Source organism: Cibotium barometz, chromosome 45 (genome assembly GCF_041138505.1).
Source record: "Cibotium barometz isolate CiBa-2024 chromosome 45, ASM4113850v1, whole genome shotgun sequence".
In the NCBI taxonomy this organism is placed as follows: Eukaryota; Viridiplantae; Streptophyta; class Polypodiopsida; order Cyatheales; family Cibotiaceae; genus Cibotium; species Cibotium barometz.
This window is the reverse complement of record NC_141090.1, coordinates 11,138,343-11,210,431: the sequence shown is the minus strand read 5'-3', so window position 1 is coordinate 11,210,431 and position 72,089 is coordinate 11,138,343. Positions and strand designations below refer to the sequence as shown.

At 39.9% G+C, this 72,089-nt stretch overlaps 3 protein-coding genes across 6 annotated transcripts; 1 reads left to right on the top strand and 2 right to left on the bottom strand.

Annotated features, from left to right (window-relative positions):
• Window positions 1-27,807: 27,807 nt before the first annotated feature.
• On the bottom strand, window positions 27,808-31,640 carry LOC147612429 (uncharacterized). Its single transcript, XM_086782790.1, has 9 exons — window positions 31,543-31,640; window positions 31,395-31,459; window positions 31,150-31,297; window positions 29,071-29,121; window positions 28,931-28,987; window positions 28,657-28,716; window positions 28,489-28,547; window positions 28,254-28,328; window positions 27,808-27,985 (listed from the first exon to the last, which is right to left on the bottom strand). The coding sequence occupies exons 1-9, from the start codon at window positions 31,624-31,626 to the stop codon at window positions 27,961-27,963; spliced, it is 624 nt and encodes a 207-aa protein (XP_086638916.1). The 5' UTR covers window positions 31,627-31,640; the 3' UTR covers window positions 27,808-27,960.
• A 16,912-nt stretch (window positions 31,641-48,552) lies between these two features.
• LOC147612428 (uncharacterized) lies at window positions 48,553-52,966 on the top strand. Of its 4 annotated transcripts, none has more exons than XM_086783031.1 (6): window positions 48,553-48,717; window positions 49,001-49,154; window positions 50,020-50,143; window positions 50,229-50,704; window positions 51,441-51,627; window positions 51,816-52,966. In XM_086783031.1, the coding sequence occupies exons 2-6, from the start codon at window positions 49,033-49,035 to the stop codon at window positions 52,596-52,598; spliced, it is 1,692 nt and encodes a 563-aa protein (XP_086639157.1). In that variant the 5' UTR covers window positions 48,553-48,717; window positions 49,001-49,032; the 3' UTR covers window positions 52,599-52,966. The 4 variants fall into 4 exon arrangements, with proteins under 4 accessions (XP_086639157.1, XP_086639154.1, XP_086639155.1 ...); XM_086783028.1 differs by having other exon boundaries at window positions 48,554-48,717; window positions 51,435-51,627; XM_086783029.1 differs by having other exon boundaries at window positions 48,699-48,753; window positions 51,435-51,627.
• Window positions 52,967-53,567: 601 nt separating this feature from the next.
• LOC147612427 (histone H3.2-like) lies at window positions 53,568-54,266 on the bottom strand. The gene has a single exon (XM_086783032.1). The coding sequence runs from the start codon at window positions 54,218-54,220 to the stop codon at window positions 53,810-53,812; it is 411 nt and encodes a 136-aa protein (XP_086639158.1). The 5' UTR covers window positions 54,221-54,266; the 3' UTR covers window positions 53,568-53,809.
• Window positions 54,267-72,089: the final 17,823 nt, after the last annotated feature.

Genomic DNA, 72,089 nt, shown 5'->3' with positions numbered 1-72,089 from the left:
CAGGCATCAGCGCGGGTACTTGAGGTGTGTTTGACCAGGCTAGTGGTGCCTGATTTGCCAAAATTCGCTTAAGTACCAGGCAATCTTTAGATTGATGTCCATACTTACCACATGCATTGTAATTCCCATTGAATTTGACTCTGAATGTGGGACATTCACTCGTGCTATGTGGTCCTAAGCACACCAAACACCATTGTTGCTCTCTCCTTGGGTACATATGGCTATTCTGAGGAGCTCGATTACCCCTAAAGTATTCTTGGAGAGCCTTAGTAAGGTCGGTCTCACAGACATTTCGGATATCTTGGGCTCCTTGGCAATAGGTTTTACCGTCATTGGCTCGTGCCTAGATACTTGCGAACTAATGGATTTTGTCTCCGAAGACACCTTTTTACCTGCAATCATCAAGTTGTCTTCTAACTGGATTGCATTGGCAGTGACTGCTTCCCACGTTGTAAGACCTCTAATGACTAGGCCATTGTAAATGTCCTCGTGGCGCAATCCTCGGATGAATCTATCGAGCAGTTGGTTATTATTGAAGCGCTCGTCGGGAGTGCAGCGAGAATTTAGATGCTTCAATCGACTTATAAAGTCTCTCACTGACTCCCCTTCAATCGACTTATAAAGTCTCTCACTGACTCCCCTTCAATTGACTTATAAAGTCTCTCACTGACTCCCCTTCCTCGCGTTCAGCTTTTTGGAGTTGAGATGCTACTCCCCACCAAAGCACACCCTCACGTATGTATTCTGTCAAGAACAATCTCTTGAGAGTGGGGTAGTGAGTGCGCTCTTCAACCCTTAAGGTTCGATACCAATCTCCGGCCTTCCCACTTAAGGTTAAGCCTAAGGCTTTACACTTATGCAGCTCATTGTGCTCTTCTAAGAAATCACACACGTGTTCAAAGACTTCAATGTGCTTCCTAACATCCTCGTTACCACTGAAGTTTTGAGTGAGCTTAGCCACTTGTACTGCCTTGCTTCTAGGTTCTCTCTCAGGCATGCCCCGCATGTTTTCCGCAATGGATCGTCCGATCGTCTGAGCAAACGCTGCGAGATCACCTAGGTGAGCAGGCATAGCTGATGGAGGCACTTCTGGGATAGCTTGGCTGATAGGAGTTGGCCTGAGTATGTTGGCAAATGACGTAGGATATGATATGTGACTAGGCCTAGCTCCTCTTGGATAATGGTTATAATAAGGTGGTCGTGGAGCATATGCCATTGGCATACTAAGAGGCGTAGGAGCTACATGAGCATGAGTAGCATACATATGGTTGATAGGCACTGGCACGCACTGTTGTAGGTACTGTTCCACTAGGTAGCGGTGTCGTACTAACTACAGCGGTAACAGGTGCATTTTTCGCTATGCTCATCATTGGGGTAGGCATTGTGGATTCCTGAATGGAAAGTTGAGCCAAGGTTGGAAAGCTAAAGTTACTACTCGTGGGCTCAACCTGCATTGAGACTCCAGGCGAAACAACATACGAAGGGTCTATGGGACTCACCGAGGGAGTCTCCAATTATGATAGGGTTGGTTGTTTGGCCTTGCCCGTATCCAAAAATCTCATAGGGCCAGTGGAAACTAGGTTCACTCCCCTATTTTGCCTCTCAAATTGGATAATTCTATGAATGACCTCACATATCATTTGTTGTTGCTCTTCTAGATCAGTGGCGCTAGATGTAGATCGTAGGACTTCTAACCAACCCACATGGTATGTGTAACCCGTGTATAGGTCCGTTAGAGTCTCTGTGTGTAGATCATATTCCCAATTTTCATTTGAGAAATATCCCATCTAGACTTGATGTACCAAACGGTTCTCTTGAAGTGGACGCAATGTCACTTCTTATGGATTGGCTTCTAGGGACCTCTACTTTAGGAAGAGCATCGGAATGTGGTAGCTCAGTAGGGCCCTCATTAAACAAAGTGGGTAGAATATCCACATGGACACTCTTTGGGAGGGTAGGGTCTACATGAGATGTGAATGGCGAATCCACTACCCCACCTTCTTCATTTACTTCGCTTGTCGCATGTTCAGAGCGTGTAGCTCTACTAAAGGTCTCTATTAGACGACTAAACATGCTAGATCCGGGTTGTGGGGCCCAACCTGGCATGTTTTGGCTTGTCTCCTCAGGGTTCTTGGTAGGGTGTCCTTCCATGGCTTCTGAGTCAGAGGACGAGTCACTATCCACTATTCGTGGATCTTGGGTTGCACTCCCTTGGGTTCCAGCCGAAGGCCAAGATGCTAACGTGGAGGGATGGTGTGAGCCTGCGTAAACTGAAATGCTTTCTAGTGGCTCAGGCTCTAGCACCCGACCAGAACGTAGATGCATGTGATGTGGTTACCCCACGTGCGTTGGTAACTACCCTTGAAGCCCACACAAGTGGTTTCTTGGGTATTTCGCACCCCCTTTTTACTTGTTTTTAGATTGTTTTTAACTCGTTTTTAACCCCCTTACTCACGAACTTGGACTAGGGCGTGTGATAGCTCGAAACGAGCGTATCATTCAAAGGGTCCTAGTGTGCTTTACAGCACCGTGTTCGTCTATCTAGAGTTCCTGTAGTCCTCAAAACAGTCCGTTTCCCTTGGGGGGAAGGGGCAAAAGCCTATTTGCTTGTGGAGGAAAGGGTGAGGGCTTTATCCCACATGCTCACTTTACTCCTTGGGGAGTGGGCTACATATAGGGCACGACTTCCCATAAGCTCTCACTTGAAAGAAAGCTATGGAGGCTCACTCTCCTATATATATATATATCAAAAGACCGAGACCGAGGTCGGGGTCGTGGGTCGTGGGTCAATTGGGGTTCTTTCTTTTCAAAATTTTTTTCTCCAATTAGAAAATCTTTCCTCTCCACACGTTTGGTTCTTTCTTTAAAAATAAAATTTATTTTTTTATTTTTTATTTTTTATATTTTTTTAAATTATTATTTTCTGTTTTTTTTAAGATAAGTTTTCTAGGGTTTCTTTAGGGTTCAGCCTTGGCCGCGGCGCAGTTCGCACATAGCACAGATCTGGGGATTTAGAAATCCCCCCCGTACTCAGATAACCAGATAACAGAATGCACGCCCACACACGGAGCGGATAAATAACAAAAGAAACAGAAGTGCAGAAGACAAATTGCAGAAACAGATTGCAAAACACAGAAACACCTCAACAACAAACACACAGTCGCTTTCCTACAGTGTAAATTAAACTTCACGCAGCAGCCCGAGCTGCAAACTGGAGCTTGGTGCACGGCAACTCCCCGGCAGCGCTGCCAAAAATGTGCGCTTTTGCCGCACAGGTCGTAGCTCGGGACTTGCCGGACACCGTATGCGAGCCACGAATGGCTGCAAGCATACAACCAGGGAAGGAAGCTCAAACAAAATGCAAAGGGTGTGTCACTCACCGCTCAACCGTCGCCTTGAAGGATTCCCACGTCGCAGTGAAGAAGGAGCCGCCGTCGCCGCTCTACCGCCTCTCCGCCGCCGTGCCGCTACACAGTGCTCGATCGCTCTCTCACTCTCTCTCTCTCTCTCTCTCTCTCACACGCAGGAGAAGGAAACCAAAGAGATAAGGCAAGAGCACTCTTGTATTCACAACACACGAGAATGAAGATTTTAGGGTTACATTTGACTCTTATAGGTGACTTGGCCGTTCACACTTAGGCGCCCATACATGGCCGACCGATCCTAACCCTTATCCTACTAATATTCAAGGTGCGCCTCTCATCGACGATCACCCAATCCCTTCATCCTTAACATATGGTGCCGACAAGCCCGGCCCATGACTCAGAACATTTAAAATAATGACGTAAAACATAGTACGTCTCAATGTCTGTCATAGGTTAACACATAGTTTTGCATCTGAAACTGCCTTTTCATCAGGAAACTGCATTTGTTGAATCTTCCACACACTTGTCATAAGAATTGAGCCTTTAGAGCCCACGAAACAAGGTGCCAGATATAATAATCGTATCACCAGAAGTCAAATCATAAACAGTACATCTGTCATCCACAAATTTGACTACAACTCCAAGTCTAGCAAGCGCAGAGACAGACAATAGATTCTTCTTTATCCCTGGCACATACAAAGCATCTGAAAGTGTGAAAGCACTACCATTTGCAGCAGTAAGCATAATTTTACCAATGCCCTTCACTGGGTAAGAAGCATTATTGGCACATGTGACAGTATTCCCATTAGGGACAGCCTCAAGACAAGTCAACATATCACGATGCGAGGTAATGTGCTTTGTAGCACCACTATCAAAATACCATACATCAGAGTCAACAGAAACTGCCAAACATGCATCATGTAACAGATGGGTCATACTGGCAATACACCCTAAACGCCCACTCTATATCCTGCACAACATTTGCAGAATCTGCATTTGTAGAAGCATCCACTATTGTGGTTGCATTTGACTCTTTCTTCTTTGCCTCTTTAGCCTTTAGCTTAGGGCAATTCTTAATGACATGATCAGTTGCCTTACAATAGTTGCACCTGATTTTTTTCTTGCCTTTATCAAGAGCCTTCTCAGACCTATTGTTGCTACTTGTGGAAGGAGAAGAAGTTACAGACCTACTAATAGGAGAAGAAACAGTGGAAGGGGCTGCCTTACCACTTCTTCTCTACTGGGCAGCAACAAATGCCTGATCAACTGCATGCTGCCTAGCCCTATTTTGCCTGGACTGCGCTTCTTGCAAGAGCTTGTGACTAAAGTATCATACTTGATAACACTAGGTCTGTCCTCCGCAGTAACAACAAGTCTCCATGTGGAAGCAAAAGTCTGATATGACTCAGGTAAAGCATTAAGAACAGTCTACACAAGAAAATGATCAGGAATAATCTCACCTGCAAAAATCAACTATTCCTTGAGATCTTTAATCTCCAGCAAGAAAAACATTCATGTCATCATCTTCCTGCATAAGCTTCGATCCTAGCTCTTTACGCAGGTAAGAGATTTTTACCTCGTTAACGACTTGCATACAAACCAGCTAGAATATCCCAAGCCTGTTTTGCTGTTTTAGCTGAACGAATGTGTGGAGTGATGTTACGTTTGATAGAAAGTGCAATCAAGGCATGAGCCTGCGCATCTTTACCATCCCAACGAGCTTGTTCAGTAGTGGGTAAAACAGCAACAACAGTAGAGCTGCTAGAACCTGCATGCTAGAACCATCTTTACCATCCCAACGAGCTTGTTCAATAGAGTGGGTAAAATAGCAGCAACAGTAGAGCTGCTAGAACCTGCAACATTCTCAACAGATCCTACATCCACAAAACCTGGACGTACATCCATACCCTGCACAATGTTCCACACTCCTTTTGCAACCAAAACATGCTGCATCATGTATGCCCAAAGTGGGTAGTTGCTGTCTCTATCCAATTTGTCATCAGCAGACAACATGCGAAATACATCATTGTTGTTATCAGCCATGGCCACCATTGGACTAAAAATGATGCAAAAGCTTGCTGTAATGGAGCAAAGACTAAACAGAAAACAACTCGTGCTATGTAGCACGGTCCACAATAGAATACGTATGCCTGTTTTGTAAAAAACTGCACTGTCAAAATTTCTCAATCGTAGAACGTGAGTCGGAGGATGCTAGCGACGTAGCCCTGGGAGCCGATGCTACACAAAGCTTGGAGAAGAAGAAGCAAGAATGCACACAACACACAATGTATTAGATTGTGTCAATATACAAAAGATAAGTTAGCCCTAGAATAATGCGTGTATATAAAAGCCGGGGAAAAAAACCTCTTAAAGAGGGAAAAAGTGCCCCGGCGGTCCTAAGTGTGTTCACACACATCACTACCTATATATATGGCAACATAGTGTGCCATGCTAGTGAATTGGTATCGTGGGTGACTCCACATTAAATACTGATTACCTAGTGGTATTGGCATAGCTTGAGACCATGCTTGACGGGTGTATGTTGTTAAAGTGCAACAAGTTTGCCATGCTTAACAACTGTATTATGGTCAAGTGAAACAAGTGGACTATGCTTTACAATTGCACACGGTCAAAGTGAAACAAGTGGTTTATGCAACTGAAGTGCCATGCTCATTAGAGTGTAACAAGTGGCAACTCATACCATGCTAGATGATGTGTACATAGCGATACTCTCATCATAGTGAAACAAGTGGTGAATGTATGCTGAGTTTGTGCCTATCAATGTATCATATTGGGATATGTTTACAGAAATAGGTGATGAGCAATGTGTGTGTATCACACATAAGGGATCTTGTCTATATCATATTATTTTTTACTATTTGTGATTTGATGATGGTGCGAGCATCACCAATTTTAGTGTCGCACAAGATTTGTTTTTGTTGTTGTAGCATTTTCTTTACGCAATTGAGGACAATTGCTTCCCCAAACGGGAGGACTGTTACAAGTATATGTTTATTCATATTTTTGATGAATTAATAATCTTACAAAAATATGTTTAATTTAATTTGTATAGGATTCAGTTTAATGGAATATGCAAGTTGGCACGAGATTAATGTATAGGTGTAAATGTGCACATAGTCATTTTATGTGACAAGGCCCACTAGCAATTTTAATTGGGCAAGGTTTATTTTTTATGAGATGCTTTAAAAGCATTGAACTAAGGTTCAATTTTGTAAAAGCCAAATTTTAGAAAAAGCTATGCTATTTATGGCTCCAAGGGCTAAATTTATTAATATGATTTAAATACCACGTGTGGGAGGGGAGCCACACACGTCGGGGGGGAGATTGCATCGAATCTTGTGTTGATGGTGATGTTATTCTTTCTCTTGCCTTATGTTATGCTATGTGATTTGATTTTCAATTTAATTCAAAGTCTTTGTTTTAATTTGGATATATTTTTATGAGTTTTTAATTATTTCTTCAAGAAGATTAAAGGGTCACGTGACACCCAATGGGTTGGTCTTGCTTCTTCACTTGTCATAATCTTCCACATTTTCTAAATCATTAGTAGAGTCTGGATTTTAAACTTCCATACATTATAGTTATTTTTCTCAAGCTTGCTTACATCACCAAAAGGAGAGAGATATCACTTAGAGCCATTATGAGATGAGATGAGTAATGCAATGAGATGAAATACTTCCTAGACTTTCTAAATTCACACAAGGACAAAGGATTTACCATAGGTTATGCTCTCTGATGCCATGTTCAAGAAACTACATACTACTTTTAGAGTACTGTGGATGATACTAACATGTTGCAATAGCTAACTAGCATATAAGTACTAAAAAGCACTAACTAGAGATACTTTTATAAAGCACTATTAATTACTTAAAAGAACTGATGAAAACTAGTTGAAAGCATTCATGAAAATAGAGATTACTTGATTGAATACTAAGATCAAATATGCAAATAGAGAGACTTTGCATTGAATATAACAATTAGATTGGACTCAAGAAAATGCTTGTATTATGAAAGATTAAAAATTAGATTGAAATCAAGAAAATTCTTGTATTATGAAATATTAATGCTTGTGCACTACAGAGACTTTGCAATGAAATATAAAAATTACATTGGACTCAAGAAAATGCTTGTATTATGAAAAATTAATACTTGTGCACTACAACTTAGATGAACTCAACACATGGGAGAATTAACTCAATCCCTCGAAACCTAATTAGTTTTGTTGTGATCAGCCCTTAATATATCTTTCTATCCTAATATTACTCACTCTAATCACAACGAATTACATTGGGTATATATAGATCTTTGAGCTTGATTGGTGGTAGGTGAGATCCTAAAATTACTACATAACTATCTCCATGCCTATGATGATGGTGGCTATGATGAGTCTTCGTAGGATGATAGTCCATATGATTGGCTTCCTCCACAAAGCAACCCTTCTCACCCAGGTACATGCCAAAATCCATAAGTTAGAAACCATTCCCTCAATATTACACCCTATTGGAAGGGTGTGACCAAAATAAGTTAGACATGCTTCTCTCATAGGCCATCAACAACCTTGCCAACAACCATGAGTCAGTCCCCCCTGGAAACCCTTACCCTCATCAACCATACCCTAGCCCTGTACTTACTTTAATTCCACCTTCCACACCATCTTATTCTACATCAACAAAATATGGGCAACCAATTTGCCACCCTTTTCTTCTTCGACAAAGCCATCTCCTTCTTGTACTCCATTTGATATTATCAATCTATATCCCTATTGCTTCCTAGTTATAATTCATGTTTGTCTTTTGAAGCTACAAAGGCAAAGGATTGCTGTACATGGGTAAGAGCATCATCATCTCTTCCCCTTCTTATTTTGGGCACCCCCTAGGTAGCTCTAAGAGCTATACGTCTGCTTTAGGAGCTATCTTTGTAGGTGTTGAGGTAAGGGGGAGAGATAATTAGGAGATTATTATTAAATTAATTAATTATATTTATAATTAAAATAATATATACATTTAATACCAAATATTCTCATTAAAAATAAATTTTAGATTTTTATATTGATCACATTATTTATAATAATGATTGAAGAATTGTCATCTTGATTTATGTTTTTTTGAGACATATAGTACTTTACAAACACAAATCTCTTCTTTACAAACACAAATCTCTTCTTTCTTTTTTTTGGTTTGTGTTCTTAATTATTGAGATGGAGAACACAACATTTCACATTTTTGTAGGAGTTTTAGAGTATGATCCTATTATTAGGACTATGCAAAGGTGTTTTTATATTTCTAAACTTGATGATGATCTTGAAATGTTATCTACTCAATCTGGGTTAAAGGTTTTTACAATCAAACCAAAAGAGAATGGTATAGATGATCTTGAAATGTTATCTACTCAATCTGGGTTAAAGGTTTTTACAATCAAACCAAAAGAGAATGGTATAGATCATCTTATACCAATCCAATCAGTGAGACCCCTCTAGAGAAGAACCATATTATATCTTTATAATAAAGATATAACAATAGAGAAGAACCATATTATATCTTTATAATAAAGATATAACAATAGAATATCTTGTGGTTCCAATAATAAGGGAGTCAAGCAACACTACAACAAGAACACCAAAGCAACCCATTATTGATCTCACAATAGAAGATTCTCCTTTATTCTCTAAAGCATGTATAGACACACCCTATCAGAAGAGTGTGGTTAAATACTTACTGCCTAAGGAATCTCATGTAAGTGTTCTTCACAAAATGATATGCTTATTGAAAAAGTGGAAGAGATTCCACAAATTTGCAGTGGCAATATGGCTTTTAAGTTATTGAAGGTACATGGTCCTTCATCCTCACCAATGTAAGGAATGGAGCAAGTACATGATGGCCATTGTTGGGTGAAACTTGTGGAAAGTCACGTAAAGTTTCTTGGAGTAGTCTAAAAGAGTTGTTATGAAGGTTTGTTCGAGTGCACTTATGCCTTGTGTGGAAGCAGAACTATGAAGGGCACACCGAATAGAACGTCATGGATTGGTAAGCTTTATAACTTCATTCAATTTCAATAAACATTGATTGATAAGAGTATTTATTACGATTTTGTATTTTTTAAAATTATAGGAAAGCCCACATATAAGCTTCCCTCGCTTGGCTTAACATCGGATGGATATGGCTCTCTAGCTTGTTTTTGCAAGACCAGACCTGTATGCAAAAGCATGTGTGATGCTACAATGTACTATTGTATGCCTCTAATGACCCACATATAAGTAGATTGGTGATACATCAGAGGGAACATTTGCATGAGGTGCAAAGGGACACATCAAGGTAAGTATAAACTATGAAGGGCACACCGAATATAACATCATGGATTGGTAAGCTTAAATTACAACTTAGTTCAATTTTCATAAACATTGATTGATAAGAATATTTATTAAGATTTTGTATTTTTTAGGAAAGCCCACACATAAGCTTTTCTTGCTTGGCTTAACATCAGATGGATATGGCTCTTTAGCTTGTTTCTACTACAAGACTAGACCTATATGCAAATGTGTGACGCTACATTGTACTATTGTATGCCTAGTGACCCGCATATGATTATATATTGATCAAATTATTTATAATGATTGAAGAATGTTTTAGGACTATCAATAATAATATATTATTTTATACGTCAAAAATATGTTTTTTTATTTTTTTAAATTGATATGTTTGGACCTATTTTTTAAAACCTAAATCCATTTTCTATTTCTCACTGTGCATTTATTGCCATCTTGATTTATGTTTTTTGAGACATATAGTATTTTACAAACACAAATCTCTTTCTCTTCTTTCTTTTTTTGGTTTGTGTTCTTAATTATTGAGATGGAGAACATAGCATTTCACATTTTTGTAGGAGGTTTAGAGTATGATCCTATTGTTAGGATTATACAAAGGCGCTTTTACATTTCTAAACTTAATGATGATGATATTGAAATGTTATCTACTCAATTTGGGTTAAAGGTTTTTACACTCAAACCAGAAGAGAATGGAATAGATCATCTTATACCAATCCAATCAGCAAGACCCCACTCTAGAGAAGAACCATATTATATCTTTAATAAAGATATAACAATAGAATATCTTGTGGTTCCAATAATAGGGGAGTCAAGCAGCACTACAAGTAGCACACCAAAGCAACCCATTATTGATCTCACAATAGAAGATTCTCCTACATTCTCTAAAGCATGTATAGACACACCCTATCAAAAGAGTGTGGTTAAATACTTACTACCTAAGGAATCTCATGCAAGTGTTCTTCGCAAAATGATATTAACATGTATGCTAATTAAATACTTACTACCTAAGGAATCTCATGCAAGTGTTCTTCGTCTCGCCATTAACATGCATGCTTATTGAAGAAGTGGAAGAGATTCCACAAATTTACAATGGCAATATGGCTTTTGAATTACCGAAGGTACTTGATCCTTCATCCTCACCAATGCAAGGAATGGAGCAAGTACATGATGGCCATTGTTGGGTGAAACTTGTGTAGAGTCATGTAAAGTTTCCTGGAGTAGTCCAAAAGAGTTGTTATGGAGGTTTATTTGCGTGCACTTATGCCTTGTGTGGAAGCAGAACTATGAAGGGCACACCGAATAGAACATCATGGATTGGTAAGCTTTATAACTTCGTTCAATTTCAATAAACATTGATTGATAAGAGTATTTATTAAGATTTTGTATTTTTTAAAATAATAGAAAAGCCCAAACATAAGCTTCCCTCGCTTGGCTTAACATCAGCAGATGGATATGGCTCTCTATCTTGTTTTTGCAAGACCAGACCTGAATCCAAAAGCATGTGTGACGCTACAGTGTACTATTTTATGCCTAATGACCCGCATATGAGTAGATTGATGAGACATCAAAGGGAACATTTGCATGAGGTGCAAATGGACACATCAAGGCAAGTATGAACTATGAAGGGCACACCAATTGTATGATGGTTACATAGAACAATTTAAATTTTTTATTAATCTTGCTATCAGCCTGGCATCCTAATAAGTAGAAAGCCAAATGACACATCCAGAGCAAGTGGATCCAGAGTAGGTGGATTCAGAGGGCCAGGCCAAATTTTGACACTAGATGCATAAGGTTCTACAAGGTTACCCACAAAGACTTCAAGGGGGGTGGCCCAGTCATCTACTAAAGCTGAAAATTAGTAAGTCAAAAAATTACTTCTTGAGCATGTTGAATAGCTTAGCCGTGCTCAAAGAGAATACATTATTTATAAGGTTCTAGATTAAATTTGTGCATCTCTCAAGCTCTCTTTCCAAAACTCAAACATAACTTTTGAGCTCCTTAGCCTCTGTCTTCAAGAGCTTGTCTTTGCTTTCCATTAAACTTGCATACTCTTCATGGTTGGCCTTGAAGTTCCTGATTTCCTCTTCATACTCATTTAACTTATCTATGGTTCATCTTAATCGGATGTGCCCACCATGCTCCCCCCATCTTGAAAAGTACTTGGATGGCTATCGATATGTAGGTCCATGAAGGAACAATGCCTATATGTCTATTAGATGTAGAGCTCGTGGTGGTTATTTTGTAGGTGGCATGCATGGGCAATGGTGGGCCCATATAGAATCTTTTTCTTGTGTGAAAACGCTAACACACTGCTTTCTTTGACACTTATTTGTCTTCTTTCTTCAAATCGTACACATGATTTGAGATAGTGAATTGGTGGTTGGCAAGTTGGGGTGTCTATGAGGATGGAAGAATTAAGGACACCCTGTCTAGCATGGCTGCAACAAGCAATGGTGGGTGGCCTGTTGGACATGGCCGAATGGATCTATGCACTTTTTAAGCCTCATTTTTAAGGGGTGGTGGCTATTTGGACCGTTTTCTAGAAGTATGACAATGTCAGTTTGGCGGCAAGAAAAATGGAAACATTATAGAGCTATCATGGGCTAGGAACTCGTAATGTGTAAGGTATGTGCACTTAACGTTCCCTAGGAGTCAGTTCCTCTAAAGGGGGATGAGATAAAGTCATCATAGATCACCTAAAAAAGGATGTTATGTTGGCCTAGTGACCCATAGAAGGCCAACTTTCATCTCGATTGAGTACTCTCTCTTTGCATCTTGCAATGTGGGGCCTAGTTGGATTGGTTCCAGAGGAAGAGGCTCTCAAACTGGCTCTCTTTGCGGCCTCTTAAGAATGGTTATAGTTTTGGTCTCAAGACCTTTGGCTAGTACTGAGGTTTTCTCATTGTGGTTCTATGATGATTGGCTCTGGGATGGGGTTAGGGATCGACTCAAGTAGGGTCAGTGGTTTGTACTCGACCACTTGCTAAAGTATTGGCTCTAGTTCAGCCTTCACCTTCCTTACTAGCTCTTGGGCTTGTTTCATTCACTCTTTCTCATTTCTCTTTCTCCAACACATGAGGTTGGGATAATCCTTGAGTTTCTTTGGAATGTGTTCATAGTCTTTGGGTTTCTTTTCTTTAGGAAGAGTAGGTTTGAGTTGGAGATTGTTAGGATACTCTTAATTCTCTAGATCCAGTAGCTTTCTTCTTAAGTTTGTTGATTCTCTAAACATCCTGAGCTTGCCGATCTTTTGGCTCAACATTTCTTTTCTCCAGCTCTTGGTTGGATAGTTTTAAAGCTATCACTTCATTTTTTAGCTGTCCTACATTGTGATGGTAAGCTTTAGACTATAATGTAGTGGAGACTCTACGGGCCGATGACTTGCCCATTCCACCAAACTAGGGTGCTATGTAAAATGTGGTAGCATATTGCTACTTGTGACTCTACAAAGGCACACTTAGCTATGTTGAGACTCAATCTGGCTATCGTGCACTTTTCCAAACAAAACATCAAGTGCTTTATGTGGCTTTATTTTCTCCCAAACACACTGAAGTCTTCCACAAACCCTCATGAAGGTGGTCAAATATTCGTAGAATATTTCTTGCACCATTCTTTGGAATGTGACTAGAGCGTCAAGTGCTTTATGTGGTGTTCTTTTCTCCCAAACACACTGCAGTCATCCACAAAAACCCTCATGAAGGTGGTCAAATATTCATAGAATATTTCTTGCACCATTCTCTGGAATGTGGCTAGAGTGTTCTTCAGTCTCTGAAGGTCATCACATTAGAAGCAAAAGTCCCCCATTTGATTACAAAGGTTGTTTTTTCTTTATCTTTTGGAGCACACTAAATCCATTGAGAAATGAGTATATCTCATGTCCTGTTTATAGCATCCCCCAATAGTGAGTCTATGTTTATAGCATCCAATAGTGAGTCTATGAATGGTAGAGGAAACGGATCCGATATTGTGGAGGCATTCATCTTTCTGTAGTCTATGCAAACTCTGAGCTTCCCATTCTTCTTGGGACAATGACTATGATTGATAGCCATTATGCTCTGTCTATCAAGTAGATGAATCCCACTCTTAGTAGCTTATCTATCTCTTCCTTGACCTGCTTGGCATAGTTAGGATTCATCCTATACCTACTCTACTTTATTGGAATTGCATCCTCCCTCAGATTGATCTTGTGCTAATAGAAGCTGGGATTAATTCATTTCATATCATAGTAGTTCCATGCAAATAAACACTAATTTAGGAAATTTGGGAAATATTCACAATTTTGGCACAACTTTAAAACTCAAGTCTTTTGAGGTCTAAACTAAACTTTGACTGCTCATAGTGTATTGTCTATAAAGGAAATGGTCCTTGAGGATCAAAATTACACTTGAGCCATTCATAGTCTATATTATGTGAAGGAAATTTCCTTAGAGGCTCAAACTTGAGTTTGAGCCTCTCCTATTTTATCATATGTGAAGCCTATTTCCCATGGCTTAAACTAGATTTTGAGCATTGTGGGCAATTGCCTTCAAATAGATATTGTATCAGAGAGTCTCAAGTAGTAGTTTTAGCTTCTAAGGATGCCATTTTCACACAAAATAGACTCCAAGAGGCTCAAAGTTTACTTTGAGCATCAATGATAATTTCCTCAAGCACAATATAATCTAAGATGTCCATGAACATCATACAACTACAATTATCATGCAACTACAATGTATCCACATCATCTCTTTAACAATTATCATGCAACTACAATCATGCAACTACAATGTATCCACATCATCTCTTTAACAATTATCATGCAGCTACAATGTATCCACATCATCTCTTTAACAATATCTTTATAGTCATGTGCATTCTTCATCATCGCTCTTGAAAAATACAGCATTTAATAAGGATTTGAAAAAATGGCACTTGAATAGGTGCCAAAATTCTTAAATTTGTCTTAATACATCTTTGTAGGATCTCAATAGCTCCAAGAGTTTTTCACTAAATTCTTGACTCAATTTCGCACTGACCTTAACTGTTCTAAGCTCTTGAGCATTTCCTAAGTTTATCTCTTCAAGCTTATCTTCCTACACTCTGATGTTATGCCTCTTCCATTTGTCTTCTTCTTGATTGAGAACAAACATGGCCTTCTCCTGCTTTGCATGTATCTCTATCATCATGTCCTGATTGTCTTCATCTTCTTCCCCATTTTGTTCTTTTTTATTTTCTTCATTCACTACCTAGCACCTGAGGTTGAGTGACCAAGACTTCTAGATTGTACCTTTGGACAATTTGCTCTATGTCTACTTTGAAGACTGACAGGAGCAGGTCTAGATTCTCTCTCAGGATCTACTCTTCTTCATCATCTTCCACCCCTTCCAAGTAGTTTAGACCTTCAGCATCATGCAATGGCCAACTGGCTAGACTTATCTTGTCCTTCCCCGTAAAACTGAGATGCATACATTTTTCTTTCCTTTCCAGATTGTAATCTTGTCAGTTTCCTAGTTATGTTTGATTCTTCCACTCCTAAGCCATGGTCTTCCTAGCAACATGGGATGAATCAATGATCTCTATCATCTTCAGGACTATAAATATGATAGTGAACACACTTTCTGCCACCTCAATTTTCTCTTCTCTAATGATTCCAACAACTGGTTAAACCCTTCTTGATCTGGAATGGAGCAGCTTGCATTTTGTAATTCCTAGCTTCTTTGCTAGGTTGTCTGATATTATATTAACTCTCGATCCTCCATCCAAGATGACTTGTGACACCGTCTGCCCTCTTATTTTCATGGTCACTTCAGGAAAAAACAGCTGTGTTGTAGTCCTAAACCCACATTTTTGCATTTTGAATCGAATTCTCCATTTTCAGAATGGACACTGGCACCAGTTTTTCACTCGACACTATTGCCTGGAGTTACTTCAGGAAAAAACAGCTGTGTTGTAGTCCTAAACCCACATTTTTGCATTTTGAATCGAATTCTCCATTTTCAGAATGGACACTGGCACCAGTTTTTCACTCGACACTATTGCCTGGAGTTACTTTTGCATGTAGTTGGGTACTAGATTCAACATTTGATTTAGCGTTATATTTAGTTTCATTTTGTCGAGATCCTCCCACTGGTCATATTCCTCCTCAGGGTTATTGCTCCCCTCACTTCCTCACCTAGCATACTTTGGCCTCTATTCACCTTTCCTTTTTTTTGACCTTCCCCTTTCAGTCCTTTTATCCAGACTTTCTCCAGATTCCTTTCTAGTTACTTTTGCAAGATGCATTTACTGCTCTGGGCTATTGTAACCTTTAGTTGGCGCTTCTGCATCCCTTCTTTAGTCATCTTAACATTGCCTAGTGGCTTCTTGCCTGTTGTGATTGCTTCCCTCTTCCTAACTAGGCTTATCCTGTCTAGATTAGTGTCAGCATGCTCATTCAGGAGAGCGGGCTTTCCTACATCGTTTGCACCATTCCTTTTGCACTTTATTTAAGTTTTATGATTTGTTCTCGGGCCCTCTATTGCCCTATCCACTATTCTAGCTTCTACTTTACTTCTAGATCAACATTTCTACCTGTCATTATCTTGTTTGCGACCTTATCACTGCCATTGCTACTGGTGGCTTCTTTTGGTGTTTTTTTGCTCATTCATCTACTTTCACCATGTTTACTGTTGCATCAGCTCCTATTGGGTTTACCTCCCTTTGTACAACCTTGCCTCTTGCAGTTCTTGCTAATGGCATTGTAGTATGGGACAGTCATTTTGCCTATGCCTGGGGGGGTGCTGCATTATAGTAGCATATCAACCCAACTCCTCTTTGTCCAAATCTCCCACCTCCTCTTCCATAAGGTCTATTGTTTTGAGGCCCGGTGGCGGCTTGATTAACCACTAGAACCTATTTTATCTGATGCTATTGTCTTTCTACTACTCTCGAGCACTTGTTCTTCTGAGAGTTGTAAAAGCATGTGCCAGTGGTGTGGTTTCTCTTACAAATAGCACATCATTTGCTAGGTGGTTTTCATCTGACACTCTTCTTCTGAAAAAGCATGTGTCAGTGGTGTGGTTTCTCTTACAAATAGCACATCGTTTGCTGGGTGGTTTTCATATGACACTCTTCTTTTGTACGACTTTGGTTATTACACTTGGTGCACCAGATGTCTAGTCTCACTCCGGATCTTGCATGTCCTCTGACAAGCTTGGCTAGGGCGGCCTTCAATTCTTCTTAAATATCCACTGCCTACTTCCTTCCTTTCTTCTTCCGGTACTTCCACTCTTTGGCATCCAAATCTTGACTAGAGTTTGATTCCGAGGTGTCTTCACTGGAATCCGAGTCAGAAGTCTCTTCTTCTTCTTTTTTCCCTTTTGTCAACTCCTTTCTTTTTCTTCTTGGGGACTTTGCTTATCTGCTTCAAGATTCCATCAGTTGTGATTGTTGTTGCTACCACTTGTTCAAATGTGAGGGTCTCCAAATCGTTCTCCCTCAATCCTCTCACAAACCACTGACTCAATGTGGCTGCTCTGTAAGTTTGTTTAGCTGGTCTAGATGCATTAATAATGCTCTGAATTTTACTGCATAATCTTATGTTGGCCTCTTCTTCTGAGTCAACCTTTGTAGCTTTTCCAGTACCTCATCTGTGGTCTTGTCTCTCTGAAATCTTTTTAAGAAAGCTTTCATTAGTTCCTCAAACGTCTGGAAGTGCTCCAAACCATACTAAGCATACCAGCTTGGTGGCCTTTCTACCTAGAGTTGTTGCAAAATACTCTATCGTTTCTAGCAATGGGACTCTAGTGGCCTCAAAGTCAAAGACACGAGATTCTGGATCCTCTTCACTTTTGCCCTGGAACTTTGGGTATTTTAGAGGCATCCTTCCCAAGGCTACTGGTTCTTCTTCTTCTTGATCTCCTTGCCTCTAGTTTTGAAGCTCCTCGTATTCTTCCACTCCCTCTTGATTTCTTAGAGGTTGTTGATTCTGTCATTCTTGATATTGCTAGTGTGAAGCCCCTTCCAAAAATCTTCTTGCACAATGTGGTCACCCTTCACTTCATAAAGCCTCCAACTCCCTGCGCGGCGGTACCACATTGCTCTGCTTAAATTCCTTCATTCTCCATGCAATGTCCATTGCACTCCTATGAACCCAACACCATGACGCACACACTTCCTCTTGTGATCTACCCCAACTAGCTCCTCTACGTCATAAGTGTTACAAGGGAACATGCATATCATGCACAACACAACTCAAGCTTCCTATCTAGAACTAACCCCTTACTTCTTACTCCCCTTCCTGGCGTGCCGTCTCCCTAGAAGGACCGCCAAACGTGGCGCTGTCTGGTCAAGACTTAACACTTCACTGGTTCTGGACCACCTAATCGACTCCTACAAAAGTGACAAGACTAACTCAACTGTGCCCTGTGCGATAAGCCAACACCGAGCGTTGAGCTGCTAGTTTGCCCATGCTTAGGGGAGTTACCTATTATGACTATATGCGGGTTAGTTCCCAAATCCTTCCTGCTTCTTGATAGTAGTTAACACAAAGATAAACATGCAAGTGATATAGAGAAGACAGAATCATGTATTACAAAGTAGCAACAAGAGAGAGACCAACCCAAAAGACATTCATGAATATTAGCTCAGACTCTCAAACATACATAAATCTGGCATCTACTAGTCTCGCTGGTGGGGAATTCCCCTTTTGTCCCTTACATCCATTTGGGTACTACCCATTTACAAAGTTGTTACAAAACAAGAAGACTTGACACACATATGATCAGTTTGTTACTAAAATGAACTTTGGTGTGGCAGAGCCAAATGAGCTAATTGGTTGCCAACAAACCCTAACTTTAAAAGAAAGGGCTGTTCAAACTCAAAAGGAGAGCACAACACATATATGCACTAACTTGTGAAACCCTAATTCTAAGAGCCCAGAAGAGGCTAAAAAATTGAAGAAAGCCAAGATGCTTGTGGTGCATTTCAAGCTAAAGGATGGCCATTTTCTACTTGTGTTTCCATTTAAGCCAAAGGGCCTAGGCCTCTTTCGATTGACAATGAGTCCATATGTCATCTTCTTCTTCTATTATCCTATTGCCAAGTCTTTCAACATCCCATAAAATTAACTATGGAAATTACTTACAAAGAGTAGAATACACATGTCACAAATACGTGTTTTTGCTAAATAAGGCACCGAAATGATTTTTTTTACATAGGTAGTGGCAAAAAAATGAATCTTGATCTGTATATTTTTCCACATGGTAATTCCCAAAAGCATAAATAGCTAGAAAAATGAAAAACAATTGGGTTTAGGCCCTAGGGTAGCACAAAAATAGACGATCCCAAAAGTGTAAAAAGCTAGAGATTTTTAAAAAAATTGGGTTTAGGGTGGCATACAAATAGGTGAGGGTTTAAAAAACAAATGTATAGGCCCTAGGTTAGTACAAAAATATATGATTACAAAAGCGTAAAAAGCTAGAGATTTGAAACTTTTGGGTTTAGGGTAGCATACAAATAGGTGAGGGTTTAAAAATAAACTTACACCTCTCTAAATCACACCCTTTTTATCCTCGCCTCTCTAAAACACGTATTTCCTTTGCATTGATTTATGTTTTTTTCTCTCGTCTTTTCCAAGTAAGTGTAAAGCTACTCAAAAAGGTCTCTTTACACACTAGGAGAAAAACAATAACTCAGGCTTGATTCGCCTCATGAGGAAAGGATCAATAAACATGCCCAATTTAATATCGCTTGAATTTATGGAAACATAAGGATGTCACTTCAAAGCTCTTTTTGGGTTTGCTTACATCTAAAGTTTCAAGTTTGATTGAAAATAAATGTCCATTTTGTCCTCTCTGATAACGTAGAATAGGGGATAAGTTTGATAGAGCTAGACAAAAGGGATGATAAAAGCACACATACCAGGCCACAATTGTCATAATACCTTTGAGGAAGAATCGTTCACATGCCTACTTGCACTATGTTTGGTCTTTTTGGTTGCTTCTTTGGCTTATTCTAGAAATTAGATTAGATGTGCCAGAGAGGTATTGTTAGTAGGGGCTAATCCACTTCATGTCAGAGGAAAGGAGTGGCAAGAAGATTCAACACTAGTGCATTATTAGACCTTTGTTAGGAACTACTTATACTAGTGTCTTTAAAATCTTATTAGCTCTCTTTGATGGAATTTCTGTAATCATTTTGGAAGGCAAAATACTTAAACAGTATTAAATTACAAATGATACTTGCAAGTATAGAGTAAGAAAAATCAACACACACAATTGGGTCCATAGTGAGAGCCATGCTTTCTCTTAATGTATTTTAATGAATGTAGCTTAAAAATGATTGTGGGGCTCAAAGTGCTTTAATTTACATGCATGTCCATCTCAAGCAAAAATAGCTTGCTTTACTTTATGTGCACATCTATCTACTAAAAAATTGGAGTACCCCTTTAACCAAATAAATATAAATAACCTTTGCAATAAAATGAAATGTCTATAAGAGAACGTTCATATGTCTAAATAAATATTTGCCACCACCAATAAATATGGACGCTGCCCAAAATAGAACAAATAGCAACAAGAATCCCCAATAAAATTAAAAATTAATCTACAATGCTCAAAGTCAAGCGTCTCAAAATCTTCCTGGCCACCGTCACCTCGCCTCCATTATCTAACCCAAGGATCTGCACTAACATTAATGATACTAAATAATTAATAAATTAATTGATTAAGTTTCTAAAAAGATGCAGGGGAGAAGAGAGCTTGAGCTCAAGGATGGCTGTCACACAGCCTGTCATCCCACTGGCCGCATATCACCCATGATCTCACCAACCATGCTTGTCATCCCACTGGCCGCATATCACCCATGATCTCACCAACCATGCCAGTGGTGTAAGTGTGGGTGGGGCCTATCCCCCAGGCGGGTCATCCGCCTCAGTAGATGAGCTCGATATCTCAACACTCCCCCTCGAGCGCTAAACTCCATCTCATGTACACCAAGCGAAGCCCTGAATCTGCGGAGCTTCTGTACCCAATGCTTTGGTGAAGATGTCAACGACCTGATCCTGTGCGCTGACATAAACAAGGTCAACGTCTCTTGCCAAAACCTTCTCTCTGACAAAATGGTAGTGGACCTCTATATGCTTCGTGCGAGCATGAAAAACTGGGTTCCTCGCCAACTGTATACTGCTAATGTTGTCACAGAAAATGACAACTTGTCTATCCACTGTTGTCTCCCAAATCTGCAAGTAGCTTTCTCAACCAAGCTACCTCACATGCTGCCATAGCAGCACCTCTGTACTCGGCCTCTGTAGTATGGTGGATAGAGCAACCGTAGGCTGCTTCTTGCTGCTCCAAGTCACAGCAGCACTACCCAAAGAAAACATGAAGCCACTAGTAGATCTTCTATCTGAGATACTACCAGCTTAATCACCATCTGTGTACCCATGTACACATATCTCTGTCCCAGGCACAACCCCTCTATCAATGTGTCTCACATACAGCGAGAAATCTACATTGGCTACATGAAAGCCAATAGTGACAAGATATTCAGAAATCTTGTCAGACCATGCTCTTGGTGCTTGTTTTAAGCCATACAAGGCTTTCTTCAACCTGCAAACATGCTTGGGGTGACTCACATCCTCATAACAACCAAGTGGCTGCAACATATATACCTCTTCCTGCAAATCCCCATGCACGAATGCATTCGTTACATCCATCTGATGTAAAGACAATTGCTTTGACGCAGCCACCACTGCTATCACAACTCTCACTGTGGCCATCTTGGCAACTGGGCTGAAAGTTTCCTCATAATCAATGCCATATGTCTGCGCATATCCTTTGGCTACCAATCTAGCCTTGTACCTGCTTATATTTTCATCATTGTTACGTTTTACTTTGTACACCCACTTGCATCCAATGGCTTTCTTGCCTTCACGCAATTGCACTGAATCCCAAGTCTCATTTCCATATAGTGCATCCATCTCCTCATCCATAGCTTTCTCCCAACGCACATTTCCAATAGCCTCATCAATGCATGTGGGCTCTACAACCTGCATAATTTTTGCCATGTATGCATAGTGATGTGCCACATAACCATCATAGGTAAACCTCTGCACAGGATTCTTCACTCTCCCAGATCTTCGCAGCTTTGCATTCATGGATTCCATAGCCTTCTTTACACCAGGTGTTCTCATAGCTGGTATCCCAAGATCCTCATCAAGGCTCATCTCTGAGCCACTAGACTCTCCATCAACATGAGAATGCCCTGCAGAAATGTCAGGCATACTAAGGGGCTCAACCACTTTCTCTTTGCCTTTATGTGATGTACTAATCACATTTGCAGGACTAGTATTATGACGCAGCGTGCCACTCCATGGTCTATCAAACAACTGAACCACTAGATGAGGACTCTCCTGGTCCACTCAAAGACTGTGATTGCTGACTTGCATTCTGTGCAACCACATTTCCACTCACATCAGCCCCAACAGCTTCTTTTTCAGTAGCATGCCAGCTGCTCATCTCATCAAAAACAACATCCCTGCTCACCCTCAACTCACGTGTAGCAGGGTTATAACACCTGTATCCCATTTGCTCAAGGGAATACCCAATAAACACATATTGGGTATTCCCTTTTGCTCAAGGGAATACCCAATAAACACATATTTTTCAGCTTTTGGATCTAGCTTAGTTCTTAGCTCATCTGGCACATGCACATATGCAATGCATCCAAAGACTTTCAGATCAGACAAATCAGGTTTTCTGCCAATAAACCTCTCCTCTGGAGTTACATCATGTATGGCTGCAGTTGGAGTCCTGTTCATGATGTAAATTACTGTAGAAAAAACAACCTTGGCCCAATAGCTATGCGGCATATTCTTCTCTCCCATCAATGCTCACGCAATCTCAGCAATGTGTGCCTGTTTTTTCGCTTAGCAACTCCATTTTGCTGCTGCGGAGTGTATCTGCATGTAAACTGTCTCTGAATACCATTCTTCTGCAAAAATTCAGAGAACTCATTAGAGAAGTACTCTCCCCCTCCATCTGACCTTAGGCACTTTACATGTTTCCCTGTTTACTTTTCAACCATAACTTTGACATTATGAAAATGAGTGAACACCTCACTCTTCTCCTTCAGGAAGTATACCCACACTTTCCTTGTATGGTCATTAATAAATGTCACATAATACCTGCAGCCTCTCATATAGACATGGTCTTCGTAGGATCCCATACATCTGAATGCACAACATCTAGTGCATTTTAGTTCACATTTCTGTTACGTGGAAATACATGCTTTGTTTGCTTTCCAAATTGGCACTTCACATATTTTTTGCATACCTTCAACTTTAAACTTTGGCAGCCCTGTCACAATTCCTTTAGTATGCATAGACTTCATTCTTTGTACATTCACATGTCCAATTCTTTTATGCCAAATGTTTGTGTCTACAACAATTCCTTAACCATTTGCAAACATCGCAGCACTCACTTCAGGCATGTTTACATTCAATGTAAACATTCTGCCCACTCTGTTGCCTTTTGCAACCTGCACTTGTTTTTAAAGTCTTCAACATAACAACCATCAGGGTTAAACTGAACGTGCAAACCCTGCTCAATCATCTGGCCAACTGAAACCAAATTCTTTGTTATGTTCGGAACATGAAGTGCATCTGCAAGGTACTTCACTTTGCCATCCTGCATAGACAATGGCACATCTCCAACATGGGCAATTGGATGAGCAGTGTCATCCCTTGTTTCCACAAAACCTGGTCTTTCAAGGTTTTTCATCTCCTTGAACCACTCCCCATGACTTGTCATGTGGTTCGATGCACCTGAATCAACATACCATACATCAACTTTATGTGCTGCTTCAACATTTTCAGACATGGCATTAACAACATGCTGCATAACAAACAACCTTTCATTATCCTCATTGTTTCTGCTCGAGGATGCATAGTTGTTTTGCTGCAATTTCCCATTTTGCATGTCAGGCTGCTTCTTATAACAATCTGCCTGCACATGTCCAAGGCTTACCACAATAAAAGCATCCACGTGTATCATTATACTGCCTTTGCCAATTTCCACGACCTCTTTGACTCCCCCTGCCTCTGAATTGGCCTCTTCTACCTGCATGTTGTTGTTGTGAATTCTGGGACTGTTGTTGTTGCTGCTACTTCTGGGACTATTGTTGTTGCTGCTGCTCTGCTGGCCAAAATTCTGATTCCCTATTTAGCCAACTCCTTGGCCGCGTCCACGGCCTCCTCTACCTCGTCCACGGCCTCCTCTACCTCGTCCTCTTCCTGAACTTATGTAGAAGGCCTGTTGCTCTGAACTGTTTTTGTTTTGTGAAGACTGTTGGTCTTCACCCAAGCTCTTCTCTTCTATAATCAACACAGACACCAAATCTGTGAAATTGGGAATGTTTTCCCGAGTCTGAATCAAGTGCATCCATGTGTGATGCCTTCACATATGCATCAAGTGTTTTTTAAAGACGATGCCGCAAAGGAGCCAATTGGAGTGTTATATTAAATCATGTTTTTTGTAGCTGATGCAAAGAAACCAGTTAAAGTCTTATATTAATTCATGTTATAAGGGAAACAGGAGATCATAATTATATTATTTATTTATGTATTTTAAATTTCTTCTCTTGGCCACCATTATTTTCAGATGATATAATGGATTTCTATGATGACAATGAGCCAATAAGATAATACTTCAAAGACATCAGACAATGCAACATGGATGGTGTTGATGAATCAATAGTGGATAAAGATTAATTATTATTTTCTTTGACTTGATCCAAAAAAAAATATTGACCACTTCCTTGAATTTAGATTTGATCCAAAACAATGATCACTTCCTTGAATTTATATTTGATTCTTTATTTAATAATTGATTTATTGATTGATTGATTGTGTGTGTGTGTGTGTGTGAGAGAGAGAGAGAGAGAGAGAGAGAGAGAGAGAGAGATCTAATACATATTTATAGATGTCGAGTAATTATTTGTACCCAAAGAGAATGGAGTGTTGGCGGCCGGACAACCACAGCCAGATCAGCACCGCTGGATGTGAGAGCCAACGGAATGGCACACTTTATTATAAAGCCAGCATGCCAGAGTTAGGTGTGTTAGGTGTGTCCACCGATCTTGTGTAGCTGGGCATTCATGACTATGGATTTTTGTGTGAGCAAGGGCTGCAATGGAAGATGTAGCAACCCACCTTAGAGACTGTCCTCATCATGAGGAGGGGGGGTGTCACTTAGTCATGAGGGGTCCTCCGACACTGCTATTTCCGGCAGCAACCCGACGGACGCCACCCCAACTTCCCACTTCCGTTCTCTGTATCCACCACCACCCAGACTTCGCCACCCGACGTGCTAACCCCAACGCTCCCGGACTTGCTCCATCCGGAAAGCGGAAAAGTCTTGCGCTTTCTCACCGGAAACCAAGCACAGCATCATTCAGGTAGCCAGGCCACCCCAAAGTGGTGTTGAACACAATGGCACCCAACACACCAAGCAGCAAACAGCACCAACCGGACTAGGGTTTGCAAGTCCATACCGTCTGCCAGTCCATTGACCGAATTCTGTGATCTGCTGTCCGCATCACCCAGCTGAGTCCACCAACATGAGTCATTGGAATGTGGATTGCAGTCCCATAGCAGACTCGAGCAGTCCAGATTGGCTAACTAGAAGTCAACGTGGGCAACCCGAGTCCACCGAATCCGGATGCAAGAATGATGCCGAGTTTCTGCCCGAGTTGTCGGCGGATAATGGTGATTTGTTTAGAGTCTACTTTGGCATCCCGATGAACCAGATGTATGGCACATGTTCTCGCCAAGCGGGGCAGTAGAAGTCATGCACACTTGGGCTGAAAGGTTTCTAGATTCCGGCTTTGTACCTCATACATACCGACATCCGAATGATCAATCCGGATTGGGTTTTGGCCTAGCCTTGGAACCAGTGTTGCCAAATGGACAATGTCCCCATGTGACGAAGCAAGCTTTTGCAGAGTCTCCATCCTATGCACAGTTGATGGTGGCTGATTTACTAGATGATCCAAAGGAGGAAACTTTTGTTGCTGTGCAGATGCACATGATGTATGTGGGAAAGGCTTGCCCTGGGATATTTTCAGTTTGGTTAATGATAACCCGAAGGCACTGGTACCCCACACAGAGATGCCCTGATTGCAAGTAGCAATGGTTGATGCTCATGATGTGGTTCATGGTGATTCCGTTGACTTGGTGGTTCATCTGGAAGATGTGGCGACCAGACAAAACAAAGCGGAATCAGTGAAGGTTACCCACAAGAGCCAAACACAATCTGAATATGCAAGAGAAGTTGCTCAGAATCCCGATGGATATGGTAGGGATCTTGCCTATATCCTTGCGAAGCGGAAAGCTCTCTGTGATATGCATTCCATAGAGTAATGGTCATCAAATACATGGAAGGGGGAGAAGGACGGAGATGTCGAGGCCACTTCCTTGAATGTGCATTGCCTTGAACCCCCATATTCTCATGTTCAGGCTACTATGGATCATGATGATCTAGTTTCCAGTGATGAGAAGGTTCTCATCAAATGTGGGTTTCTTGTAGAAACACAAGACGTGTTTGATACACTGTTAGTCCGAGAGACAGTCTTCCCAAATGCCTTGATCTCTGCATATGTTGATAAAGGGCTCAGTAAGCAAACATTTGATTGATTGTTGCAACAAGTGCAATGTGCCATGATGGCAGAGGGAAGAGCAATGGACAAAGACAATCGACAGGCAGATTTCCTGGATGCTATGGCTCCCTTGGAGCAGCGTGATAGGGCAATTGTATGGAAGCTTGAACCTGTTGAGGAGTCGCAAGCTCTTTTTGAGATCGAAGATGATGCCGGTCTAGTTGAGCAGAAGTGGCTCGACAGTCCCATGACACCAAAGACGAAGCTCGAGGAGCAGCATGGTTACTGGATACATGCTCAAATGAAGGAGCAGGATACATACATGATCGATGCTCACATGAATGAGCAGTATGATTGCCTTGAGGATGCTCTGATGGATGAGCAGGATGGGTTGCAGAATGCACCCATGGTGTCACGTAGGCTGTAATGCTTCTATATATTTGTGTGTGGAAGAGTGAGGTAGATTGCCTTCCATTGTGGTGAGAGCAACTCTGCGGTGACAACGTGGAGGTGGAGATTGGAGGAGTGGAGCTTCTAAAAGCAAGATTGGGGAGCCTTAAGGGGCGTGAGCTCAAAGCATTGGTAAGTACCTAATGATGGTTGTTGTCTATTGCTTCTTCCGATTGTGAGTGGGTAGAGTTCTCTGTTGGGAGGTGCGGTAGTCCCCATAACACATGTATACATTTTTCAAAGGTGAGAATTTAACTCCCCTACTATAAGTCCAATAGATTGGTATGAAAAAAAGTAATAAGTGGCACACCTCTTATGAATGTAAAAGTATAAGGGGTGTTATTAAAAAGTGGTCTCCTATGCACCCATTCTTTTTGGTAATACCCCTAGGTACTCTAGTTCCTAAGCATGCCACAAATGTAGGTGATATACATGTAACTTGGTAAATTCTAAGAATGTGAAGACAATTGAAAGTTACGAGCATGTGGGTATCCCATGCACATGGTTGGTAAGCATACCATAATAGCCTACACCTTGTAAACAAAGTGTATATGGTTGTCCAGAATTTCTCTTTTATATCTTGGGGTAAGGAGAAGGAAGATATGCATGACAACTCCCCTTACTTTTATTTACACCGATGCCTTCATTGTAGCAATCTAAAGTCGCCATGTATTATTGGACCTTGAGGCATTTTAATTCCAACTTCATTAGATCTATGCTTTGCATTGTGCATTGATTAGTCGCTATCTATTTTTTAGCACTATATGTGCTTAGTTGAGGTGGATATTCTAGATTCGGTAGCTCATAATTCTCCCCCCATGTGCATGATTAATATAAATTCAATATGTTGTCCCATGGAGCACATAATTCGCTACTATTTTGGGACCTTGCACTTTTGAATGCATGTTTGAATCTTACAAACAGTAGCAAGCATTATTGCAAATAGGTATATACAATTTGAGATGCAATTTAAAACTTTAGATGGTTTTCTTAAACATTTATTCATATTCAAATTCAATTTTAAGTGCCATATTTCCACATAAAATTTATGTAGTTTTGAGAAAATGATGAGGTTAAACCTTATCACTTTGTAGAATTTCTCGCAAATCTAGAAATCTCACAATTTGCAAGTATCCTTCATTGTAATCAAGCTACAAATGTGATTAATTGAGTTGATGTTCAAATTCATTTGAATTGCTCATGACTCCACCTGCATATAATGCATTGAGTTTATTAAGTTCTCTCTCTCTCTCTCTCTCTCTCTCTCTCTCTCTCTCCACATCGCTATGCAACCTCCCTCCCCCCCCTCATCCCCTCCCTTCCATACACAAACACAGAAAAAAAAATGAAATCCTTGTATAGATTAGAGTTGAATGGACATGCGTGAGTACTTATGTAGTCATAACCTAGAAAAGTTGTTGTGAAGAGTCAAGAGAGAAATTGCAATATATAACATGGTATGATAAGTTGAGTCATACTTCCCATATTTTTTGTTCATTTTAGAGGCAAGAGATTTTGCTTGTCGTGTGTTTGCTATATCACTTGCAATACCCCTTCAAAAATTAAGAAATTGTTAATTTCTAGGAAGGAATAATGTTTTACACATTAAATTAGTATGATGTTGATTCAACTTAAAACCAAAAAGTTAATATTTAAATTCATACAAAAATTTATATAAAATAAAGTTATGGAATAAGTGAAGACTTTTCTCACATGTCTCGACGAAGGTTAAAAAAATTAAAAGCTCGATGTTGTCTTGTTTCATCCAATGTCTATCACAACATTATAAGTAACATAAGGCATCTGATAACATAGTTAGGTAAATTCCATTGAATATTTAGTTGCTCTAGCTCTTTCATGTGAACAAAGAGTTTTGAGTACCTCATAACTCTCCAAAGGTGAATAGCAATGAAGTAAGAAAGCCAAAAACATTCCAAGTGCCTGCACATGCCTAGTGTTTATCAAGATAATGCAATCAAATTAAAAGAGCAATTGCAAAAAATACAAGCTTAAAGTAACTTTCTTCATGTCTATACTATGATATTAGGTCAATTATAAAACATGTGGCATGCTAGTGTGGGTAATTATACATTTTACTTATTTAGTAACTCAAAGAAGAAATGATCGAAAGGGATTTAGTTAAAATAGAACCAACCTCAATAACAAATAGAAAGAGGAAGGCCCATCCAACACTCCAAAAAAGGTTACTTAGCTACAAAACATTAAGCCACAAGCATTTGTAATACGAGCTACAAGGAACTTGTTGTCAATGAGAAGAAGAGGAGTGTCTTTTACCATTTCAGCACCAAAGTGAGATGACTTGAATTCTTCAACAACCTTAGGTTCCTAGAACATGTCAAATTTTTGTCCATTAGTTTGATGCTTAATGATGTAGATGCAAATTTTTGTCCATTAGTTTGATGCTTAATGATGTAGATGCAAATTAACAAAACAAGGCTATAAAGATAGACCTACTCCCGAGCTTTTTAGGCTATCATGTCAGAATAGGATACATTTCAGCCGCCTACATTTGTCTTATTGAAACATGTAGGGGTAAGACCAAGCCACCCACTTGTAGGGCATTTTTTAAAGTGATCTCACCCCTACATGTGTGAATAAGACAAAGTGAGCCGGTTGAAATGTATCCTAATGATACAAATCAGATCACCTCCTCCAAATTTCTAAATAAATCTGTATCGACAGTAACCTTAATCTTCATTACAGAGTCTCCTTAATTATTCATATAGTGAGCTATAGGCCGATATCACCTAGAACACAGCTAAGATGATGTGAGCGGGAGTAGTGCTAATTGTAATAAGCCGCCACCCACCTATGGGGCCAGGCTGCCAGATTATCAAGAGAGTGAGCTGGTGTTCTAGATCCTGTATTCTTGAGTCTTTGGTGGTGAGTAGTGTGGAGATGGCGGCTTCCAGCTTCACCTCTAATTAGCCGCCACCCACCTATGGGGCCAAGCTTCCAGATTATCAAGAGAATGAGCTGGCATTCTAGATCCTGTATTCTTGAGTCTTTGGTGTGGTGAGTAGTGTGGAGATGGCAACTTCCATCTTCACCTCTACTAAGTGCGTGAGCTACTTACTACACATGAAATGAGCAAACAAGGTGATCGATGGCCAGCGTCCTGCACTTGGCCAGCCAAGCTTCTAGTTACTGAGGGGCTGATCCATGACTGCCAACCCTAGTCTTACTGATGATCGTCAAGCTGCACTTCCTATCCCTCATAAGGATCCGTACATGTTGCCATCTTTGAGTAGCTAGTGTGTGTGTGTGTGCGGGTGCGCACGCGTGCGCGCATGCGTGCGATGCAAGCACAACATCCTCGATGCTGATGGAGATGATCACAGGCTGTTGCCTCACTCTTCGATGTATTTATGTAGTTCTTTGGTGTGTTCATATGTTCTTGCCTCAGTTGCACTCAGTGTTCGAAAAAAAACATATTTTTCAGCCAATCAAAATAAAGACAACTCTTAAATCTATCAGGTTTTTGTTTTGAAAATCTCTACTATATGCCAGTTTTATAACTAAAATATATTAAAAAACATTCCTTAAAATAAAGGCTACTTTAAATCTCAGCAGACAGTTTTTCTTAATTCTTGTAAGTTGCGCTACGTACAGCAATAAGGCTGCTCTCTAACCAATATAACCAGCTCTATAACTCATATTATTATGCCTAGGTCATGGGTTCAATTCCCATTAGGTGTAGTAGGTGCATATGGATGGTTGTGCCTTTGGATCAACATAAATAATGCTCTCTATTGCAAGAATGTGCTCTATGACAACCTATCCTCAACCTTCATGCCCTACTTAAGGGCTTAATTTCTTACAAGTTACTAGTAACCTCACCCATCTTCAATGGGTAGGAGCCTCCCCTCTCAAACTGTGTGCTAAAGCCTACCCCTCCTCAAACTGCAATCTCTAGCCTACCCTTCCTCGAACCTCCAAACTTAATATGCTTGAGCATGCCCCAAACCTTACCATGCTACCCAGTGAAACTCTTCCTTTATATAATTCACCCGTCTTCAATGGGTAGGAGCCTCCGCTCCTCTAACTGTGTGTTAAAGCCTACCCCTCGTCAAATTGCATGCTCTAGCCTACCCTTCCTCGAACGTCCAAGTGTAATGCCTGAGCATGCCCCAAATCTTACCATGCTACCTAGTGAAACTCTTCCTTTATATAATGTAGAGAAGATGCACGTCGTGAAACTCTTCCTTTATAGAATGTGCGTGTCGTCGTGAAACTCTTCCTTTATATAATGTAGAGATTGCTACACATTATAAAATATTAGAATTTGACAAAGAAATTAAAATTGCTACACATTATAAAATATTAGAATTTGACAAAGAAAGTGTCTCTCACCTTGGAGAAAATGACGAGGCAGAGGACAGCAGATCCAAATGCAGAAACGGAGCATAAGACGCCATAGATAATGCAGCAAAGCCGAACTTGCTCCTTCATACCGGCGATTCCTGCAGCTATTGTCTCAACGCCAAGAAAAACAATAGCCCTGCACACAAATTTCCATTAATTTGCTTCGATTTTGGCTCCTAGAGATCTTACCCTAAACATTAGAATTCTTTCTGATAATTTTTTTTCCTGCATACAAGCCTGGTGACTTGGGGTGTTTCTGAAGAACAAAAACCATGCTGATCATGAGAAATCCTGCAACCTGTGATATATGAATTAGTCAGATCGCAGTAATTATCCACGCAAATCAAGTGAGTAATCAGGCGTTGATAAGGGAGGCTTTACGATAATCAGGACGTTTAGCAGTCTGTAGAACCATCTCGTGGAGGTGTGGAGGCAACCGCGCTGCGCTCTTCGCAGTAAAACCATGGCGACTGGCGACGTTCTTGAGAGATGGATTTGATTTGAGCTTGCACCACCCAGCATGCCTCTTCGGAATCTAACGGACGTGGCGTAATCAACACGCAAGCTTTTACTACTAAAACAATTTTAGCTTTTTATTTTGGTAGCTTAGAAGACAAGGGGAAATTTTTTTTTATTTTTTATTTTTAAAGCAAAGACCCACGTGGCATCAAATTTCTCGTATAGAACTTCACAATTTATTTGGGTAGCTTCGATGTCAGGGTTTGTTTGATTCCTCCTCGTCGTTTGTTTGATTCCTCCTCGTCTCTCGATTAACATTATTTGAGGGCAGTGGGGTTAGAATGGAGTTCAAGAGTCCCCAAGTTGTGGGTTCGAATCTCCCTTGGGTGAGCGATGGCAGTTGTGTGTGTGGGTGACATATACTTTCTACTTTCAAGCCAAGATTTAAAAAAAACATTATTTGAAGGCCCCATCCATCTACTTCCCTACTTCTAAAGATTTTCTTAAGTCGTTCTAAAGTAGAAGCCCTTTGTGAGAATCCATCTTCCAAGATAGAGTTCCCATATTATAAAGAACTCTCTTAAAAATGAGCCACAAACCTATTAGTATAGCCCATATCCAATTCACATTCCCTATGATAAAAAATGTACTTGTATAAGTGCAAGCTTTGTATGTAACGAATTTCTATAATACAAGTTTTATATGTGATGTTTTTTTCATATTCTCTAGGTTTTATATGTATGTGGTGATGGTACACAATGAACTTTTGTATGTCATGACACATAATTATTTTTTGTATGTGATGAGACACTGAAACTTTGCATGTGATGATACACAATGAGCTTTTATATGATGGATTTTATATAATGAATGTTCTATCTACGATGGTGTTTTCATAATCTAAGTTTTGTACACAATGAGCTTTGATGGATTTTATATAATGAAGCAATGGTGTTTTCATAATCTAAGTTTTGAACATAATAGAATTTTTTATGCATTTGTTGTATATTACGGTACAAAAATGTTTTTAGATAATCCAAGTGCATGATAATTTTTTAAAATTTGAGTTTTATACGTGATGATATTTTGTTTTTGTTTTTGTTTCTTTTCATGAGGTCTTATTCCATTCCTAGTGCACATGGGAATTTCACCCGGCTACACGCACACACTATAGTACTCACCACATAGACACCTGAGTACCATAAGTTTTTGTAAGCAATATTGGAATTTAAAAAAATAACTATCAAATCACAATTCATGTTAGCTATTAAGGGTGTGTGAATTTTACTCAAAAATACTAACTCTATACCTTTATAAAAGAATCATTCTCATTTTGTATAAGTTGAAGTTACATTTTCTCTTTATCCACTTGCTACCATGGCCACTATAGCCTCTAAAGTGTAAATTTTGCAGCTTGCCACAAGAGAGGATGAGTGGGGGATGCGGCAAGATAACAAATCCTCTTCTTGCACAAAGATTGTTCCCAAGAGACATGGACACCACAATTTATCCATACCACACAAGGCTGGATAACACCAACAACTAGTGGGTGTAGGGGGAGTACATATTTGCACAAAGATTGGTCCCAAGAGACACGGACACCACAATTTAGCCGTACCACACAAGGCTGAATAAGGGCCAACAACTAGTGGGTGTAGGGGGAGTACATCTTTACCTTCAAAGAATGATAAGGCCTTCCTAAAGCAAAGGAGACGAGTTAGTAACTGGAGATCTTTCATGAATTACCATACCCTAGATCTAGATCAGGTAATGTACCTTAGGTTTGATAATGTATGAGTGAACTTCCTCACTTGGGAGATGACATAATCTTCTTCCTCCAAGTCTCAGAAATAAGAGAGGTTTCTTTGTCATCCAAGAAAGGTAAGCCTCAACAAATAAAATTCAATTGGTGAGTGAGGCTAAGGATAAGGAAGTGGAGGAGCCAAATGATGTTATAGGAAAACTTCCCTTGGCACTTACCTTCTAAAACGTGACAGAAGAAGTGGTCAAAGAAGACCGTCAACTAGAAGAGGAGTGATCAAAGAAGACCGTCCACTAGAAGAGGAGGAGGTCAAGGATCTTCTCCCATATCTAGACACTTGACTTTTGAACCTAATCATTTTAGATGGTGAAAAGTTTGTATTTTTTTGGGACTTCAAAAAGCTTTGGGTTTTCAATTGGATGAGGCACTCTCCATCCTTACAAATATGGAGGGTTTGGCCAAATTTTATCATAGTGATAGTGACCTTAAAAAATCCTTATGATATCTAGAGAATAGGGCAAACAGTTGGTTTGTTGCCTTCTCATAGATACCTCCTCGCATCTCGACCCCCCATGTCATGCATCAGAGTCTTCTCTATCTCCCCTTGCACTATCAAGTCTCGACCCTTAAGCAATGAATTCACCAACTACACGAATGGAAACAACCAAAGAACGTTTTTAAAAAAACCCAGCAAGTGAACCTTCAAGTGCATTAAAACGTGGGTTTGCCTGCATCTTTTTCACGCCCGAAGCCTATGCTTTTCCATAAAACTCTACAAAATCCAAAACCTTTTAAAAGTTTTCTTTTCCTCACCTCGTTTTAACTCGTGTCCCCTTTTTCTTTTTAAGTCAACTGATTTTAACTCATGCCTCCTTTTTCTTTTTGAGTCAACTTAGACTAAGAACATAATTCCCACACAAGGAACACATGTAAATCGGAGATGTCATGAGAAAATCAACCAATAATGCTTCAATGAAGAGGCTCATGGTTCTCCTTCATCTAATTACTGAGATTGTGAGGCCAAATTTAACACTCTTAGACAAAAGTACTACAAAGTTTGTATACATCATAACCTTATACTTTTGTGTCTAAGAGTGGCCAAATTGGCCACTCTTAGACACAAAAGTACTACAAAGTTTGTATACATCATAACCTGACTATGGTAGTAGATGCAAGCCTCGTCCATGGTATGACCCATCACCTAGATTCCCTTGAAAGGTGTAAGCACAATTGATTAACAAGATTGGGATAGCGAACTTTGTGTAGATCGATTTAAGACAAGGTATCTTCTATCCAATCACACAAATGTTGAAAGTTGTGTCACAATTGAAGCATGCAAAAGTACATGTTACACTTGAATCTCTTACTCCTTTAATGGAGAAGGCTCAACTCTTAAGGAAGGAGGCTATAGCCCTTTTAAAACAGTTGATGAGTTTAATACAACCATGGTGGATGCCTAGGGAGGATACAATACTTTTAAAACCTTTGATGAGTTTAGAGTACAAGCATGGTGGATGCTTGAGAAGATATACATACTATATAATAAAACTTCAAATGTATCTTAAACTATCCTCATTTGTTTATGTCACTTTAAATGCTACATACTATATAATAAAACTTCAAATGTATCTTAAACTATCCTCATTTGTTTATGTCACTTCAACTATAGTGGATGGCTGGGGAGATATGCATATTACACTACAACTCTAGTGGATGCCTTAGGTAAAATATGTATTATACACGACATTATAAGACTTTTTTGTATCTTAAACTATCCTCATTTATTCATGTTACTTATGTTTGGGTGGTTGCAAGAGAAGAGGCACATGTTTTGAAAGTTGGGCACAGGTAGCCTAAAAACAAGCATCTCCACAACTTAAAGATCCAATCTCTCATGGTTATGTTTGGAATTTTGAGGCATGGTATTTAGGACACATCATACATATAGTGGGTAATCAAATGGCACCCCTTGATTGGAAATTTAAGTTCTTTTAGGGCATGTTTCATTACACGGAAGTTTTGGTATTTGCATTGTCCAACTTCCTTAATTGCAGTATATGTCATACATAAATTTCCTAGTACTTTTGCATCCAAAGTCCAATGATCATTCCAATTCATACATGAAAAAAAAAACATTGCATAGAGCTTAACTTGATTTATTGGGATTTTTCTAGGTGTTTATCTATTTTTAAAAATTAATTTTCCTCCACTTAATCTAAGTTGAACAAATATGTTTAGAATGTGGCCAGATGATCAATTTACAATTTTAACGATTGAATTTCTTTTGATCTTCTGTAGAAAATTCACTCGATTTTCTAGAGGGCCTGTAGAAGCTTAATAATTTAATTGTGTAAGTTTAATATAACCCTCATTGTGCTCTAATTTCTTGTGGATCAAAGTAGTTATCATGATGAATTTAATTTTTAAAAAATTGAGTGAGTTTAAGGGAAGCAAGCCTGTTTTCTAGCCATCTTAATCAAATTTTTCCTCTTTGTCCAGCCAATGTCTAAAACAAAGGCTGCCTATTAGGTGTGGTGTTTCACAAGACCTTGCAAGTATACCATTTTTCAAGCAATTGAACTAGATAACCTAGTCTTAGTCCTACATGTACATGCCCTATCATATGGGGGAGATTTCACATAAGCACCTTGCCATCTCATCATGCCCTATTATCATGCCACCTTAACAAGGTTAAGTTTCCTCCTTAAAGCCTACATGGCATGCCACATTACCATATGCATACGTTTCATTGTCACGTAATAAAGAATGTCCATGTCATCTTGCCACCTCCGCAGAGTCAACTTGGTTGACTACCTCTACCCCACATCATATACATGCATGGCATTGCCACCTCACCTTTGAGCATGAGAAAGAAAGAGGAGAGAGAGTAGAGAGAGAGATATTTAGCAAAAGAGAGAGAGAAAGGAGAGGGATAAAATGAAAAGAGGAGAGAGGAGGAGAGAGTTGTTGAAGAGGGGGGAGAGAGAAGAGAGAGGAGAGAGTGGTTGAAGAGAGAGTGAGAGAGAGAGAGAGAGAGAGAGAGAGAGGAGAGAGTGGTTGAAGAAGGGGGGAGAGAGGAGAGAGAGGAGAGAGTGGTTGAAGAGAGAGAGAGAGAGAGAGAGAGAGAGAGTGTGTGTGTGTGTGTGTGAAGAGAGAGGAGAGAGAGTGGCTGATAAGGGGGACAGAGAGAGATAGAGAGAATCACTAATTGCTAATGATGAATTTAGGGAGGCATAAAACACAAGAGAGAGAGAGAGAGAGGGGAGAGCATAATGGAAAAGGGGTAGACAAGGCAAGCCAATAGTCAAAACCAAGTGTTGATGTATTGTGTGTATTCCATATCCAAGGTACCCAATTTATACAAAAAGATAGGGCTAGGGCTAGGGCTTCCTCCACATTAGGCCCAAAAGTCTACCAACCATAGTCTAAAAGGCAAGCCAATAGTCAAAACCAAGTGTTGATGTATTGTGTGTATTCCATATCCAAGGTACCCAATTTATACAAAAAGATAGGGCTAGGGCTTCCTCCACATTAGGCCCAAAAGTCTACCAACCATAGTCTAAAAGGCAGTCTAAAAAGCATACAAATGTACTCCAAAATCCTAAAATAGGAAGGATTACCATGGTCATCTACATCAACAAAGTCCACCACACTAAGATAACCATACCAATGGAAACTGCTCCAAGCATGCATGAAATTGGTGGTACTACCACTTGGCACTATGGGTGTGCCATGTATAAGCATAGATGTGCTCTCTAAAAGGTATAGTGAACAATGCACGTGGAATATGTTTCTCCATGAGCTGCACGTCCTAGACTGCACCCCACCATCTAGCTAGTGCACTACATACTCATATTTCTACCAATGCACTACCTCGATGTAGCTGCCATCAACCTGAACAAGCATAAGTAGCCCTACCAACCCCCCACATGCACCACACACCCCCTCAACACACAAGAGGTCATGGTATAAGGCATCTGGTTTGCGTGGACACAAAAGAGAGTCTATGAAATCAAAAACAACATGTCACACTGACAAGAGTAGTGCTACACTGTTAGAAAATAGGTGATGAGATTGCAATGCTAATGATGTGAATCATTGAGATTGAGAAGCATAAACAATCCCACACATAAGCATACATAATGCTAGTGAAATACGGGAATAGCTGCACCAAGCATATGAGAGACTAGAAAATAAACATCATGAATGTAAATGATAAGCAATGAATAACACGATTAACTTAATGCAATAGAAAGAAGCCTTTTTCCCACAAAGGAACCACCAAATATATTGCCAAACAAATGGTATATAGCACAAAGCAAGAACAAAGTCTCCTGTCATGTACACAATGAGTGTAGAGACCTCAAATATATAGATCTCCTAGAGGTAAGCGCTAGGCTCCCCAAGATGCCTCCACCTTCCCCTGATTATCTCACTTGACCCGCCATAAAGTGACTCCTCAATCAAGGGTGGTACCTACCATGCCTACTCTAGTTAACCACGGTAATTAGAGACCTTATGACCTTAGAACTTCTATCCCTGAGGTGCACTAGGCATTATCCACTAAGGACTAATAGACGGATTCTAGATCACTAAAATCTCAACACCCTCTCTTGATGATCGACATCCATACCACAGAGGGTGTGTAGTCAAGAAAGTTACAATGAGTGTCACACAGACTTAGTAAAAACATAATTAGCACAAAGCTTAAAGAAGTGTATCAGTGGTCACATTGGCCTCATGATGGCTATCCTAGTATTCTTGTCTTCATTCTTCTATTCTTCTCATCCCCCTTCTTCTTGAAACAGACCTTGGCTTCATGTCCCTTTTTCTTGCAATAGTAGTAAGTCCTGAGAAACTTCTTCTTCTTCTCATCCATGATGAGAGCTGATTCCACTAGAACCTATGAGGTTGATTCCTTGGAAGCCTTCTTGGCTTCCATCCTAGTTTCTTCAAGAATCAAAGATGAGGCAACTGATGCAAGGGGCATGCTAGTTTGGTTTGCAAGAGCAAACACACATTGCTCCATCATAAGCATCAGGCATATTAGCAAGTACGATGAAAATACCTTCCTCTTCATCAATAGTGACCCCAGCTGAGCTAATCTATTAGACTCCTTACATTGTTAACACGGTTAGCTACTGTCTCTTTTTCATCCATTTCAAGCCTATATAACTTCTTTCTAAGAAACATCCTAGCTACTGCATTGACTTGGCCAAATATGGATCTCAGATGAGTCCAAGCTTCATTAGAACTCTTGGAAGAGCTCACTTGATGAATTTCGTTATCTGCTAACCCACAAATGATAAATGATAATTCCTTTGAGTCATTGCTTGTGCTTTTAGTGATACTATTAAGGTCCCTGGAAGGCTTTCTCTCTATGCCATTGACTATGGCCCAAAGTTCTTGATCTACTAATCCCATCTGCATCTTGATGCTCCATGTGTGATATTTAGAGCCATCAAACTTCTCACATTTCTCCAAGAAATTACCATAATGATGACTTGATGAGTTAGACATGATACAACACTATATCAACTCACACATAGTGATAAGGGAGATCCTTTATCAGTAATACAAGATCGTGTAAAACTGGTAAAATGGTGTGATAACCACACTCAATGATCCCTCACATAGAGAGGTGCCCTTTATAATTGGAGGGATACAATGAAAATCCCTATCCTAGATCCCATAGAGTGATGGGGCACACACTACCAAGTTAGAATTTTCCTTCACCAAATAAATGCATTTGAGTGCACATAAGCTCTAAGAAATTAAGTGATTATACGAGATAGTAGTAGTGGGAGAGTGTCTTTTCCTTTTTAATTTTATGAGATTCCTTAGATAACTTGAGTTGTGCCTTGGTTTTAGTGTGAATGAACCTAGGCATAACTTTCACTAAAGTGATGCAACTCCTCACTCAGAATGAGATGGTGTGCTTTGCTCTTTATAACACTAGAGCATGATACATAATGCTTTGTCCACAAAGGAATGCATAAACTTCTCCACTTAAGATGACAAGGGAGAATCTGCCAAGAATGTGATGACCACAAAGGTTAATTAAAATGTTTTAACTTTGGACCCTTAGAGTAAAAACACCAAGATTATTTTAAAAAGGTGAACTTTCCCTCCTAAAATGGAGGAGGAAAGTATGTTGGTGATGGAGGCTGATTTCTCCAAAAAACATGGACTAAATTGACGCTGCTTTGGTGGAGCTGAATTGCCTTGAGGTGCGCAGCAATGTCACCAATTATCCTTGAATTAAGAGCTAATTAGGAGATAATTAGCATATGGTACTAGTGGTCACTCTAGAAGAACCTGATGTGTGTTCACATAGGCTTTGATTTGATTTTATTTTACTGAGCCAAAACGCCACAAGCAGGTCTACAAAGCCCTCAAAGAATGCATTGGATTTGCTGCAGACTAAGGCTAATGAAAGCCTCCAAATTTTCCTTTCTTCTCTGCTTAATAGAGCAAGAAACTCAGCACCGATAGTAGAGGAAGGACTGTAGTTATGAGAGCTATCTCTACAACTTGTTTGCGCTGATCTTTAACCCTCTGAGATGAGCTTCACAAGCCTTCAACAACTTGTCAAGATGAGGTGTATAATGCTTCAATTTAAGCCTCCAATCAGGACCTCTTTCCCACTGTTGTGACACACAGAAAAATAGTAAATAATACCTTCCTTATGTTGTAGCTCTAGCATCAATGTTGCACTCCAATTGATGTTGTTCAAGAGCTTCTTCTTGTTGATGATGGCCTTGAAAGAAATCTCCAACCTTAGCTTCATAAAATGCTTCTCTCCTCTCGTTCTCTTGGACTACCCAAAGATGAGGATGAAACAATGCTCTTTCTTGTCTCAATCTTATGCATGCTACTTACACAAGTATAGGGGGAAACAATTCTCTTCCCTCTCAATCTTATGCCACTTACACAAGTATAGGGGGAAACACATGCACCACAAGATCATGATACTCACTAAGAGTAATGAAGATTTTCACACCAGTGAATGTAATCCTACTCACAAAGAGTTTGATTAGATGCTTCAAAGTGCCACTCAATGAGTCAACGAAATCAGCCCACTCTTGCAACAAATGCAATAGGAAAATCTCTCACAAATTGTAAGAGGGAATGGTGATGAATACTCATGAAAACCCACACACTTCTCACATAGAGAAAGCTAGGCTTTGATACCATGTTAGAAAATAGGTGATGAGATTGCAATGCGAATGATGTGAATCACTTAGATTGAGAAGCATAAACAATCCCACATATAAGCATACACAATGCTAGTGAAATAAGTGAATATATGCACCAAGCATATGAGAGACTAGACAATAAACATGTATCATGAATGTAAATGATAAGAAATGAATACCATGATTACATTAATGCAATTATAGAAAGAATCCTTTTTTCCCACAAAGGAACCACCAAGTATATTGCCAACAAATGGTTTGTAGCACAAAGCAAGAACAAAGTCTCATCTCATGTACACAATGAGTGTAGAGACCTCAAATATATAGATATCTTGGAGGTAAGCACTTAGGCTCCCTAAGATACCTTCACCTTTGCCTGATTGTTGTCTCACTAGACTCACCATAAAGTGACTCCTCAATAAAGGGTGGTACCTACCATGCCTACTCCAGTTAACCATGGTAATTGGAGACCTTATGACCTTAGAACGTCTATCCCTAATGTGCACTTACCATTATCCACTAAGGACTAATAGACATGGATGCTAGATCACTAAAATCTCAACACACACAAACCATGGCTTGCATAGCTAAAAAGATCTTTGGCAAATTCTAAGGTGAGGGTGTACATCGACAAACTCAATATATAGCTTAATTTGACTGACATGAAGAAAGAAAGCCCCATGTTTGATGAACACATCCTTTGAGACTCTTTTTTGCAATTCTTTCTTAAACATTTGTGAGGCAAATCTACAATTCTCCTCCCAAAATTGCTCTAGTGGTGCCTTGGTGCTATATCAAATGATTACAACAAGGAGCATGACCACTAGAAGCCTACAGTACCCCAACATCAACCACATCTAGACTTTGCCTCCTCAAAGAACCACCTCTAAGAGTGTGTGGTACTATATACAAAGAATGCAAGATTTAGCTCTCATCTCGCTATACACGATTGGGGCCATGTAAAAGCAAAGACCCAATTTGCCTCCTCAAAGAACCACCTCTAAGAGTGTGTGGTGCTATATACAAAGAATGCAAGATTTAGCTCTCATCTCGCTATAGACGATTGGGGCCATGTAAAAGCAAAGACCCAATTTTGGATGTTCAAGCTATTATAGGCTCAAAGGGTCAAATTAAAAATATAATATATAAATACCCACGTGAGAGAGATGGAGCCATTCAAGAGATTGCACCTAATGCATTTGCCTCTATTGTAATTTTATTGTACTCTTAAGCTTTAATCAATGGTGTTTCAATCTTTGAAGTAATTTATGAGCCATGGTTTGATCTTTCTTTCTCAAGACGTTGAAATAAGCAGTAGTTACAACACTTTACATTTTGAGGAAATCAAATGCCAAGTGTCAAATGTTTTTTATATTGAGTAGCCAATATAAAAAATAACTCCTCACATCAAGTTGGCATTGTAGGAGGTAAATAGTGTAAAGGCAAACCCCAACTAATCAAACAGTGTAAAGGCAAGCCTAACTAATTAAACACTTAGACCATGCGGTGACTAGGTAGGTCCAAGTGAGTTGCATTAATTGCTTAGGTAGGTTAGGAACTAGTATGTATATGCCTACCTAGCACTAACTTCCATTAATTACCACTACTTATTGTAATAAAGAGGTAAGGCAAGCTAAATGAAGAGTTTGAAACCTTTAATAAAGACATCAATTTAATCGTGCATGAGGCAGTTCATATCCAATTACTCGTAGCACAAACTCACAAGCCAAAATGGTACAAGTATGCTACAAGAAAACTCAAAGTGTAAATACTACTTATTGTAATAAAGAGGTAAGGCAAGCTAAATGAAGAGTTTGAAACCTTTAATAAAGACATCAATTTAATCGTGCATGAGGCAGTTCATATCCAATTACTCGTAGCACAAACTCACAAGCCAAAATGGTACAAGTATGCTACAAGAACACCAAAGTGTAAATACATAAATAAGTTAATTATTAAAAGGAGAAAATGCCATTATAATTTCGTTCCTTAGGTGAAAAAGGAGCTAGCTTTATACATGGCTTCTTGTACCAGTCCCGAATTTTAAATTTATCTTTTATGCAATGCCAAGACATAGATTAGAAATCGGATTTATGTGCATAATGGCACGGAAACTGAAGTATTATAAGCTAATTTATAAGCTCTAATGCTAAGCTTGCATAGATTAATAATAATCTCAAAAATAAATCATAAATATGGTGAAATATAAAAAAGGTAAACGCAAAGCTTGGCCCATAAATTAGACTCAGCATAACCCTAGTATTAAAATGGTAGGAGGTGTATTGCTTCAAAAAAAACCTTTTTTTTTAATTAGTGCCAACGTGGATGAAAGCATAAAAAGAAGTATGTGTAACAACAAATAAAAGCTAAACAAGGCATGTAGCAATCACCAAAGGTTATAACATAAACACCAAACCTTATTGAGTAAAGAGAAGGTGGGCCACTATAGAAAAATTTAAAATTAACAACACAAAATATTATTGAGCAAAGCTAATGATATTTTAGATGAGAACTTGAGAATACAACACACGTACCATCTTGTTTTTTTTTGGGAAATATATTTATATTTATATTAGTATGCTATCCATCCACATGTACAATAGTCAACCTTTTACACATATCAAAGGAACAGTTTAATTCTTAACAAAAAAAAAAGGGAGAACCTAGCACCCCTCTACCATCTTGTGTTTTTGAAATGCAAGCAGGTAGCAATTGGTAGTTTTGATGCAGCAATTTACATTGTTAGAAAACATTGGATTAAGTATATAATAATTTTTGCTTTGCTAAGCTAATGTTTTGCTATCACCCAAAGACCTACTTTCCTTTTAACACCTTTGCACGCCTCCCCACCCACACACACAAGGAGAAATGAATATATGTTGTAGTTTGATAATGAAGAAGTGATAAATTTTTCAAAGTAGTGATGTTTAATTTGAAACTCTCATAGGAAACACCTTTATTAAAGGTGAGTAATTCATAGGCAAATCCATATTCTTTAAGTAGCTTCAGTTGTGTTGTCGGTTGTGTTGTCGAGAAGAAACTTGTCATGCCTATAGCATAATTTTCACATATTTAGGACACTTATTGTTTCCTTTATAGACTTTTGGCTAAAGATATGGTTACATATTATGATGTTCAATAAATATACAAATAGCTTTTGAATACATACTTACAAAGGAGTCTTATGCATAACTATTTTTAAAAAATATATTTATTTTGTCGGTTTTGGTTTGAATAATGAGAATAAAAGAAGGAGAATTTAGAGGTGCTAATTCCCATCCCAATATGGAGAGAGAGAGAGAGAGAGAGAGAGAGAGAGAGAGAGAGAGAGAGAGAGAGAGAGAGAGAGAGAGAGAGAAGAATCATAAAATCAAATAACTATTATCTTCTTGTGGAAAAAAAAGTGGTTGTGATTGACATGAACATTTATACTATTTTTTCAATACTCACTTTAAGGCTACTAATAGGATGTTATTAAATACTCACTTTAAGGCACTAATAGGATGTTATTAAAGTGTTGCAAAAAGGAAAAGAGGTCAAAAGGTCAATTGTAAAGTAGCTTATAATGGTGAGTGGGTATGAGGAAGTTTGAGTGGTGAAAAGATTAAATTATAATTAAATGAGTGGCTGAGAATACATTGTAGATAGAAAGGTAGAATCCACAAATTAGTGTAGTTAGAAAGGTAGACTCCACAAAGTTATTCATACATAAAGAAAGCCATTATGTCTTAATGCACTAAGAAATTATGTTTGGCTCTTAACATAAAAGTTTATAGTTTGGATATACATGAGTTTGAGTTATATATAAAAAATAGGTTGCAATGACAATCGCATTGCATGTTCAAGATGCTTACTTATATATAAGACAATAATATAAAATACACTAAATGTTTTTGTAACTATTAAATTACCTTGTATTGCATATTTAAACTCATCATGGAATTAAACATAAAAAATGGTAGGTTAAATGAATGGAACTTGCTAGGCATGCAAGGCCATGTAGCTTGAACCAAAAGCATACTATTAAATTGGATAGGCATGTAATGTCAATTGCTAACCAACTTGCTTGCATAGAAAATAATAATACTAGGTTAGTATTAAGTATAATAAACCTCTAAGTATTAATTGATGAAAACTAGGAAAAATCATATCATGCATGGAATTTGACAGAAAATGGTAAGTTCATTGCATGGAACTTGCTAGTATGCGTACAATTAAAAATACAATGATGATGCAATAAATTGGGATGTATCGTACGCATGTATCCTAGGCATCATATGGTTGGTTTTGAGAGATTCTACACGTCACATTGATAAATAAGTGTTTGTGGGCATGTATCCTAGGCATTTTGAGAGATTCTACATGTCACATTGATAAACAAGTGTTTCTTAATACTTATGATGGTGAAGTTTTAAAAGAGGAACACTTTAATTTAGAAAAAAAAAGGCATTTTCTTAGGATATTCAGCATGATGAATCTAATAGTGAGTGGTTAAGCTTAAGAACATGGATGACAAAGGCATCATAAGCAAAGATCTCTAGGGTGGCTTAAAGGTTATCTATATAAATTGCTTCATTACTTCAAAGTTATGTTCTTGGAACCCTTTATCTGCATGCGAAAAAAATAACCTTTTTTCCACATGTCTTGGAGCATTATGATTTTCTGACAAACTCAAGCCATTCAATGTACAAATTCAAATCTTGGTAACGAAATCATTCTATGCCGAGGAAGAAACAAACATTAGGCATGGGGAGAAGGAAAGGAGCATCTATATTTTAAGCACACTAAGATGTGTAAAGAAAAAAGCAAGATAAATTTTTGTAATGAAATTCATCTTAGTGATCATAAACAATTCGAGTTAAAGTTAAACAAGGAAACTTGAAGCTCATGATGTAGCACATGTATAACTTTTGCACGAGGCTCCTTTTTAGCATAATTTTAAGCATGTGTTTATAGCTAATTTTTTGATGTGAGCATATAAATGTTGCCATATAGCTTATAGCTACTTTTAATCTTTAATTGGCATATAAATATGGTCATTAACTATTGGCTCATATTTAATCATGAACTATGTGTGTGTGCACGCATTTATGCATGCAAGTGTGTGTGCACTCAACAAAACAATGTGATAGATACAAATGCGGTCATGTACCATCAAAATTAATGTGATAAACAATTGTACATTAGTACTTTAAAGGTAGTCATTAGACTTATTTATGTGTCCATGCTTAGATATAAACTTGCTTTAAAAAATGAAGAGTAATAATTCTTTCGTTTTATAAGTTGTTTACTAAAAACCATGAGAATCAATTATTTAATTATAAGTTTTCAGCTTCACCCAGCTCTAGCCTAAAACCTTAGAATCAGTAACCTAGATTAATCATGATTTTAATAAGGCGTTAAACCTTAGAATCAACACTAATTTTTGACTCTTGTACCTTTAAAAAGCAACTTTTCATGTTAAATCTTAGGATCAACACTTTTCATGCTTTTAAAAAGGCGTTAAAAACCTTAGGATCAACACTAATTTTTGACTCTAATACAAGCATGCCACTTTTGCAAGACTTTTGGGCACATAGTACAAAAAAATGTACCTTTTTTTTTCCCAAGAGAGAGACTTCCAAGCTAAGGCATGTAAAATGATGTAATTTTTGTGCTGTGTAGAAAAGGCGCACCAACCGTCCCCTTTTTTCCAACGCCAAATTTTCCCACCACCATTGCTTGAATTTGTATAAATTTTGATTTACATTCAACTGGCTCGATTCCACATGTCACATCAATAAACAAGCGTTTATTAGCTCTTAAGACTCATGATGGTGAAGGTTTAAAAGAGAAACACTTTAATTTAGGGGGAAAAAGGTGTTTTCTTAGGATATTAAGCATGATGAATCGAATAGTGAGTGGTTAAGCTTAAGATCATGGATGACAAAGGCATCAGAAGTAAACATATCTAGGGTGGCTTAAAGCTTATCTGTATAAATTGCTTCATTACTTCAAAGTTATGTTCTTGGAACCCATTATCTACATGTGAAAACTTGTCTTTGTTCCACATGTCTTGGAGCATTATGATTTTCTAACAAACTCAAGCCATACAATGTATAAATTCAAATCTTGGTAATGAAATCATTCTATGTCAAGGAAGAAAAAAACAGTAGGCACAGCAAGAAGGAAAGGAGAATCTATATTTTAAGCACAATAAGATGTGTAAAGGTGAAGCAAGATAAAGTTTTGTAATGAAATTCATCTTAGTGATCATAAATAATTCGAGTTAAAGTTAGACAAGGAAACTTAAAGCTCATGATGTAGCACTTGTATAACTTTTGCATGAGGCTCCTTTTGAGCATAATTTTAAACATGTGCTTATAGCTAATGTTTTGATGTGGGCTTCCTTGACTGGCATATAAATGTTGGCATGAACTAGTTGCGCATATTTAATCATGAACTTTGTGTGTGTGTGTGTGTGTGTGTGTGTGTGTGTGTGTGTGTGTGTGTGCGCGTGCGTGCGTGCGCGTGCATTTATGCACACAAGTGTGCACGCACTCAACAAAACAATGTGATAAATACAAATGTGGTCATGCACCCATCAAAAATAATGTGATAAATGCAAATGACGTCATGCAAACCATAATTGAACATCACTACTTCTGATACTTTTCATTCCTTGCCATTTTTAGAAATATCAAGACTGATTAGCTGTTTAGTATTATTAGATATGGCTGTTTATGGGAGATTTGGATATCTAGGAATAGCTTAGTGTTTCAAAGGGGTGGGGAAACTAGTTTGAATGTTATTGAAACAATGTATAAATGTGTTCATTTGTGCATATCTGTATATAAAATCAGAACACAAAATCCCTGTACAAAATCAGATGATCTGCAATATAGTAGACCTTGGTACATCTAGGAACTCCTAACATAAGATTGTATGCAGGTTGGCCTAACTGAAGATGTGAAGATCAAGTTACCTATGTTTGGACCCAAGACCAAAAGATGGTATCTCAAGGAAAAACATCAAGTTTATACATTTGGGGCATTTGTGGAAAATCCCTTGGGTTCTAGACCTATGGTTAAGGTTTGGATAGGTAAACATGTCTTGGAAAGGCGCCCACCTAAAGGTTTCACCCTGAGCCCATGATGATAGCTTGCATGCAGTTGGGCTACCATGTGTCCTGGAGTCAATCTTCTTTTGTTTGGGAGGATGAAAGATGGGATATGCTTTTTGCAAATTACTGAATTGTAGTAAATATGACTTCGAGTAGGCTTGGGATACAAGTACTTTTGGTGGAAGCTTTGTAAGATAATTATGTGTTGTAAATATCATTAGTTTTAATATTATAAATATTTTCCCAAAAAATAAAAAGAAATATCAAGACTAAAAACAATTGAACATTAGTACTTTAAAGGTAGTCATTAGACTTATTTTTATATGTGTTCGTGCTTAGATATAAACTTAATTTTAAAAAAATGATGAATAATAATTCTTTAGTTGTAAGTTGTTTACTAAAAAGCATGAGAATCAATTATTTAAGTGTAAGCTGTTAGCTCCTAGTTTTCACCTAGCTCTAGCCTAAAATGAATACACATTCAACCTTAGAATCAATTACCTAGATTAATCGTTCTTTTAAAAAGGTGTTAAACCTTAGAATCAACGCTAATTTTTGACTCTTGCACCGAAAAAAGACACTTTTAAGCCAATGGGTGTGTAGCTTAATTGGTAGAACTATTGGGTTCCACGATGAGAACCCGGTTTCGATGCCTAGGGGCCACAAGAAGGACAATACTCAAGCACGCACAAATCCACCCTCCAAAAAAAACCACTTTTCATGTTAAACCTTAGAATCAACACTATGCTTTTAAAAAGGCCTTATAAACCTTAGGATCAACACTAATTTTTGACTCCAATACAAGCACACCACTTTTGCAAAGACTTTTGGGTTTTGGGTATGTAGGACAAAAGATGGTACTTTTTTTTTTCTTTCCAAAATGATGTAGTTTTTGTTCTGTGCAGAAAGGCGCACCACCCGCCCCCCTTTTTTCCAACGTCAAATTTTCCCACCACCTTTGCTTGAATTTGTATAAATTCCTGCACACAACTGGCTTGATCATTCATAACAAGCCTTCCAATCTGCTTAGCAAAGTAATTACCAGCATTTTAGCTCATTAATCCAAATGGGTCTGCTCTCAGATTTTAGTTTTTTTCTTTTCTTTTTTGGATGAATTTCCATCTTCCTTTCTAGGCGTCTTATTTGGGGATTGCCTCCTCCTTGATGCTACTGTTTGATGAAGTGAAGACATAATTTTTGTTCCTTTTTCAACCCTAATTAATTGGGGATGGTTTGAAGATATTGTTTTTTTATCCCTTCCTCTTTTTTTTTTGAGTCAGATTGATTAATATTTGTTGTGAATTGTTGTGTGTGCAGGTCTTGATTTTGTGTAATCCCCATATTTGTGAATGGCTTCAGGTGGAGTTGAGCCCAATTCTATTGGCAGCCCCCTAGTGAGAGCCCTTGATAGGAAAGCCAAGGGATATCTCAAGGCATTCCAAAGAAGCTTCAGCTCCTCAGCTCTTGACAGGTGAAAAATTGCGTGCGCGCACACACACACACATACAAGCAGACTTACTAAGGTCTTTACAACTTTTAATGATGTTTGTTCACCTAGTTAGTGGCAAGACCATGGTTTTGAAGCTCTTAGATTTTTTGCTCTCCATGTCTTGTATGTAAAAGGTCTAGGTCTGTTCAAAGTATGCATGTTTTATAGGTGTTAAAACCTTTAATGTGCATGTTTTAAGGTCGTGAAATCTCTTAACTATGCATGTTTTGGAGGCCAAAGGCTTCTCAGACTCCTGTTCTGTGAGCATCTGGATGTCACTGGTAGCAGGGCATAGTCACACAAGTCATATTGCTGCCTTGATTGATCTTGTTGCTCATGTGGACCTGTTGAGCACACAAGAGCACTGAAGGCTCTGGTGTTGTGAAGTATCACTCACTGACATGTTATCAAGATTATTAGATTTGCAAGGATTTCTATGCTATGTGATCAGCCACACATACATACCGTTGCTCATTCAAACATGTTATGTGAATGCACATGCACAACATGTTATGTGATCAAACACACATACATACCGTGGCTCATTTAAACGCACATGTGAATGCACATGCACACAACACAACATTGTATATTCAAATGCATTTTTCTATTAACTTTTTGGTTCTTTATTTCAATTAAGTACTGCAAAACTTGGTGCTTTGAAGATTGTTTACAACCATTCACAGCTTAGACTTGAGTACATCAACCATTATTTTGCTTACTGTTTTGCCTCCTGTTTGTCTTTTTTAAAACCTCTTTTTTCAAACTCTTTTGAACGTTTTTCTGCTATGGTCTGACAAAGGCTCAAGCAGTAGCATTTTGCTCATTGCTATCTCATTCTCTTCAGGAACTCTTCACTAACTGAAAAAGATCCATCAGCTATGACAATTGACTTTCTCCGGGCACGCTTGCAATCGCAGCGTGCTGCTTACAGGACTGAAAAACAGCGAGCACAAGTGCTAGCTAAAAAGGTTGGTTTTTCTCTCTCATTATATGTAGATGTTGGAAAAGGCTAAGCAAGCAGTCAATATATTGATAGAAGGTTACTCTCTTCAGATACTGGAGCTTGAACATGAACTGAGCATTGAAGTCCAGCTGCGGAAAAGGGCTGAGTATGGAAATGTAGATGCATCTAGAAGGCATGACAGTGAGTTTATTGGGCCTGATCACTCTCTGTACTCCGATGTGAGAGTAGATGAAACGAGTGAAGAGCATGAGGAACAAGGCTATGGTGGTTCTACTTCCAGACCACTGAGCTCCAGCTCAGCTGGAGATTCTGATGAGGGTATTGATGGTGTTGTGAATGATGCTTACCATGATGAGGATGAAGAGAGACACTTCAAAGTGTCCTCTTGGCAGACCTGTAGCCACTGTAGGGCTTCCCGAAGCTTAACCAACAAAAAAAAGGAGCACCACTTGTGCGGTGGGCATCCTTCCAGAAGCTCTCACAAAGAGGAGTATAATGCATTCTCAACAGATAAAGACTCCTGCACCAGCAAATCAATGGGGACATGGGCTCACAAAAAAATGAGGTTTGTGTCTAAAGACCTTTCTTCTTTTTTTTTAACATCTCACGTCTCATTTATGGCAGTGGAGACATTGGCAAGCACCATGATTAGTCATATGATCACCCGAGTACCACAAGGTGGGTACCACCCTTACAAATATTTTAGGCAGTGGTCAGCCGTTGGGGCATGCCCCACACACAAGCCACTTAATCAATTGGAAAGAACATTTTGCAGAGTTGTTAGATAATATGGAGATGAGGCTTCAAAGATGCTTCCGTCCATGTCCCAGGTCCAAAGCAACAAAGCTTTGAGGAGCCAACTTGCGCACTACAGTTCCTCGTAGATGAGGTGGAGGAGCGCAAGACAAACTGCCAATAACACTTGATGTGTGGGGGTGTGGTGATGTCATGCCCACCTGCATAAAACACACACACCAAGCATGTGAACCCTAAGGGAGGGTATGATATCCCCAGGAGTTAAACCCAAGACTTTGTGGCCACTACCATGTCAGTGGAGGTAACATAGCAGGAAAATTACTTCAATGTGACCAACTAAAGGCAAACAAACTTTGATAAAATAAATGTTTAATCTTTATTTAGTAATCACAGTCCAAGAACACCAACATCTCCATGTGATGTGATCAAGCCTTTAGGGATGCCACTAGATTCTTCATAGCTTTGTTGCGACTAGTTTGATTGATTATTACCACATTTAAAATTCCATGAAATGATAATGAGAAATCATTTTAAACTAGGAGAAGGCAAGGTCGGTGGTCAAGTCATCCAGAGCATCAAGCAGACCATCATGAGCAGCATGAATCAGAAATAATTGCAGTGCAGATGAACTATGAAAAACAAGGCAGTGTAGAACAGGAGGTTGAGAAAGCATTGCAACCCTGTGAAGAAAGTCTAGAGCAGCAGAATACTTCGGCCAGCCTTCGATTTCAGGTAGTAGCCTACTTCTTTCAGCTCTCCAAGAAGATTAAATGAAAGGCAGTCAGGTGTGTGGGGGTGTGTCAAAACTCTAAAGGAAATCAGGTGGGGCTTTCTTTTGAGGGGCTTTTATTTGTAGTCATGTGAATGATTTTGCTTTGCAAGAATGCTTTTACTTAACTTACTGTTTGATTGGTTGCTAGGGCTCTAATGCTTGGCAACATGCAAAAAACCTGTCCTCTCTTATGGAAAGCAAAGAAGGCTCATCACATGACACAGCCTTTCAAGCACAAATGCACATTGAAGGCTTTGCAAACTGTCATCAAAAACCTCTGCATTTGAAGTACTTGAGCAGAAATGCATCAGGCATTGGACATTCTAAGTTTAGTCCTCAAGTAGACACTGTACCCTTTCCTCTGCAACAAAATTTGCATGAGAAGATGGGTATAAAAAATAATCAAGGCTTTGGAGTTGAGGTCTTAAATAGCATGGTAAATGGGGCAGAGACATATAGGGGCCAATGCTCACCACAGGTTAGTTCAGCTGAAGGAAGCACTCTTCTTCAACAAGGTGTATTAAAAGCTGGACCAATCAAAAGGCATGATGGATACATGCGGCGACTGCATTTGCATTATGGTGCATCATCTTTGACAAAGAGAGTGGAATCAGAAATTTCTTTACCTTCACATGAGGCTGCTGTCCCCTCTCAGCTTTCAACTTTGCAGGGAGACTTGCATCAGCATGTAAGCCATGATACACACTCAACTGGCCAACTTAATAGACCAGTGGACAGGAGTTTCAACATGGTGACAAAGATGCTAAAGGTGCTAGACGTTACCAAGGAGCAAGTTCGGACTCCTGATAAGCACTTGAAGCTACCCAATGAAGGTGGGCAGCATGCAGCAAGATCTGCAGCCCTGGCAGAACAAGCCAGTGCCCAGAGGCCCAATAAAACCCAGCAACCTTTGAAAATTCCAACCCCATGATCTTCAGATGTTGAATAATGCATGGTGGATGCATCCATCACTATACTGTGTCAATTATGTTGACATGGCTGGTCATAGCCTTGTTATCTCACATGGCTGATCATATCCATTATGCATCTGTACTTTGTAGAATCCCTTTTACAAGCTACGGTGCAAGTAAAGAAGATATCCTACTCATAAGTTGCACTCGTCACCATTTTGGATTAACCCCCAAATAAGTTGTAATAGTTTTGTTGTTAGTAAGCTATTTGCCGGCCAGTTCTATCCATGGATATGGTCAATTTTATTCATGGATATGTTTACATAGGTAGACACAAGTGGCACAATCCCCAAAGTCTTTGACAGTAAACACAGTCATTGGTATCTTCCTACATTCTTTCAGACTGTTTACATTCATCGACCCAAGTGGTACAAAGTCTCTGAAAGAAAAAAGGCCTTTCTTCATTCATATCTTTGCTGGAGTATGCGCACAGCCCCTTATTTTTTCCACACAGAAGGTGTACAACCAACTAACATCATCTCTTCCACACCTGAAATCTAATCTGCTGGTGAGAGTGCTGTCACATACTCCACAAGGAAATGGAGGTTGTGATAATGGAAGAATACTCTTTCCAAGCCAATGTTTTATGTTGCTTTTTTATGTTCATGTGAAAAATCTAGTGGTCCTTGGGGCACCCCAAGACTTCGTTTATCGTTACTGAAGTGGAGGGCCAAGCATGGAAGACCTGAGCCATTTCATTAACAGAAGTACCTCCACAAGTAGAAAATCATTCTACAGATTGTAGAACAGTACTTGCAAAATACATGCTGAGATTTCATTTTGCTGCTACTACCTGGCCTTGAGACTTCAATGTCAATTCCCTTCCAAGGCAATCACTCTTCTGAACATTGAATTAATCGACCCATTAGAGTAAAAATCAATCAATTACAACTGCATGCAGCCCATCAATATCAAAGGCTGTAAGACCTATCAAGCTTTTCAAAGCTTCAGCAAGAAAACACACACACACGCGTAAGCCCTCTTTATAATAAGCCCCTACTACCACCCTCATTGCTACATTGTTCCGTGTCGATCAGAATCTACAGTGAAAAAGACCTCTGATACATCTTGCCTCATCAGCTTCACTGCTGCACGCTTATGCAAGAGAATAATTAATCCCAGAGCGATGGTGGTGTAGAAATACACCGTTGTAAAGAGAGAAATAGTTCGTTTATGCACGCTCCCCTCGGATGCGGCGGGCAAGCTGAATGTCCTTGGGCATAATGGTGACACGCTTCGCATGGATAGCGCACAGGTTAGTGTCCTCGAACAGCCCTACCAAGTAGGCCTCGCTAGCCTCCTGCAACGCCAGCACGGCGGAGCTCTGAAAGCGGAGATCTGTCTTGAAGTCCTGCGCGATCTCGCGGACGAGCCTCTGGAAGGGCAGCTTGCGGATGAGCAGCTCAGTGCTCTTCTGGTACTTGCGGATCTCGCGGAGGGCCACAGTGCCGGGCCTGAAGCGATGAGGCTTCTTAACGCCACCCGTTGCCGGGGCCGACTTCCGGGCTGCCTTGGTGGCGAGCTGCTTACGAGGGGCCTTCCCTCCTGTGGACTTACGGGCGGTCTGCTTGGTACGCGCCATGGCTAATTGAAGCGAGAGCAGTTGCAGCTCCGAAAGATCAAAAAGAGCACAGACCGCTCGACGATAACGTAGCTGATGATGATGATGAGGCCTTTATGAAGAACCCTTCGCAATCCAACGGCATGCGCATTCCCTGCATCCGACGGCCATAACAGCTGATCCATCTCCTTGCTTCCTATTGGTTGTATTTGCTCAGTTAAGGATCGCAGCAGTTTGAAAATAACCGCCAAAAAACAAAAAACAAAAAAAAAAAGCGCGCGCAATGATGGTGGACAAGCTATACGTCTCTCTCTCTCTCTCTCCCTTTTTTTTTTTAATGCACCTAAGCTTCTTGGCAAATCCCCCTCTTCATTTTCCTCAAATTTGCAAAGTTGTTTTGTGAACTGTCCTCCTACCTTTTTTTTCATGAGGTCTTCTTCCATTCCTTATCGCGGCGGAGAGCATCCCCGAACGATTTCAGTGAATTTTCAATGGATAAAACCTGCTCCGATTACACACCGAGTACCACAAGGGAGTACCACCCTTCCAAATATTGGCCACTTTCCAGGCAGTAGACAAGCGACGGGACGAACCCTACAAGTTAGTCACTTGGCCGATTGGAATGAATACCCTGCACATCTTTTGGCAAAACTAGGCGAGTCGCGATCTTTGATGTCCATTGCAACCATCGTCCTTGATCCAAAGCGTGAGCTTGAAGGCCAAGCATTGCACACTATTGTCGCCTGCTCTGCAGGATCATCGAAGAGGAGGGTGGAAGCAAGCACCATGACAATCAAACAATGACGGCCTAAGGTGTATGGATGGTAGCCTACATGCCCACCTATACGCAAACACGCCCTTAGTATAAGATATCCTCAAGAGGATTTAAACCCAAGACCTCCTATAGAAAAAAGACTTATTTACTAGACTATTGTCTTGGGGACCTACATAAGATTTTCACAATAAGCTCTTGGGTGTTTAGTGAAAAACCAAATTGTTACGGGCTTTCCAAATATTGCCAATGGCAATAGATTTGATCCATTGCCACACTTTAATCAAGGCTAGATTAAGCTTCTTGATATCACCCAATAAAGCTAGATTAAGCTTCTCGGTTGAAGGCTTCATGGGTACAGCTTTGTTGAGCCACTTCTTAATACCGCAGACAAAGGGCGAACTAACAAACATGGCTAGAATAGGTGGAACCCGTCTTCTAGTGCTTGCTTACTTTCTTATAGAGAGGGCAAACTTGATTTTGATATCTGCCTAGCGATCTTGAGTGAGAAGTTTGCAATGCAGTAGAGACATCAAGTTGAATCATGCACATCAAGTTGAATTGTGCCGAAAGGGGTTGCCTTCCACACAACCTCAGTGCCTCTCCTCCAAGCACAGTCAAGGTCCTCCAAGCAATACAATGAAGAAGAACCTACGTATATCTATCTACATCCAGTGCACATTGCCAACATCTACAAAAGCCTTTACACATTTAAGAAAATAATGATAAGAGCCTTCATTCTTTTTGGGGGTTGTTCCCACACATCTTTAGGGAAGCAAACATCCTTCCACAAGCATCACCACTCATATTTCAAATAGATATCTATACATTTACACTTATATCAATAATACTATCTTCTCAAAGTAAATATAAGCTTCCATACCAATATCCTCATCATTGGGAGAGTGAAAGAAGGTGGGTGTAATGGAAAAATTTACGTTATCAAATAAATTAAACAAAGGAGAAAGAAACCGGGCTAGGATCCAACCATGATCATAGAAAATAAAAACATAAAACTAGGTTGTGACCAGTATGTCCAGACTCCACTGGCACGAGGTAGAGACGGGGTAGGCATAACATTGCCCATCAAAAAGATGGGTTGATGAAGCTCCAACATCTGCTACATGTTGACATACCCCAAATGGCATAACACTATGAGCTTTACTCGATGAACATGGTGCATCATCGCCAAAAAATTCTGCTAAATAGCACACGAGTGTGTGCATAAGCAGCCAATTAAGCACTCTATCCACATCATGCTTTGTTGGCTTGTCCAAGAAAACTCAAACCATGCTCCACTGCATCCGGTATACAAGCATAATCTACATGATCCACATCCTCTTGCAACAAGGTGTCAAACCAAGCTGCATCAACCTCTGCAAGGCTATCACCATGGACAACTGTGCACACCGTCTCATCAGCAAGCAACATGTCAAACTAGTCTATGTCGTCATCTTTACAGAAACTAGAAATTGGATTTTCTGGAATATCTGCACCATGCGAGAAATCTGATGCAAGGTTAGAGACATTCAAGGGCATCACTCGGCTCTTCTGGCCTTCACGCTTCTTCCATGCTCTCTCAACCTTCACCATAAACATCCCATCATCATGGCTAGAACTACCATCTAGATCATCCGAGCATAAAACATCCCATCATCACGGCTAGAACTACCATCTAGATCATCCGAATCTTCTTTGCTCCTAATCCGAGCATAAACATCATACTTGTCGTCCACCTGCTTATCAATCCAAGGGATCTTGCCATGTGAGCGTTTCTCCGAGCTTTCATAGCGACTCTGCTCCTCCCCAACCTCACCCTTGTTCTGATGCATCAAAGCATCCTAGGGATCATCCTCCATGCTCTCCGACATATCCATCTAAGGGGTCTCGACGTGCGAGGGCATTCCCGGACTCTCGGCCACATAGTTCCTCCATTGCCTCACTCTTTACCTAGTCCATGTGTTACATTCCCGTAACGCCGCTACGGGCATTACCACAGGAGGGGACGGCCTCTGGCTCACCACCCAGCCATAGAGGAAGAATGAGAGGATTGCCCCTCATCCCCGAGGCTATATAGTGTGTGACCTGCCGTCCACACTAGCCTGGCCGCCCATGACTCCGCATGGGCGTCCTCTCCCACTGAACCCTGGACATGGCCATCCGGTCTGCCGCCGTCGGTCTCACAGGCATTACAACCTACGTGACATTACCCCCCCTTAAGAAGAGTTTTCGTCCTCGAAAACAAACTGGGGAAACCTTTTGGGAAATTGCACTACGGCGTTCCCAGGTTGCCACGTCCTCATCCCTATCTGTCCATTTAACAAGTACCTCCTGGTACACTTTATGTCAGGTTTGTCTGTCACGATACTCTAGAATCTTTTCAGGTTCATGTGGTATCTTTGGTGGCTCTATCAAGTCCACCAAAATCTCTGGAGAAACTGCGTTCTCTAACCCGTGAACTGATTTCTTCAGTTTACTGACATGGAAGACAGGATGGACTTGAGAACTCTCCGGTAACTCAAGTTTATATGCTACGTCCCCAATCTTCTTAAGGATTTTAAAAGGACCACAATATCTCGGAGAAAGTTTATCACACTTTCCCATTTTCATGGTTTCTGACTGCGCAGGAACCTTGAGGAATACAAAGTCACCTTCTGCAAAGGTCACCTTTCTACGTCCTTTATCCGCATAAGTTTCAGCGCGATCTTGAGCGCTACGAATGCTCCCACGTGCGGCTCTAAGCATATCATTCATATCTTCAAGGAAATCCTTGACAGATTGAATCTTCTCCTTTTCTAGGCCTACAGCCATCGGAGATCTCGGCTGGAATCCATACATTAACATGAATGGTGTAAATCCAGTCGCTGAGTGTTTGGAGCTGTTATAGGCAAACTCCAATAAGGGCAAGTACTCTTCCCAATTAGATTGCTTCTTACTAACATAAGAACGCAACATATCCTCTAGAATTTGGTTAACTCTTTTAGTTTGACCATCAGACTCCGGATGATCTGCCGTACTCATACTCAGAGTAGTATCCAACTTTTTGAAGATTTTCCTCCAAAAATGACTGTTGAACTTTCTATCTCTATCCGACACTATATCTGCGGGCAGGCCATATAGCTTATAGAGATGTTTAATAAAGAGTTTTGCCAACTCTGGCGTTTTAACAATTTTCTTCGTGGCAATAAACTTTGCCATTTTAGTTGTCCACTACTACCCCCACCGAGTCATTACCTCGACTCGTCCTGGGTAAACCGGTAATGAAATCCATGGAAATGCTTTCCCATTTCCCTTGAGGAATCTCCAGCGGATGGAGTAGTCCTCCAACCTTAAGACGTTCATGTTTATTGACCTGGCACTTACTGCATTTCAGCACATAAGTCTGGACGTTCTTAAACAAACTAGGCCAATAAAACTATCTTTTTACTAGTGCATAGGTCTTCTGAATCCCAGGATGACCCGCACATGGACTATCAAAACTATACGCCGAAGGCTCGGCTAGCCTCTCCGGACTAACTCTCGCCTCGCTACCCGCCGCACCTATGGCCAGTCTCTCCGGACTAGCATTACGTGCCGGCGAGGAAGGTGGGCACGGCTGTGACAAAGTGCGTACGCGTACAGCGCGCCAGACCTCTGTAAAGACAGGATCATGCTCACACAAGCCATGATTTGGTATTTCAACCAAAACCTTAAGGCAAATTTCATGCCTTGATTTTGCATCATGTCATTAGCACAGAAGCTAATGTACTGGAGAGCACTTTAGTAGCGCAAGTTCTTAGACTATGCTACTAGATATTTGTAGACTACGCTACCATGTTGCATCACCAACTTGTTAAAACTTCTCCTTGGAAAGCTCTACGGCCATAGGAGAAATAAACTAGAGTCAATCTAATCATGCATCACAAGGATTAGTTCCAAAGTTGAGAGATACTTTCTCTCTTAGAGTAACATCTTTGCACAAGCATATGCTCTAGAATCTTGTTGAGTTTCTAACTACCATCAATCTACGGATGGTTAAACTCCACTCTAACTCAGAGTAAATGTAAGTTTTTTGAAGATTTCCCTTTAAATATAACAATCAAACTTCCTATCTCTTATGCCATACTATATATGCGGGCAGACCATATAGTATGTGGAGATGTTTGATAAAGATTCTTTCACCACTACGGGTGTCTGGAGTTACATCCAATCACTTACAACTCTTTGTTGCTATTACCAGACACATCCCTTCAAGTATTGTCTGGACTCACACAACTATTCGAGTTTATGTGATAACTGAGGATATCCCTCCTTTCTCTCAAGAAAGGTTTTTGTCCTCAAAAACTCTACTCTCAAGCGGACTACGCGCTAGTGTCATAGGTCCAAGAAAAAATTTAGACCGTGTTTAATATCATATGTTATATTCTTGAGTCCTTCCAAGAAACTTTTAAACATCTTGCAACGAAGATGTGGTATAGTGTCTACGCACATATGGTGGTACTATTGATAAACTGCTTTGCAACAGATCAGTGGTTTCACACTTGTAACAAAGTGCTTCATTGTTGCATATTATTACCCTTCATAAGTGGTTACACACTTATGAATTATTTGGGTGGGTTGTACCATCTATCAAGAAAAATTCCAAACTACTAATAACCACATTATCAATCCACAGATAATGACTGAGCTTGCTGCGAAGCCATAGGTTGCTAGATAATTGATGGTAATTACACAAGCCCAATGTCTCATTACATCATACATTCAATATAAATGCAAACATCACAGTACTTCGTGATGATGAACTTAGGAATTTCATCCTATCCCTGTTTGGTGTTGGTATGAAGTATAACTATGAGAACATTATTTGCTGCCTCCTCATTATAGCGGCAAAGCTACCTACCCATCACACAGGTGGCAATCTCTACCAAGCTATAACCAATGACAAGCAAATAAACGAGTACTCTTGCAAGAACTTCATAACCATATCTCACACCAAACTCATAATCACTATGGATTAAATGCCAGGGCTTGCAAATTGAATGTTATCTGATAGGTAGAGGGATCATCAAACTACGGATGACCTCGACAACTCACTAGGACTAGTGATGTGTAACTTTTAAGTTACTCCACTCTCCTTGCTTATTTCATACCATCGAACAAATCGGTCTCTCGATTTGAGCAACGTCAACATATTTATGAGTTACCTCGATACTCATGGATTGTGGTTCGGTAATTTAAAATGTTGATCTAGAGTATCTTTCACTCGAGGATCTTAATTTAATTAGCAGCTATGTATTAGTAGTGAGTAACTACGTACCCACTATCATCACACTAGTAGCTCCATACTAGTCTGTGAGTAACTCCGTACCCACTATCATCACACTAGTAGCTCCATACTAGTCTGTGAGTAACTCCGTATCCAATGGCGTACCTCCCCCGAGTGGGAGTACCATATACAACCATCTATAACAAGATGCTTAAGTCACTTGCTGTTAAGAAGTGACTACACAAATTGACCCCTCCATTGCACATTGCAGTACAATCTCTGGTATTACAACACGAATTTTTGGACGTCCTTAATAGAGGTCAACTTAAAAACTAGTGCATAGGTCTTGTGGAGTCTCGGCTGACCTAACCACACCACTGGTGACTTCCTACAAAAATGTGGCGCCGAAGTCACCACCTATGTACTTTAACTCTGTAAAGTACATTGTCTTCATCTATCATCTATGGAAAGTTGTAAAACATTCCTGCGATGGATTTTTATCACCCTAAAATTATTGTGCACTATTTTAGTGTGAAGAGTTTTTTTCCTGGGTACCATGGTTCACCCCAAGCTCATCTGTTGCTAAATTCTCCGATCTAACAAAAGATATGTCTGCCTCCGAACACTCCGGTTCAGCCCCAGACTTTGAGTTTACTTCTTAACACTACGGTTAAGTCCAAACTCACCAGATACAGTAGGATTTACCACTAAGCTCTCCGGCTTAGCTTTCTATCCTAACTCAGCCTGAGTTTATGTACACTACATATGTCGGATCCGATACTAACAACAACCAGGCTCATCTGGAGTGAGATACTACTCACTATTGCCATGTAAAACCTTATTAAATCCTAGAAATGCTCCACTCATTTCCCAGGGGTCATATGACTTATAGGGTTTACACGCACATGAACTTTGTAAGCAAAATAGCCGGTCATGCAATATTACAATTGCTTATGTAGGAAAGTAATATATTTCCCAAATTCATATGGTAGCAACTAACATGTGCTCACAATCGCACACTTATGTTGAACATAGGCAAGACTACGCTTGCAAAATGCTATAGGGCGTCCCCCATGCATGAAACTGTCCAACCAAACTAGTCTTACTGCTAACCTCTAGATTTAGATCACTCCGGAACTAAATCACTCTGTTAGCACTAGTACACCATCATGGTCTTGCTACCTAGAGCTTCTCCGAACTCTGTAACTGGGTTTTATCCCATCTTATGGCTATATTTGGTAATTTTCAAAGTTCAAATTTTATCTTGCACACTTTATCACTACAGACAAGTGTACATACAAACCTGCCAAAGAGTCAAGTTACATGCACAAGCCTTGGCGTCCCATTCCACCAAGACTACAATCGATTCCGTGAGAACTTGATGTCCCATACCATCAAATTACCACCAAACCAATTGATGTGACAGATAAAAAGGCTCTTTCCCCCCTCGAAAGATCACCACAAACTCTCGAGTAGTGGGATGTCGACGCATGGCAAATAAAAAGAAGAGAAAACCATGCTAGTAAATTTAAGAACAGTTCTCTTCGATCAACTTGTATAAGAGCATTGAGCATTACATCTCAAGACTATCCCCCTTCAGATTTACCTTTAATTTCTACAAATCAATCCTAAATCTGCTATTATTATCTAGGCATATGCTAATCCTTCAGATTAGTACTCCTAGATAAACCATTCAATTAAGTACTGCTAGCAGCACTACTAGCCTCTTTATCCCAAGTAATACACACCTTAGGGATTACTTTTACAAGGCAGTCACGTGACTAAATCAAACTAGTCATCTCTAGGCCCAAGTAGTGACACTATTTTGTTACTTTTAACAAGGGCCAGCTTGCCTCTACGGGCCAAGGCCTTTTGTTGCTACAAACAGTAAGCAACTTGTTTGGACACGAGGCATAACCACATCAAGACTACGCTTGTACATGGTTCTCATTTGCCAAAGTTTATCACAATCTTCTAGCATCTGTTAAAAGATTGTGAAGGGTTATGAGCACTACGGCTCAATTAGGCTTATCTGATTTCTCTTGATAAGCACTTCGTCTAATTTGGGTACAACTGACGCCATGCCGGTCTTAGCCCAAGTAAAACACACCGCGGTTTCAGATTTACACTATAGCCAAACTACGTGACTTTGATGGTCAATACTAAGTCTATGCTCAGCTTAAATTTAGTCTCTCTGAACCAAATGTGTGATCTCTACATGTGCTACTCTCGAGGCGCTACGGCCATAGACGTGTTCACTAGGCACAACGGCCATAGAACGGCTCTCTTTCAAAGGACTCGGCACTATGGTCGTGGGATTAGTCTCTCTTTTAGCATGCAGCGCTACGGCCGTGTGCGGTGGGTTCCTTTCGTGGAAAACGGGCACTACGGCCACACGGCACGACGGCCGTGTCTTTCTCTCTCTCTTTTGTCTTGCTCTCTCTATTGTGTGTGTGTGTTTGCTTGCAAGGAACTTAAGCTCTCCCTCTCCCCTACATTCTCTTTATGGTATCAGAGCTCCAATTCATTTGAGAGCTAAGGAGGCAAGCAAGAAGAAAGAATAAGGCAAGTAAGGAAGTAATACATGGGTAAGGTTATTTCCATCTCTTTCCCTCTCTGATTTTGGAGCAACACCTTCAATAGCTATGAGAGCTATAGGTAGATAGGGAAGCCATTGTCTCATATTAAGGCATCCTCTTGGGTGAAGGAAGAAGACCATATTGTTTATAGTTGACATAGTTAACTAAGTTTTTATATGTTTCATCGCGATTCGGGTGCATTTTGGTTGGCCCTGTTTTGGCTCTGCAAGTTTTCTGTAGGCACTTTGTGAAGTGCCAATTTTGACAGTATATGCCCAACTATTGGTTCGATGCAAAGTTGCAATAGATAATTGGTTGTAAGGTAGTCTATGTAGAGAATCTAAGGTTACAATTATTATGTTACATTCATTGATGATCACAAGCAAAGTGTGGGTTTATTTTATACAAGATAAAAGTGAGATGTTTTCTCACTTTGAGAGATTTAAAGCCTTGGTCAAGAAGGAAAAAGGTATGCAGATCAAATGTCTAAGATCAGATAGTGGGAGAGAGTATTTTCCAATAATTTTAGTGATTTCTTGAAAAAGCAGGGAGTCAAGAGATAATGTTCACGTAGGTACAATCTGTAATAACATAATAGTGTTGCAAAAAAGAAAAATAGGCACATTACAAAAGTGGCACATGCCTTGATTACTTTTCGGCTATATTATAAATAGGACCCCCACTCTATAGCAACTAATAATTATTCATGATGGTATGACATATGAATAAAAGTTTATAGGCACAAAACCAGATGTGACTCACTTAAAAGTGTTTGGTATATTGCATATGTGCATATTTCCATGAAGTGAGTACAAAGTTGGATCCAAAGCAAGAGAAATGCATCTTCATTGGTTATGCTTTGGAGTATAAAGGTTATAGATGTTATAACCCTGCCACTCGTGAGCTGTGAGTAAGCAGAGATGTTATCTTTAATGAGATAAGTATCTAGTATGCAACCAGTGAGAGAGAAGAAAATAAAAGATGCAGATGCAAGAAGTAATGATGCTGCCCCACATGTAGAGTAGCAATCACACATGCTTATTAGACCTAGAGATTCCTCTAGCATTAGATCCAATTTTAGTTTATGGTCAGGAAAGTTGAGGATAGATGTAAGTACACGTATATTACTCAAAGTAAAGGAAAAAGATAGATCAACATTTTGTTCTTGATTTGTCATCATGTCACTCACATGTGGATGGTGACTCTAGTGGCTTTGAGAATATCCTTGGCCGGCCGAGAACTTTAGGCTCATAAGAGGTCTAATGCTATTACAATGACTACTCTCATAATAATATATCCATGAAGCACATCACTTGGTACTTCATCCTAACTTACTACCACATGCTCTTGAAGCAGGAATCACCATAAGCATTACATAGGACCATTACGGGTGCCCGTCCAAGTTGTAGATTTGGACACCACCATTGCTTCGTATCTTGAATTTATGGCCTTTTGGTGTGTCCACCTTGCATCCTTTATATAAGGTAATGGTAGTAAGTAGCTCTTGTTAACCCTAGGAATGGGTTAACATTCTCCCTTCCTGATGCTGATCGCGTCCTCATGATCACGTTGAAGACCTTTGTGTGGGAAGAATTTAGCAAGCTTTGTTGATGGCTTTTGATGTTGAGTAATGTTCAATGGTCTTTGTTCCTCCTAAAGGAATAAGAAAGGGGATGGAGGGGTTTTTGCAAATGATTGCATTGTTATATATTTGTGAGCTAGTTTTTTTTAAGTTTTTTTTTTGCTCACTTTGTTTTTGGCATTCATAAGCAAGGTTACATGTGATTTGTGTTAGTGGGAAAGAAGCTAAGAGATGTTAATGATGGGGGAGAAGAGAAGAAAGGATTCGAAGGAACATAGACATAATCATCAAAGCGAGACGGAGTTTCTCAGTTCCTCATGTGATTCATTAAAGCGACATTCAACATTTGAAAAAATTGACCTTTGATAAGGTTTCTTTTTGGGTAGGATTATTGACAAATGTTGTTGATTAGGACTTGTTCATGCATGCTTCTTCATAGACTCTTATGGAGCTACTGCTTGTTGATGTAGCCACTTGTTGGTGAGGCATGAAAGAATTACGTCAACTTGCAAGGCTAATATAGATATATTCACTAAGGATTAGAGATCCATGTGTTATGAAGTCTTATGTTTGGAGAGGTTTGTAATTCGAAGGAAAGTTCCAAGTGATGCGTTGTACCATTGACCAGGCTTTCGCCCACCATGGCCCCCCCTTCTAGAGATGTACTTGGAAAGTTGTCAATGGTGAGGCTTTGGTACAAATGTCCTCCAGTGCATGAGTATGGATACATGTACTCATGGAGCAGCTGCTACATTAACTTAGCCAAAAGAATAGTAAGCTATAAGCTTAACAAAAATGTAATGGCTATTGAAGATTGTTGAGAGTTGCTTCTGATATTCCATCATTTTTAAGTAGGGCATATGTGTGACTCCCTTGTGTTTGTGTGTGTGTGTGTGTTTTTTGTTGGCACCTTGTGAGCAACAGGTTCTTGTATCTACCTTCTATTTTAGAAAATAGGTTCTTATGTCTATCGCATAGCTTTTGCACTTATGCTTCACATCCACCAGAGGGGTGAAAAGGGCACTGTGAGTTTGTCTTTGATGTGCTCATAAGTCTCCGTTGCTGAAGTGGGTATTCATTCTTAAATTTTTAGCTCAATTGTTGTCGAGGTGGTAGGTAAGGCTTCTAGTTGGTTACCATTGGGGCTGACCAAACACACAAGCTCTTGTGTGTAGGTGTTGAATGCACAAGAGGGCTTGAGTGGTTTGCTTGGTGTTGCTCAGGCCTCCACTGTTGTTGAACTTTAGGTGAAGCTGTTGGGGTTGAAGGTGCTGGTGAAGCATTCCTCCCTTTGTTCGATCTTAGCAACCATATGATGGGATTACCATCATAATACCCTTGTTGTTGAAGCACATGCACAAACACCCATTTTTTATGGACATTATAAATTGGTGGGGCTAATGCTTTCGGTGCTGAGGTTTCTTTCTTTATGCAAGGACTTTTTGATACATTTGGGAATCCAAGCTTTGATATTTCCTTGGTAGTACCCTTGTTCTTGTAGTAATCTTTTTGATACCCACACTTGTTGAGATGTTGGAGTTCTTTGAGGTACTCACATAGGCTTTTGTGGATAGTGTTGTGGAGAACTTTTATTTTTCCTTGGCCTTAGTGCTACATTGAGGAAGAGGCCTTGATGATCAAGGCACCCAAATCGGAGTGGTGCCTTCGTAGCACCCACATTTTGATACCATTAAGATACCTTGATTGTGGTTGTCTTGGTGGAGTTTTCTTTTTAATTTATGTGGAACGTTTGGGGCCCTCCTTGACATTGGTTGGTACTAGGGTTACGGGTTTGAGACTCATGGGCGTTGTTGGACGATGAGGGTAGAGTCTCCTATGGAGTGGTGTTGGCTGATGGGAAAGAAGACATGGAAATCCTTAAACTACATGCAAAACAAGGGATGATGCCTTGACTAGGATGAGCCCAATATCGAGAACCACTAGACAAGAAAAGAGTTTTAACCTCTACACGATCAACCAAATGCCAATGACTTGCTAGTTGAATGATAAGCAGGTGAGTCAGCGGCGGATGGTCATTATGTATATGAGTCTAAATATACATCCACCAATGACTTGCTAGTTGAATGACAAGTAGGTGAGTTATAGATGATTCAACACGGATGGTCATTATGTGTATGAGGGAATATACATCCACAAAGAGTCTGACTTGCTAGTTGAATGACAAGCATGTGAGTCGCAGATGGGTCATTATGTTTATGAGTATGAATAAACATCCACAAAGAGTATCCACTCATACATAAAGTTAGATTTCTCTATAGCAACCTTCTTGTTGGTGAGTGCCACATCTTGAGATTCTTGACAATAGAATGCTTGGCTTACAAAGGTAGACTATCTATCCACCTAGAATCCATGTAGCTCATGCATGCTAATACTACCACCTTTCCTATTCCTGACTTCCTCTCTCCTCTCATGCCGCTTTTCCCAGCAAGATCGCCAAAGTGTCACCGTCTGGTCAAAGTTGACACTTTAGTGGCTCCAGAACACCTAGCCAGCATGTCTTGCAGCTACGATCTTTAGTTGTGCCCAATGCAATGAGGTGATGTATAGCACCATGTGAGTCTCCAAGAGATATCATAGTCAAAATCTTGATGATTGGACTACAATTCAGACAGCATCCAGATTATGACAAGATGAGAGGTAGAAGTAAGAAAATTGGCATGCTATGGCTTTGAGTTCATAAGCATGTATAATCTAGACAATAGCCACGTGGCTTAGTACATTGAACAACACAATAACCTATCCACTTATCAACACATGAGAAAGCCAAACAACCTCAAATACATTCATTTAGCAAAGCAATCAATACACTATTAAAATACTAAGGTCATGTAAAAGGGTAGGAGAAGGGTGTGTGTGTGAATGGACTTATGGTCCACTAGCTCACCTTTAAAAGGTGAGCTAGTGGACCATAAGTCCATTCACACACACACCCTTCTCCTACCCTTTTACATGACCTTAGCCTTTTAATATACACTCTATAGTGCCCAGACTCAAGACTCATACCCTCTTTCTTCATATATCATCTCAATTGGATACTACCCATTGCCTAAAAGTTAATTACAAGAAAAGTTATAAGGAAAAAGTGTTTTTTCCAAGAGAACTTTTGATAATGATATAGAATATTGTAGCTTTGCTGATGGACATTATAGATATGGGCTAGTACAGCAACATGAAGCCTTAGAGTGGTTCACCTACCAACAACATCCTTGAGGTAGAAGAAAGCTTTGTTCTCATTAATGGTCCATTTGAAGACTGCTAACAATGGCAAAGCAATCCATGTAAAGTTCATGATAAAATGCTTGTAATATGAACATAAAACTAAAAGGCTTCATATTCATGTACAAAAGATAGCTCGGGACAATTTTGAATGGCTTTTATCTTTATAGGATTCATCCTGATGCGATACTTAGATACACTGCGCCTCAAATAGTGAATCTCTAAAAGGAAAATTTTAGCTCTTCAAACACAGTACCCAAGTATTGCTGGTGTTCCTCCTCATTTTTGGAGAATACCAAGATGTCATCGAAAAACACGTGTGAATTTTTTATGGTAAAGGAAAATGTAATCCATCATTTTATTAAACATGGCCGGGGCATTCATGAGTCCAAATGGCATAACCAAAACTCATACAAACCAAATGATGTCACAAATGCCATTTTGTGCATATCTTGTGGTGCCACACACACCTGGTGATATCCACTCTTAAGATCAATGCAATTGAAACATACACTCATCAAATTTATTAAGGATGTCATCTATGCATGGGATTGAAAACCCAGTTCTTGATGGTAAGCTTGTTTAAAGTCTGGTAATCCACACACATGTGAAAGGAATCATCCTTGATTGTAAGCTTGTTTAAAGCATTTTAATCCACACACATGTACAAGGAACCATCTTTCTTCTACACAAGCAAGATAAGGGAACATTATGATAAAGAGCTTGGTTGAACCAAATGTTGATCTAACAATTTGGTCACTGTTTCATGATCTCTTCTTAATATAACAAGACAAGTGAGTAGTATGATGAAGAGCTTGGCTAAATCAAACATTGGTCCAATAATTTGGTCACCCATTTCATGATCTCTTGTTATTGTGCTGCTCTGCTTACCCTATATGCAAGTCTATTTGGCAGGCCCCAAATCAATGCAGTGATCTTAGGTCTTTCAAGAGGTAATTATCCTTGCAAAGCATCTATAAAAAAATCCTTAAATGCATCTAATAGTTTCAACCTATCACTCATGATAGTGTCTACATTTACATCTTCACATTTAACAATGTCACGTAAAAAAACCAAGTATGCAAAAACACTCTTTTTCATTGCTTTATTAATCTGAACATAAGATATAACTGGGATGGAGTTTCCCTCTTGGATAGCATCAATAACATGCATGTAGCCTCTATGTATAAAAGTAACCTTGTTTTTCTTATACTCCTTGTGTGACTCAATGTGGTGTGATCCCAACAATACATCACATCCATACAATGGTGTGATCAAGAGTTTTTCATGATCGAGATACCCCTATATATGAATGTGCAACTTCCCGATGTCACTTGCACTTGCTTTACCAATGATAGCAGTGATCACTTGCACTTGTAAAGGTAACCTCTGCTTCAATCTAAGGTCCCATGTTCCCTATGTTAATGTTCAATGCTGCCATCTCTATAGAGATAAAATTATATGTGGCAAAATCATCAAAGATAAAGAGTGTGGCTGACTCTTACGCTATCCCCAAGCTTTGCCAAACGACTCTCTTTATCATCATTCCTTGTATCCCCTTAGACATCACAAATGACATATACATTAACCTTCACTACTTCTCATTATCCTTATTCTTACATTTAGGACAATCACAAAACATGTGATCATGGTGGCTACCACATAAGAAGCATTTTTCCTCTTTAGCATATGTTTGTCTTTGTTTCGGGGTTGAGATAAAATCGTGCTTTTTCTAAGAGGCATCTTTGGCTTGCAAATTTAGAGCCTTCAATCTACTTTTTTGCATCTTTCACATATAATATTTAAAATGTTGTCCACCCTTTTTCAAGTTTTTTCCAGCCCTATCTTTGCCCTTGAAAACATGATCCCCTAGTGTTTGTGCTCTAACTACTCTATGGTGGAAAGAATAACTGTTGTTGCTGTGTAATCCTACAAGGTAGCCTTGTGATGCATATCAAAAATGGATTTGTAAACTGGTTGAAACCTAGACTTGAACTTCCATTTATAATCAACTCACCCACAAAAAAATGGTAAGAGCTCAAAATAGATCTTCCAAAATTTGTTCACATAAGCTTGCACAAACTCGTCTTTCTGCTCTATCTTATCCCATTTTCTCATGATCTTCTCCACAACATTGGGAGGACAGAACTATTGTTAACCCATGGCGGACGCACTATGTTTTACGTCATTAATTTAAATATTCTGAGTCATGGGCCGGGCTTGTCGGCACCATATATTAAGGATAAAGGGATTGGGTGATCGCCGATGAGAGGCGCACCTTGGATATCAGTAGGATAAGGGTTAGGGTCGGCCGGCCATGTATGGGCGCCCAAGTGTGAACGGCCAAGTCACCTATAAGAGTCAAATGTAACCCTAAACTCCTCATTCTCATGTGTTGTGAATACAAGAGTGCTCTTGCCTTATCTCTTTGGTTTCCTTCTCCTGCGTGTGAGAGAGAGAGAGAGAGAGAGTGAGAGAGCGATCGAGCGCATTGTGTAGCGGCACAGCGGCGACGGCGAGGCGATAGAGCGGCGACGGCGGCTCCTCCTCACGGCTGCGACGCGGGAATCCTTCAAGGCGGCAGTTAAGCGGTGAGTGACACACCTTTTGCATTCTGTTTTGAGCTTGCCTTCCTGGTTGTATGCTTGCAGCCATTCGTGGCTCGCATACGGTGTCCGGCAAGTCCCCAGCTACGACCTGTGCGGCAAAAGCGCACATTTTTGGCGCCGCTGCCGGGGAGTTGCCCTGCACCAAGCTCCAGTTTGCAGCTCGGCTGCTGCTGCGTGAAGTTTAATTTACACTACTGTAGGAAAGGCGTCTGTGTTGCTGTTGTGGTGTTTCTGTGGTTTTCAATCTCTGTTTCTGCAAGTTGTCTTCTGCATTTCTGTTTCTTTTTGTTATTTTTCCGCTCCGCGTGTGGGCGTGCATTCTGTTATCTGGTTTCTGCGCGCGAGAGGGATTTTTGAATCCCCAGATCTGTGCTGTGTGTGCGAACTGCACCGCGGCCAAGGCTGAACCCTAAGGAAACCCTAGAAAACTTATCTCACAAAAAAAAAATAGAAAATAAAAAAATAAAAAAAATTATAAAAAATAAAAAAGAAAAAATTAAATTTTATTTTCAAAGAAAGAACCAAACATGTGGAGAGGAAAGATTTTCTAATTGAAGAAAAAAATTTTGAAAAGAAAGAACCCCAATTGACCCCCGGCCCCGGTCTCGGTCTCGGTCTTTTGATATATATATATATAGGAGAGTGAGCCTCCATAGCTTTCTTTCAAGTGAGAGCTTATGGGAAGTTGTGCCCTATATGTAGCCCACTCCCCAAGGAGTAAAGTGGGCATGTGGGATAAAGCCCTCACCCTTTCCTCCACAAGCAAATAGGCTTTTGCCCCTTTCCCCCAAAGGAAACGGACTGTTTTGAGGACTACGAGAGCTCCGGATAGGCAAACACGGTGCTGTAAAGCACGCTACGATCCTTTGAACGATACGCTCGTTTCGAGCTATCACACGCCCTAGTCCAAGTTCGACCGTAAGTAAGGGGGTCAAAAACGGGTTAAAAACAACACAAAAACAAGTAAAAACGGGGTGCGAAACACCTAAGAAACCACTTGTGTGAGTTTCAAGGGTAGTTACCAACGCACGTAGGGTACCCACGTCACATGCATCTACGTTCTGGTCGGGTGCTAGAGCCTGAACCACTAGAAAGCGTTTCAGTCTACGCAGGCTCACACCATCCCTCCACGTTGGCATCTTGGCCTTCGGCTGGAACCCAAGGGAGTGCAACCCAAGATCCACGAATAGTGGATAGTGACTCATCCTCTGACTCAGAAGCCATGGAAGGGCACCCTACCAAGAACCCTGAGGAGACAAGCCAAAACATGCCAGTGTGGGCCCCACAGCCCGGATCTAGCATGTTTAGTCGTTTAATAGAGACCTTTAGTAGAGCTACACGCTCTGAGCATGCGACAAGCGAAGTAAATGAGGAAGGAGGGGTAGTAGATTCGCCATTTACATCTTATGTGGACCCTACCCTCCCAAAGAGTGTCCATGTGGATATTCTACCCACTTCGTTTAATGAGGGCCCTACTGAGCTACCACATTCCGATGCTCTTCCTAAAGTAGAGGTCCCTAGAAGCCAATCCATAAGAAGTGACATTGCGTCCACTTCAAGAGAACCGTTTGGCACACCAAGTCTAGATGGGATATTTCTCAATGAAAATTGGGAATATGATCTACACACAGAGACTCTAACGGACCTATACACGGGTTACACATACCATGTAGGTTGGTTAGAAGTCCTACGATCTACATCTAGCGCCACTAATCTAGAGGAGCAACAACACATGATATGTGAGGTGATTCATAGAATTATCCAAATTGAGAGGCAAAATAGGGGAGTGGACCTAGTTTCCACTGGCCCTATGAGGTTTTTGGATACGGGCAAGGCCAAACAACCAACCCTATCACAATTGGAGAC

Bases quoted from the DNA above. Each gene is read 5' to 3' on its own strand.
- LOC147612429 (XM_086782790.1), bottom strand. From the start codon at position 31,626: ATGGTTTTACTGCGAAGAGCGCAGCGCGGTTGCCTCCACACCTCCACG. The intron at 29,122-31,149 runs GTGAGAGACACT...GACATGTTCTAG, and splicing joins GCCTCGTCATTTTCTCCAAG to GAACCTAAGGTTGTTGAAGA. The intron at 28,329-28,488 runs GTGAGAAAAGTC...TAATTTTTGAAG, and splicing joins TTTAACCTTCGTCGAGACAT to GGGTATTGCAAGTGATATAG.
- LOC147612428 (XM_086783028.1), top strand. From the start codon at position 49,033: ATGGCTTCAGGTGGAGTTGAGCCCAATTCTATTGGCAGCCCCCTAGTG. The intron at 49,155-50,019 runs GTGAAAAATTGC...CATTCTCTTCAG, and splicing joins AGCTCCTCAGCTCTTGACAG to GAACTCTTCACTAACTGAAA. The intron at 51,628-51,815 runs GTAGTAGCCTAC...ATTGGTTGCTAG, and splicing joins CGGCCAGCCTTCGATTTCAG to GGCTCTAATGCTTGGCAACA.
- LOC147612427 (XM_086783032.1), bottom strand. From the start codon at position 54,220: ATGGCGCGTACCAAGCAGACCGCCCGTAAGTCCACAGGAGGGAAGGCC.